At 39.7% G+C, this 65,650-nt stretch overlaps 3 protein-coding genes and 1 non-coding gene across 6 annotated transcripts; 2 read left to right on the top strand and 2 right to left on the bottom strand.

Annotated features, from left to right (window-relative positions):
* The first annotated feature begins 16,373 nt into the window (after nt 1-16,373).
* On the top strand, nt 16,374-23,718 carry LOC111231455. 2 transcript variants are annotated; one of them, XM_022758549.1, is made up of 10 exons: nt 16,374-16,705; nt 17,310-17,606; nt 19,407-19,712; nt 20,688-20,798; nt 20,884-20,934; nt 21,459-21,494; nt 21,578-21,616; nt 21,708-21,740; nt 21,834-21,881; nt 23,556-23,718. In XM_022758549.1, exons 1-10 carry the CDS (start codon nt 16,618-16,620, stop codon nt 23,642-23,644), a joined length of 1,098 nt encoding a protein of 365 aa, XP_022614270.1. In that variant the 5' UTR covers nt 16,374-16,617; the 3' UTR covers nt 23,645-23,718. The 2 variants fall into 2 exon arrangements, with proteins under 2 accessions (XP_022614270.1, XP_022614271.1); XM_022758550.1 differs by lacking the exon at nt 19,407-19,712.
* fam114a1 (family with sequence similarity 114 member A1) lies at nt 23,716-35,421 on the bottom strand. 2 transcript variants are annotated; one of them, XM_022758547.1, is made up of 13 exons: nt 35,356-35,421; nt 33,228-33,563; nt 32,690-32,774; nt 32,325-32,554; nt 31,066-31,200; nt 30,699-30,851; nt 30,408-30,609; nt 28,656-28,741; nt 28,159-28,374; nt 27,845-27,984; nt 27,679-27,751; nt 25,825-25,878; nt 23,716-25,199 (listed from the first exon to the last, which is right to left on the bottom strand). In XM_022758547.1, exons 2-13 carry the CDS (start codon nt 33,555-33,557, stop codon nt 25,074-25,076), a joined length of 1,830 nt encoding a protein of 609 aa, XP_022614268.1. In that variant the 5' UTR covers nt 33,558-33,563; nt 35,356-35,421; the 3' UTR covers nt 23,716-25,073. The 2 variants fall into 2 exon arrangements, with proteins under 2 accessions (XP_022614268.1, XP_022614269.1); XM_022758548.1 differs by having other exon boundaries at nt 30,447-30,609.
* Nucleotides 35,422-36,744: 1,323 nt separating this feature from the next.
* trnap-agg lies at nt 36,745-36,816 on the top strand. The gene has a single exon. It is a non-coding gene; the product is annotated as a tRNA-Pro (tRNA).
* A 2,020-nt stretch (nt 36,817-38,836) lies between these two features.
* On the bottom strand, nt 38,837-53,457 carry klf3 (Kruppel like factor 3). The gene is made up of 6 exons (XM_022758590.1): nt 53,194-53,457; nt 44,327-44,387; nt 43,296-43,839; nt 42,446-42,593; nt 39,955-40,121; nt 38,837-39,842 (listed from the first exon to the last, which is right to left on the bottom strand). Exons 2-6 carry the CDS (start codon nt 44,366-44,368, stop codon nt 39,661-39,663), a joined length of 1,083 nt encoding a protein of 360 aa, XP_022614311.1. The 5' UTR covers nt 44,369-44,387; nt 53,194-53,457; the 3' UTR covers nt 38,837-39,660.
* Nucleotides 53,458-65,650: the final 12,193 nt, after the last annotated feature.

Genomic DNA, 65,650 nt, shown 5'->3' with positions numbered 1-65,650 from the left:
GGCACGGAGAGAGAATGCAAACTGCCAAATTTAACCACATTCGTCGAACTGTGCATCTTTTTAGCAACTTCAGAGCATGAGGAGGAGGATGATGATGATGATGATATTGATGATGTTGGGAGCAGCCACAGCTGAAAAGCAATGGTTTCTGGCTCTCATCCAATCTAATCAAACTCCTTGTTATATCAGCACCTGTCCAATCACTCACGCACATATACATCTTTTGCGAGCAGAGGCAGCCATTGATCTGTTGTGGCCCGACGTTTGGCCTTGGTGTGCGTACCTGTTCACCTCTGACATTAAATTCTGCTACTGCAGGACAAAACAGAAGTTTATGAGCAGATGTTATGAGATTATATGGCCCAGACAAATCACACTGCACCCTCCAGCAACAGCAAATAGAACAATGGCAACCTGAGTCTATCCTACAATATCCATGCAGCTAGAAAACCGGCTCAGTCGCCTAATTCTCAAAATATGGAGTACAGCACTGAATTAGGATGTTATAGTGCTAAACTGTATGCATCCTCGTCCCAACTACAGCCTGTCCAAAATGTAGCACAGAGATGATATCTCTCCTTTACTTGCCTCCCTTCATCTGTCACCATGTGAAATATCAAATAAAATTTTCAGATTCTTTTATACAAAGCACTGCATGGATTTGCACCAGCTTATAGTGTCATTGCTGCTCCCAGACTGTAAAACAGTTTACTCTTCACTGTCAGGTCCTCTCCTTCTATTGCCATTTCGAAATTCCACCTTCAGACATATCTTTTGACAACTGTACACTTGCTAGCTTTTACTTTGTCTGTTTACTTTTTTTCCCATTTGAATAGTTTAGATGTATTTTTAATTTTCCTGTACAGCCTTTTGCGCAACATTTGTCATTTTAAATAATCAGACTTGACTTGATTAACACTTACCATTAAAAACCATTAAATCATTTTTTTGATCACATTATCACCTTGTAAAGTCTTTATGATAAACCATACATGCTCCAATATGTTCATCAGCTAGTTGCTAACTTTGTCTGTCTGCTCCTTGGTGCTGGGTAGGCAGTGAACAGTTGGTTTATTAGAGTTTTTCCACAGAACCAAAGACAGAAACCAGACAGAACAAAAACATGAAAGTTGCAGGCCATATAAAGTAAAAATATGAGCTTAAAGATACTTAGACTGCTCTGTACAGCTGAGAGGAACAGCAGATTTGGATTAGAATTCTCTATGGGTTTGTTACTACAAGTGATACCATTCACATTACACACAATCATTTGATCCACTGTTAATATAAAATACTGGCTGATGCAACTTTAAAGATCAAAGTCATACACTGGAGGAGAAGAGAAATTAGGAGGACTAAACTAGCTTCCATTAGCATAAAAGATGGTGCAACAGTATTTTATGGAACAGCAGTGTAGAGATATGCTAAGTAGGTGCTGGTTGATAGATTCAAAAGACACATAAACACGGATAAACAAAGCACACTAATAATCAACCCACTGCTTTTCTGTAGTCAGTATTTCTCACAACAAGAATCCCATATTTACATAAATTATATGTCTGTCTGCAAAATGACACAAACGATCACTAATCCTCCAGTCTGTGGGTGTGTTTGTGTGCGCACACATGCACATGGTTGTTTGCCTCTGTTCAAATCGCTGAGGCATGAAGTTTGCAGCTGCACACAACAGGAGATAATACACGTCCTGCATTATTGATAGGACTGAAAACAACTCTATTTTTTCTTTCTACTCTCTTTCTCTGTCAGTATTTGTCTCTCCTCCTCTCTCTCTTCCACTCTCTCCACCCTCACCCATTTGGCAATTTAACAACTCTCTAATGACAGCAATACTCAACTGGTCCCTCTTTGGTTTAGTTTGCGAGCATACACACATACTGCACTCATACACAAACGCATGCATAGCAAAATAATCTCTATTCTTAGGTATAAGGTAGGTGTGGGTTTGCTCTGGCACGATGCACTCAGGTTTTGGTGTAGGGCAGGTGGCAGGTGGAGGATAGCAAAGTGCTTGCTGTGCAATTCATCGTCCCTCTCCCTCTGTCACTACCCACCCTCCCTCTCTCTCTCTGTGTGTAATGCTGCATAGCTCGTTTTTCCCCCCATTTCCCTACTGACATTCTTTCTCCATTTCTGTCCATGATTACAAACCACATTTGTGTCTTGTGTTATTTTCCCCTTCTGCATTTTCCCCCCATGCTGCAGAGCCTTCTTCTTTTCCTGTTCACCCTCCTCCTAAATGGGCAGACTGTTGAGCGAGAGGAGAGGAAGTAGAAAACACAAGGGAGAGAGATGGAAAGAGAGAGAGAGCATTTATGGCCAAAGAAAGAGCACGCCTTAATAATTTACTCTGCCCTGAAGCCACAAGCCAATCACAGCCCATCGCTCCCATAGAAATGAGAGAGAGAGTGTCACAAGTAGTGAGAGGGAGAGGCTGCTATGTTGGTACTGACGGTCCCCCGATACCGTGATAAATTATTTGAGGTGACACATTGGCCTAAAAGCTTTGAAACATTCTCTATCAAATGTCAAGAAAACTGAGGCATCCATTAAAGTAAAATAGAAATGAACAAGAATTTCATACATTAATTGACAGACATCAGAGCCCTGTGGCAAAACCAGTGTGTGAGTCTGGGATTTTTCCCTGCTACATAAAAGAGTCTCTCTGAATAATGTGAAACATTTATATCAAGGATGATGGACAACTTGATTTGGATGTCAGAGACATTGTAAATCTCTTGTTCACGAAGCTATTTTATACAGTGGCAGAGAGAGCTCAGCACACAGCAACTGCAACTACATTAATTAATTAATTTTTTTGGCCAGTTGGAGGCAGCGTAATACAATATTGACATTTATCACCTTATAAAGTTTTTGTCTTATTACACATCTAGCAGACATAGTGCAACATAAGCATCCTTTCGTGTTCTCTGGCAACTGATTAATTTAAGTGCAATATACACTCCTTCCAGCTCTATTTTGGTCTCCACCAGCTCCTGAGGAAAATATCTGGCCGTTTAACTGCCAAATGCTGACCAACTATAGTTGCTGAGATTGTCAGCTGTTTGGTGCTCTTTGGCAGGTAGTGTAGAGCTTTTTGGTTAAAAATAACTGTCCAGTGCAGCTAAAATCAAGCTGTTGAGAAAGGTGAGAGTGAAGCAAAACAGAAAAGGCATATTTACATTACAGCAAAGGTCTTGCATTGCTTGCTCTGCGTTGGTAAAGTATTTATCACTCTAAAACTCCCACCGGTGCTACTTCTACTAAACTGCACAATCATAGCTACAATGCTATTGTTGCTAGCAGTAGATCGTTATGTTTTGGAGACTCGAAAGAGTGTTTCTGTAACACAGCTGCATCTGCTGGTTCACATTTCACCAAATGAATATCCTTTTTGTTTTGTCTTGAGACGTGACCAAATTGTAATTGTCCAGTTCTGAAATTTCGGAAAGAAAAGGTAGGCTAATTAGTTTTTGATCCGTCTTTCAGTTCATGTAGCGGTCAACAGGCTGTGACTGGCTGTGCCCACAAAGGTAAGCACAGCTGGGTCAAAATTCAATGCACCTCCACCCAGCACGCCGCAAACATCTACACAAGGCTGCAGCAACACACAATACAAATCGGCTGCAAAAGCTGGTCTTCCACAATAATGTGGATACACCTTGATATAAATAACTAACCCTCTTATGTTGTAAGAATCCTATGGCAAACATTTGGTTAGGTTTAGTCACAAAAACAACTTTGTTGTTGATGTTGGGATAAGATTATGGTTTGGGTTAACGATAGAGGATTGTCATGGCGGTTACAATAATAAACGTGGTTAAAGATATAGAACAATTGTTGTCATGGTTAAAAGAAACAATACTGATTGTCAGTTTGCAATGGGAAACAAACTTACTTTGTCACTTTGCTGACATTTGCTGAAAATACTGATGCTGTCTCACATAATTGCTAGATGTCACTTAATAATAAAACATAACTATGGGTAGTAAAAAGCCTCTTGTTCAAACGACCTATCGGGTCGTATTTTATGGGAGGACAGTCTCAGCTATGCTCGCCGTTAGAAATAGAGTTACATCAGTGTTATTTTTTTGCCTTGTCTTGTTATTCACTACGAGGCTACTGCAGTGTAGCCACTGTGTTTGTTTACAGTCATTCAATGTGATTGAGAGCAGTCAGTGAGCAGAGGATTTGCAGTGAGTGGAGGTGACTTTGCTAGATGTTTGTTACTGAAAAAGGGCAGATTACTGAGCCTTTTTCTTCACTATCAACAATCTCACCTTGAAACGTAGGAGAAAACACAGGCAGTCAATCACAGTTCATAAAGTCCTGATGCGCAGGATATGTTGCCACCATAACCCTGACATACAGTTTTGAGGTCAGCTACGGCATCACTTAGGTGGCTATGTGCATAGACTCAAGTGTTATTCGGTAACATCTAAATGTACTATTATAAATCAAGTGTAAAAACAAAACAATGAGCTAAAAGATGCTACACAGCTCCACAGAGCTGAAGGGAACTGCAGAGTTGTGTGATCATCATGGGTCCATCACTACCAGAAACACCTTTCACATTACACATAATTATTTAATCCACTGTTAATATAATAATAAAATAAACTGTACAACTTTAGGTTGCGTAGAGCTCTTTTTGACACTGTAATTTTGCCATGTTGAACACCTCTCTCTGCTAGACAGATGCTTGCAGTGGTTTATGTGGCTTTTCTATTTATTTACAATCATTCCCTAGAGGCTTGCACAATCCTTAACCATAATGGATACATGCCTCAGCCCAAACCTTAACCTAACATTTATTTGGTCTGAAATGGAGACAGAAACCTAATTTGTGCTAAAGGCGGTTGCAGTGAAAACAATTGAGGAGACTAGTTTTTCCCCCAATTAGACAAACCATCCCCAATCAACTCCACAATTTTTTCTCCAGTACTCTCTGGTCCACTGTGCTCCCACATGGTGTGAAAGAAATAGATAGTGCCTGTGAAGCATTTTTAGCCTTTAGATGAGACAGAGCTCTATCCAGGAAGCTCTCGGATTGGTCGTTCAGAGGAAGGTCACCTTACCCCCCCACGACCATTGATCCATAAACCTATGAGACAACAGAGTCACAGAGGGGAGGGAATGGGTTGGACAGACACAAAAATCGAATGAGAGAGGTGAAGGAATAGAATTAAAAGGTGATCAATGAATACCATAATCATGGTTAAAGATGTAGTACAATTCTGACTCCGTCTGGAGCTGAATGTCAACTCAATCTCAAACCAGTCACGACCCATGAGTCACAATCTTAACGTAATTAGTCACCCAGTCGACACCTGATCAATTCTGGATCAATTCTTCACTTAGTGTTGGTGTTTGAAAGTGATGCCTCTGTGTTTTATTTTCGTGGAAAAAAAGAGAGATGAACAAGAAAAGGAGCAGCGAGCAGGCAGGTTGCACTTCCCTGCACACTTTCAGCATCGCTTATGAGTGTGTCTTTGATTACCTCTAGTCACTTTCACTGCTGTCACCTGCATAACCAGGGAGGCAGAGATTTTTGCTATCATACCCAAAATGCTATCTGTCTGAAAATGCAAAATATTGTCTCGAACAGGGTTAGGGTTAAATACAAAGAGTGAACGCTTCCTTGTGGGTATTTCTTCCAGTCACAATCTGTATATGGAGAGAAAAATTTGTATAATCACTAAACCAAAACAACTAAATGTAGGAAGTCACTGACTGGAACAGAAACAGACAGTAGAAGAAGAGTGGTAGCAGTCATAGAAAAGACAGACTGAGAGGAAAGTAGAAACACAAACAATTTAAATGAAAATAAAATAACTCCTGGAATTCACTGGCAATAAAAACAGTTAAATGGAAAATTGTGGTGTCTTTCAAACTGGGTCTGATTCTGCACTTGGCAGACAAAGATTGGAAAACAGTGGAATCCAGCAAGGCAACATGTGAGCAAGCAGTGTGAGCCTCCTAAAACTTTCCATGAAACTTAAGTTACATACATAATTTCAAACTGAGCCTGACTGAAAGAAACACAGAGTGGACCCCTGAATTAGCTATTGTATAGGGATCTACTTAACAGGGCAACTTGCCAGCTGACCAAGCCAGCTGCACATTGATCTGCACACACTAGTTTGTTTACATGTGTGGGTGAAGAATTAGCAAAGAAGACAAGGTTTGTTTAAATCATTGTCTTCTAAAGAAACATATGTGCAACTATCCTGTGAACTTCTGAGGACGAGTGTGAGTTATACCACTTTGATTTTATTCGATGAGAAGACAAATCAAATGGAGGGAGGAAGACAAGGAATCAGAATCGGCTTAACTGGCCAAGTATGTGCACGCAAACAAAAAAAAAAAAAAATCAGACTCTGGGCTTTCATTGCTCTCTGTGTACTTACTCTCAATTCCAAAGACAATTTTCTGAAGATAGATAGAAGACACACAGCTAAAAACTCAGACAACAGAGCTGAACGAAGATCGGTAACCATACACATTTAACTATTATGTACATACAAGCAGATGAAAAATAGATGTGTATATAACTACATGCATGTAGGAAGCTTGTGTTCATACAAACAACAATAAACAACAACATAAAATACATTCATGTCAAATGTATGAGTAATTTGTAAACAAGAATGCAGTAGTGCAGAGTGCAAAGAGTGCTGAAGTAAATACTGAACGAGTGATGTAATGGTAATGATGATATGCACATGCAGGGATGGTGTGTATTCATTTAACTGTAAACTATATAATTCATAATTTGTAGTTACAGTAGATGTTTTAGTGTTACAGGGTTGCAGAGGTTGTTTTTTCGACACTATAGTCTATGACTGATTTCACTGTTCAAAATGAAGCTGTCCTGTAAGACAGCAAACCTGAAGAAAAGTCAAATTAAAGTGTATTTGAGAAGCTTTTGAAGGTTTGCACCGATATACTTGAGGCTTGAGTTTGCAATTGCTGAATCTCTGCAGCAGCGGTGGCAAATACAAAGTTAGCAATAGTCTCATAGTCAGAATGGTGTGTTTGAGGGTGGTTTCTTAAATGTACTTTGAATAAATTCCCCTGTGTAGGTCACTTTCATTTAAAAGCTTTTAAACTGTGGATGGTGGACCATCTGCATTCAAACAGCCAAAAGTAAGTTCCTGGTTAATAGCAGGATAAAAGGAACGTGGCAGGATGAAACAGATTCAGAATAAGAATGAGTGGATGGCGGTTGTGTTAATGATGAGAAGCAGGGGGAGGAACAGGCAGGAGGCCTTGTTGGACAGAGTGACTAAGCATTAATCAGCAGTAGGTGGGATAATTACCGGAGGGGGGGCATTTAGAGGACGCTGACACTGCAACTTATCAACTTGTAACTGGCCCTCAGTACTTCATATTTTAGCACAAGGGAGCTTTTAGCATGCATGGGGTTTATTGAAAGGGTGAGAGAATGAATGAAATCAAAGAATGACAGAGGAGAGCATTTAGGATATGTGTGTGTGTGTGTGTGTGTGTGTGTGTATGTGTTTGTGTGTGCGTCTGGAGATCGGTGATAAAATGGTAATCAAAATGTAATGGCTTGAATGTTCTCACTGATGTATGATTATCATTATCCATGCCAAAAACTATTATAATTAACAGTGTAGAATTAACCCGCCTCCACTGAATGACAGGATATTTCTTTAAACTAAAGCACAACACTAAACTTCACAGAGTAATCTTCACAGCAAGTGTCACTGAAATGTCAAATCTACCAGCCCAAACATCTGCTTGCTCCATTTCTGGAAAACTTGTGAATAGCACTATCCTAAAATAAAATTCCTAAAATAAAATTTGCCCTCATGCATGACAAACTGTGTTCATGTGTGTGTATTTTTTCTCGTTGTACAAGCTGTGCTACAAAACGTGACAAGAATAGTCGGCTCTTGAAATACCACACAATTTACAAGCCAGGCAGAGAAAGAGTTGGTGAAATGTTGTGTTCATCTTTTAGTTAGCTCTTACAGTACATGCTTGTAGAGCTCTATAAATAGCAGGGTCATCGTGGCACAAATAATGCACACAGACACACGCAAACACAAAAACATAAATTCCTCAATAAAACCAGAGGCAAGGCACAGAGAGTAGATTATCCTTACCCACTAACAATGACTCATTTCAGGCCGTAGAGGAATTTGAGTGCAAACCCCCACGTGATGCTACAGAAGTGTTTTCAAGCTCAATACAAAAATAATGAAGTCACAAGGCAGTAAAGTCAATTAAAGTATTGTAGCACATCGTAAAAGGTTTTTATTCTACCCAGTAAATTAGACAAACTTAAGACTCATTAAACATCATTTCACTCAATTAGTGCAAACCTAAACTTTAACAGACTGTGACGATACAGTCTCAACTCAGAAGGCCATTTAATTTCTTTCAGCTGCATCTCAAGGTCTGAATCTGCTAATGGTACTGTCTCAGGTGTTACCACATTAGCCTGGTTTCAGACTTTTTTCAGATTTCTTCAGTGTTCAGCAAGTTCTGGTGTTGTGCCCGCTGCCAGCTGTTTTCATCAGAGGAAGAAACAGTTTACCGGTGCGTGCTCAGTGGGTGTGATTAAGAACTAGGATGTCATCTTCTCATGTAGTTAGCTTAGTCATTTTTGGCTGATTTTATGTCATCATTAGAGAGACGACATCAGAGGGATGACAGGGAACGACACACAACAAAGATCCCCAGCCAGACATCATGGCCGTGCTGTCACCTCCAATACGTCCACCAGGCTGCCTGGCTACATTCATGAGAACTGACAGAAAAATGATGTAGAAGTTTAGATGAGTTCACTGCAGCTGCACAAGTCTCTGTAAGTCCACTGCATACTGAAATAACAACTCTTAAACCCACATATTACTGAGACTGTTATGAAAACCATTAACCGCTACCAGCAACTGCCACCCCAGCTTCTGCGTTAACTGAAAATGATGTTATCATGATGGACAAGTCACTTGCTTCTGATTGGTTAAAACAAAACAAAACATAATAACCTCAAAATGGCAACTCAGTTTAAGTATCAGGCTATAATCATGTGATGACAAGTGATTCAAAATGGGGAGGGGGAGATTATAATCCCTGTCCATTGTAACTTTATTCTTGTAATTGTATTCTCTGTTTTTATCATTTACAGAAAAGGGGCTGCTTTTCTACTCTGATATGAAGTGGAATATTACAGACTATGATTCTAGATGAGCAAAAAAGACTTTTGGATTGACTGTTACAAGGAGAGATCGACTGTCTGGTCTTAACAACTGATGTGGGTATATATTGTGCCTATCTATCATGCATTTTATTGAGCTGTTATGTTAATGTGTTTTTATTGTGTTTTTATTGTTTGTATGAAACATTTTTATTGTGCATTTTTATTGCAACCCTGCCTTCAAGCTTGTTTTCCCTTTCAGGACAATAAAAGTTGATGGTGTGTGATGGTGCAACTAATAAAGCACTTAAAGTATTAAGTGTTAATACTAAGTCATATGTACATAAGATTTTTTTTTGTGGAATTTAATTTCAAGTGCACTATAAAAATGTAAAACTATGATAATTTTGATTTATAAAACAACATTTTTACTCAGCAACCACTGCACAGAAGCAGAGCCACTCATTTGTTCGGTACAGGCACGCTTGAAAAAAGGTGCAATCGGAGCACATTGATTTTTCCTCATGTTAAAAAGCTTTTATTGACATGGCATTTTCTCACCAGAAAAGGTTACGGCAGAGAAGAGAAGAGAGTCAGGGAGAAGGTGAAAACATAAAGGGATACAAAAGAGAGGCAGCACCGTGATGGCTCGGAGCTTCCTGTAAATTCACCCCACTTTAGCCCACTTTAGTGTATGCATGTGCTATCCTTTGAAAGTGCAAAGTACTGCCTCTCTTCACACACACACACACACACACACACACACACACACACACACACACACAAAAAAGATGTGGCTGATTATGAAATCCTTGAGATTCTGAGAGAGAAAGAAAGAGAGGCTGAAAAACATTGAGGAAGGGATGAGAAAGTGTCGAGGTCATACTGCATTCAGAGCACAAACAGATATTGTAAAACACTGTGGCAGATCAGAGGCATGAGCACGATAAGTCTGGAAACCTTCATCACCTTTAGAGGTTCGCTCATAATGATAATCTCTTTGTGAAACATTGTAATTTCTCCATAAAGAATCATAAAAACTTCACAGTGGCTTTGTCTCTGGAGAGCTACGTGACGCCTTACTGCTGACACAGCGCTAAATCACCATGCTCGCTTTCCTCCCTCCTCCCTCCTCCCTCCTCCTCTGTTTTTAATGGAAAAACATGCTCACTACTCATACCTCACCTCCCAGTATTGCTCTACTATTTTTCTCTCTGTTAACTTGTTTGCCATTTTGCAAGTACTGCTCATTATTTCAAAATAACCTAGTCAATGCACAGTTAATGAGCCTACCATAAGCTCCCTTTAAACATGCAGACTTTTAACACAAAACTCTAGGAAAGGAGAAAATACCTGCAAAATAAAAAAAAAACCTTGCAAGCGCTGATTTTTCTTTGGCCATTTGACAACACGTTAGCAAACAGTTGCACATTTACACATGCAACAGATAGGGAGCAACATTATTATTCAAGATTCACCTTCTTTTAGCTCTGTTTTTGGTCTCTATCAATTCTGGGGCCAAAAACAACACTATGGGAGCGTTGAGAGTGAATCAAAACAGTAAAGCTGTGAGTCAGACAGCTAAACGATGAGCTGAAACTCCTTATAAAGCTCTGTACAACAGAGGGGGGCCGTAGATTTGGGTGATACATTCATTACAACAAGTCACATTGTTTTCATGCTGTATTTTGATTAATTGTTATAGAGAGTTATAGAGCCATGAGTACATTATTTTTTATTTTATATCTGTCGTTTATATCTGTATTTGCCTGTAACATCCATTAAGACATGTTATGCGATATAAGGTTACAGTCTGTAGTGACTTCCAACTGCAAAATGTACAAGAGGTTCTGAAAGAGCTCAGAAAAGTAAAAACCGCAGTGGTGTATGACATCCAAATATTAGGGAAGACTACAACTGACCAAAAAAGCGGCATTGCCATTGCTACAGCTACAGGTGCTTGCATGTCTACAAAGTTGGCAGAGGGAAGGCAAGCTGCGTTCTCCTGAGATGCAAGATGCTAGATGAGAGGCAAAGATGAAAATTTGTCACAGGTAATATATGAAGATGTAGGCAGAGGGGGAAACAGAATGGTTCTGTTTCCTGTCTCATTAGCATGATGACTGTAATGTGAGCTGAGCAAGTTTAGATTAAATTAGGTAACTTTACTTTTTCCTAGAGGAGAAACGCACAGTGACAAATACCAACAGAAAGACAAGCAAGACAGGTCACAACATATCAGAAGCCTCCTGCCAAAACAATCTCAGTAAAAGTATCACACAAACATATATACAAACATATTCACAGATCCATGTTAGTAAAGCTACAGAGCCCACTAAGCCACTAAATATAAACTAAGAAAACACACATCACTCAGGTAATAAAAAGTTGAGCATAAGTGATCCATGTGAAAACTATAGGAACAGAAGAGGCCATCAATATGAAACAAAAAAATGATGTAAAAAAAATACAAGAAATACAAGAAATATTTGAGAAAACAAGCAATTATCACTTGTCATCAACATGTCATCTGTTTCCAAAAGATAAATTGTTCTGGCATCTGAAACCAGCCACGCAACACTTTTTAGACGACTAAAATCACCTAAAGGAGATGATCTTCAAATTGAAGAATGGTTTTAACTCTCCAGCTGATCTTTGCTAATTTTTCTCCTTTTCTAATGAAAAAAAAAAACAAAAATGGGTAACAGAATGAGAAGGAATTTCAAATCACTCTACCTATTGATGCCTTAGTCTATCCGAGAACATCACTGTGTCCATTTAAAGCAGATCCAAGGATTAAGTTCAGACATCACAGTGACGACATGATGGGAAGATCAAATACACAACATCTAATGCCTGAAATACAACCATAACCTGCGCTTAGCCTGCTGAGCGTAGCCTGTTCTTAAATATTCTCTCTTGTACCTAAATCCCTAATCTCTTCATGCTGTTACATCCAGTCTCTAAACTCTCTGCATCAGATTCTGCAGTAATGCAGAGCTCCAGAAATAGCCGTGTCCGTGGCGACACCGCATACAGTTAGAGGGTAGTGGTAGGATGTATAGTTGATGTTCAGGAAATTACTGAATGTTGAAGAGAAGTTTAGTGCTGATAAGGACTGCTGTCTTCTCACCGTTTTGCTCACACACACACACATAGAAAAACACACAGCAGTCAGCATTTGCACAGCCTTGTTGTGTTCATCATCAGAGCCTCTAACTGCAGTGACAGATGAGCACAGCTGGCTATATGTCACAGATACTTCAGACACATTACTAGTTAACAAATCACCTGTTTGATCAAGTCAAATGATTCAGTTGATGTGAAGGTGTGCCAAAACTGTAAGTATATTTGCTTTAAATAAGACGAAACATCGATAATGTAAACAGTAATGGTCATGGAGCCACTGAAATCAAAGGATGTATCTTGGGAGCTTGAATGTGCTCAGTGAATTTCATGGCAAGCCATTACAGATTTTGAAATCTTGTGGAGAATGAAACATTTAGGTGGATAGCAGCACAAAAAAAAATCCACCTACCAGCACCTCTAAAGCTCACTGATTAATATATTAACTATACATCTCGTTGTTTAATCATTACAACAGTTATAGTGTGAACACGACCATTTGTGATTTTACTTGCACAGATTGACAAAATGAGATAGAATTAGTCTAAATTAGTGAGCTTTAGAGGAGCCTTCAGACAGAGCCAGGTTAGCTCTTTCCCTCTATTTCAAAAGAAGACAATTCCTTTAAGGAAAATCTGTGTAGGACCACAGTGTTAGCGAAGGGGAATTTTGATGAATGACCTGGGTGTCATTATCCACACAAACTCTGATTGCAATCTGGCCACTACTTGTCAAGATATCTTGCCCCAAAAGGTCAGACAGATTGACCCTGACAAGCCAGCTGACATCCCCATACTTAGCCCCTGCTGCTGCTACTACTACAGGGACAAAAAACACTAAAACAGAGAGTATAACATCCAGAATCACGAGTGTTTGAGACCGGGCATCTTCAGCCGGTCTCAAATTTACATCTTCCAAGTCCATCTGCTGGCACTTCCACCCAATCAACCCCGGTTATGATTTATTACACTTCTGGCAAACTAACAACATGAAAGTTTGGCAGTGAAGGGGCATCTTACCTTGGAGTCACGCTGTGTGAAACTAAAAGGAGGGTTTATCTTCCTGTTAATGGCGTCAGTGGTGTCAGTTAACCACAGCAGGATCACACAGTAGTTTACTAGTCACACACACCAACACAACAAGGAGGCGAGTCCACACCCTTGGTTTTTCGAACCGGGTTTCAAGGAGACTCCAGCTGCTTCCCTGAAAAATGTGGAAAACTCGATTTCACTCTATAACTACAGCTGATACAGACATTTTGATCAGACGTTTCGTTCCCCTCCGTTATCTTCTAACTCTCAGTTTGTACCATCTGAGTGGAGCCGTGAAGCTGTGAGATAACACACAGAGCATAAAATATACAGAAGAGAATAAAACTTCAGTCTTTCTACCTTTTTAATATATCTAACCTCTTTTCATAATGAAGGATGAAGTGAAAATCATGCAAATGTGGATAAAGTCAGTTTGACTTAAAGGACAAAATAATCTCCCAGGGAACATGACAGACACACAGAATTATTCACAGTAAGAGCCTTTATCACATAGGTGTCTGTGGTGTAAATCCTACTGTATAGTGCATGAAACACATCACAACCTGTGGTCCAAAATCATCACTCACAGCCTGTTTGTGAATTGAAGGGTGAATGGTGGCTGAACTGCAGAGCCACTTGTTCAATTAATTAAAGAATTTTCCGATTAAAGAAAGTAAAGAAATTTTGATAACACCTAATATTACAGGTGTGTCATTTACAAAATGATTCTCTTAAAAGAAAAATTCAATTGTATGCATGGCTATGAAAACATTTAATTTTTTTTTCAACCTTCGTAAGCTGATTTAACAAAGACGAAAAAGAAAAAACATTGATGCTTCCTTACTCCAATTTCTTCCTATTCGTAAACAATGTGCTTGTCTTTGATTTCAAATGTAATTAATTATTAATTCAACTTGATTTAAATTATTTATTTATAGGCTTCTTTTATCATCTTTTTGTAAACTGTCAAGCATTTTCACAGTGGTTTTGAAAAGTGCATAAAATGTTACTCACCGTAAACTGACTGTAAAAGACTCAACCAATTCATAAATAATTCATTTTGAATATACCAGTCGAACACTCTCTATCCTCGCATTAATTATGACCAAAGTAGGCAGTTCTTTTTTTCCAGGATAATTCTTGGACATTTTTTGGTAACTATCAAATATCACAGAACCATAAAATAAAACAATACAGATGAGGGAATGTTTTGGTTTGACTGTATTCAGGACCAGAATACAGAATTTCTAGAAGATATACACACACACACACACACACACACACACACACACACACACACACACACACACACACACACACACACACACACACTGTAGTGATAAACAGATTTTAGCCATACACTCAAACATTTGGAAAAGCCTGAGGTGTTGAGCAGCTTTGATTTGACCTAAAAGCAAAGAAAGTGATTTTTGTATTTTTTTAGTTTTGGCTGCTTCCATCACTTCTATAAGCTGCCGACTGAGCCCTGAGAGTGGCAAGCTGCTGTGGAGTGGAGATAAGGCTCCACCTGCCAGCCATGCCTATCACCGTGTTTGTGTGTTTGAGTATGTGTTTGTCTGAGCTTCTGAGTGTGTTTGCATGTGTGTGCCGGTCCCAGTCCCGCCAAGATAAGTGGCTCTCAGGAACCCAACCATAAAATCTGAGCTACACTAAACACCCAACAGAGATCAAGTCAGACGGTACAAAGGAAAAAATACATATTATTTTCAGGAGAGAGTAGAGAAAGAAAAGATGAACAGAAAGGTCATTCCTCCCCAGCAGCAATAGAATTACCCGGCAGCTCTCTACTGTGTGCTGCCGTTAATTAAAGGAGTGCGACTGAGGTCAGTGGAAGGCCACGTGGAAAAATTAAAACCACACCCAAATTTTCATTATTGACATATCTGATAATCATGAGAAGCTTTCTTTATCTTTATAACTTTGAGAATCATAATCATGAGAAAGAAAAAAATTGTAGCTGATAATCATCTGAATTATTAGAAACTGACATTGACCTTTAACATATGAATCTGATATCTATGATTTGGTATCTCATAATTGTGTGGAAACCTTCTCATAATATCTCAAAATGATATACTAAATATAATATATATATATATATCATTATATATATTAACATATAAATATAATTATATTCTCCTGCGTATGATTTATTATTTGATATGAATTACTGCAGTATCTGATAATTATGACTTAGTAGTTCATAATCATGAGAAACTGTCGTACAATTGAGATGAGACAGTAAGAGATAATATTTTGCAATAATAAGATACAAAGTCATAATTATGATAAACTTTCTCATACTTATGACTTTGTATTTGATCTTTTGTTATCCATCATTAAGTTTCTGATAGTTATCATTTAGTATCAAACCTTTTCATTATTATCGTTTTGGGTCTCATAATTAAGACTAATGGAAAATTGACATATAATTCCATAATTATGAAAAGGTTCTTCGAATTATGACTTAGTATCTCAATATTAAAACCCTGATCATTATAACTTAGTATGTCACGTTATCTCATGATTATGGCACTGAGTCATAATCATGAAAAAAAGTTCCTTACAATGAAGCGAAAAACATGGGAAAAAAAAAAAAAAAGAATGTGGGGAGTTTGTTTCTCTCCTCATTTTAACACAGGCAACTGATACAGTAATTCACTAACACAGTCTACCATACATGTTCCGAATTTTCCTCTTTTAAAAACCCCTTTCTATGTTTTACACGGACAGAGAAAGACATAATCGTATTTCACTTTACACAAAGAGTCCACTCATAAACAACACATGATCATCTTTGTTTGTGTCTAATAAAGTCTGTCCCTCTCTTCTGAAGAGAGGATCAGCATTCACACACCATCCCTTACACAAGCACCCGAACGGACACGACAACATCTCTACTTACATTCTGCTGATAGAAACTCTTTGCTCTTGGTGCAGCTCTCCATTTCTCACTCTTTCTGAGAAAATGACAGGAAGTGTAATAGGAAGTGCAGTGTTGACTTGCCTCGTATTGTGTGAGTGTGCCTCGTTGCTTTGGGCGTCTGCCTCTATATGAATTATGAGCATATTCTCAGGGCTTCTTAAACTCTACCAAAGGCTACTCTGATGGGCAGTGATGGAGTATGAATGAGCGTGTTTGTTTAAGAGGAGGACGGAGACTCCACAAGCCACAAGTCATGCCTGTGATCTTATGAAGATGTGTGTGTCAGTGTACGCGTGTGTGTGTGTGTGTGATCTTATGTTGCAACCATGTCAAGAGCAGCACTGACTAAACTGTTCATCCTCGTGATCCTCACCTTCATCATCTGCCTCCCAGAATTCTTCACATTATACAGAGGTGGGTCATCCAATGTCAGTCTGTGTTTATTTGTGTGTTTTTTTTTTTGTTTATGTCCACGTGTGGACTATGTCCTTACTATCAGTTCACAACCTTTTGAGGCATTGAAAATGAGGAGCTGTTTGCTTTATGTTTTGTTCAAACTTTGTTCAAGTTCTTGCAAAAGCCAACCTTAAAAAGAACTAAACTTTATTCTGTTGAGTCACTTTGTCTTGTTTCTTCCTCTCACTCTGCTTCGACCTTTTCTTTTTTCTTGTTTCTGAGATAAAAATCAGACTCAAATATAGTTCCGTACAACACTGAATGACAGCAGCTTTGAAAATGTTTCCGTATTGTGTTGCCTTGAAAAGCTTGTTCTCTTTTTGAGAACAACATGCTTTACCCTTTGTACTTGTGCACGTGTTTGCCTTCAATGGTTTTGCTTTTTGTCTTTCCCTCTCTGCTTTCCCCTTTCTGCCTCACGCCTTCAGATATAAACTGGAGGCAACAACTTCCATTTTGAGACTTTCCACTGATTTTTGAGCCTTTTGATGTCTCTCCACTTAAAGCCCGCTCTTACTGAGAAATCTGACTTTTCTCTTGTTCATTCTCTTTATCCTTTTAGTATCAAAAGTTAACTTCTTCTGTCTGCCCTACCGACCCTGTGAGCGAGGCAATCAGGTGAGGAAGGGGGCGAATGGCAAGATCGGGGATGCTGAAATTAAGAGAACGGATATGTGTGACCCTTCTCAGGCTGAGGAGCGAGGAAAGTGGGAGCAGGCCTGCACACAAGGGAATCAAAGCAACATGACAGATCCTGTATCGGACTCCGAAAGTGGGCATGACGATTCAGAAAAGAGCTGGTTCATGTGTCAAACAGATATGGACATGGCAGAATTGCACAACATCAACTCATCATCAGGTATTGCGCAACTAACGTTAAAGATAAGTCGTTGTTTTTAGTGATACTAGTGGCATGGTTCTATGGACGACAATGTCGGTCGCTTGTCCAGCTCACTACTTTGTCCGGACATTCATGGTCCCCAGACAATGAATCCTAAAGACATTTCTGGGTAAATTGTGATGACTTTTGTGATCCCCTGACTTTTCATGTAGCAACATCATCAGGTCAGAGTTTAAATTTGTCTGATACTTATTACTAAATACTTGCAAAACCAATGACATTTCCCAACAATCAACCAATGGCTGGTTCCATTTTGGTTACAGCTCCTGGTCTGCAAAATACTCACACTCACATTCATCTGATAATCATCATCAGCAGATTAGATCAGCTGAAACTAATGTAACAAGAAAAATAACAAGTTTGTCTTCTGTGGTTACTGTGCTCTCTGCAGCTGGTGTCTGTATTAAGCCAAAGATAGTTTGTAAGTGAACACCACTGTACAACCACGAGAGAACTGTATGTTTTTGTAGTGTATTTTGAGTGGTGACACCTTTGCAGAGAAATAATGCTGTTCACCTCACATCAATTTTCAGCACATTAATTGTGCATTATTTCTGGAAAGGCGTACCCAGGTGCATGCAATCAATCCTGATGCATGAACAGCTGTGTTCAATTCAGTTCATGCTATTCCAATAGCAGACTGTCGCTGAAGCGTCAGTAGAAGCGTGAGCCCTCAACCTCAGTGGTATCTGGCATACGTAAAAAGTATCATTATGCTAAAGGGCAAAGAAAACTGGCTAATCTCCGTTCACTGCAACAGACCTCACTCACATGTGTCTCCTTCTCTGTTGGACCAATGAACTGTCTGGAGTTAATAAAACTGATTTCATTTATGGCTATGCTATCCGGCTATCCCTTGAGCTTCTGGTGTTCATAAAGACTTCAGGATCAAACCTGAAAACATTGCTACCCCAGCTGCGCTTTCCACTAACTACACATTCTCCCATACCTCCCTATGTCCGGCTGAGGAAGTGGGACCGGTCTCCTAATTTCCAACAAATGCACATTCACTCAACTGTTGCCTCCAAACAAATACTCTTCCTTCAAGTACCATGCTGTTATCTGTTATGGTGCATTCAAACAGGTTAAGGTAACTTAACTACTTCTACTTAGATCTTATCTAAGTGTATGGAGAGGGTGGTTTTTAACTATACAACATCAGAAAAGTCAGACCTTACTTGACTCAGTATGCCACCCAGCTCTTGGTCCAGGCCATGCTTATCTCTTGCCTCAACTACTGCAATGCCTTTCTGGCAGTCCCCCGATTTGTGCACAGTGAAACCCTTGCAAATGGTCCAGAAAGTGGCAGTGCATCTGCGCTGATCATCCCACTCCGCTACTCATCAACCTACACTGGCTACCCATGGCTGCCCGAATCAAATTCAAGTGACTAATGCTTGCCTTCAGAGTAACTACTGGGTCTGCACCCATCTATTTGAACTCTTTAAAGATCCAGTACACTTACATCACTAAATAATTATGAAGGTACAAACAGGGGAGCATGGTAGAAGACATAGCCTATGTTTTTTTCACAACAGCTTTGAAATAGGTCAAACCACATGTGGCACACTTAATCAAAAGACAAACAAAATATAACCTGTGACGACACTGAAATGACTGTAAAAAGTAAGAGAACAATAGCCCATTATTTCATAGCCCACTGTCTAAAAAGATATACATAACTAAAGTCATTTTTGTAAATAACTATTTTTCAAAATATAATGATAATAAATAATAATCAATTTTCTATCTATCTAGCCACACCTGAAAAGGTACATCTGGAAGTGACAGTAGAGCTTCAACTCAGTGATGCAGAGACCCTGAATCTCACCTTGTATGGCCACAGTAATGACAGCTCCTTAGACCTCCACACACCTGAGGAGCAAGAGGAAGAGGAGGATAAGAGGAAGGGTGATGAAGGACAGAAGGCATTTTACTGCTGTCTCCCTGTCCTGCCCACCTCAGAGGCAGCCAATCAAAGCCGCTGTCTCCTTTGGCTCGCCAATCAAACAGTTTCGACTGCAACAGCAAAGGAAAAGCTGCCATGGAAACGGACACAGAGAGGTTGGTGTCAGGATGAGAGAGCAGAGCCTCTTTGTTCCCCATGTGGTCAGTGTGGCTTCATTTTAAGATTAGAGAGGAGAGGAGACAAGAAGAGACAAGGAAATAGGCCACTCAGTTTTCATTTAGGTGAAAGTGATTCAGTCTCATTCAAACCCACAATGGAATCATTTTTTTCAATAGAAAGAATTTCTCTCAATTCTTCTTCTGTACTCCAATTTCAGCTTTGTTTCTCTTTCTGTCTGTGTACTGTATGATCGGTCACACTTTCCGAGAGTTACAGTACATCTTAATCTACTGTATCTCCAAGGCTGTATTGATTTTGGCTTTTTTCTCTTTCTAGTCGGCTCTCCAACACTCCTCCATGCTTAAAGCTATGACTAAGTCATATTTTCCAGTGTACACAAAGAAAGCTGGAAATCCATCTCACTTTATTTTTTGCCCCATCTCCACCACACTTTTCCATTTACTCTTTTTCTTTTTCTGCTCTTTGTCAGCACTTACTCTTCACCTCGTAGTATTATTTCTCTTTTCTCTTATTTCTGTCTCTTGTCTATCTCCTTATGCACAGTATCCTGTACTTATTTTTCTCCCATCGCTTGCTTACCAATTATATCCCTTTCTATGTATCTGTTGTGTTTGGATAAGAATTTCAAATCATTTTCAAATCTCATGAGGAGAACAGGTCAGTGCTGAGACAATTACTTGATTAATCGATTAATTTTCATAATGAATAGATTGCTAAAGTCACTCTTCAAGCAAAACTGCCAAACATTTGCATTTATATAATTTTAAGTTAATATCTTTGGGTTTGGGACCAGACAAAACAAATAACTTGAAGGGTGTTTGAAGAATATTCAAGCTCCTTTTTCAGCTCTGGATAATTGTGAGACATTTCTATAGTTTTCTCACATTGTATAGAATAAATGATAAATCGTTTACATAAAAATCATTAATGAATCCCTCTCTATCCTCCAGATGAGTGGTGGTGCATATTCAGGGTGCTCTGGTTGGTTCTGCTGTGTGTGGTGCTCCTGACTATAGTTACAACTGTGCTCGGGCAGATCTACTTGGACAAACGCTCATGCAGTAAGACACAGAGAAACACATGATATTTGTGTTGATACTTGATCTTTGGAAGTTGACCTGAAATTTTTTTTTTGTTCTTTGTCAGAAAAGCCCACGAAGAGCCCTGTTTGCAACCTTACTGGTCAGCAGTTCAAGGGTAAATTTCCTGAGTTTTAATTTCTTAAACACACTTTTCTACTCTACTTCACACTTTTCCTTATGCCTCCCTTTTTTTAACAGTATGTGTACACGCATTATAAACCCAGGGTCACATGTTCTCACTTCTCTCTAAGTTATTCTTACACCCTGTTATCCAATAGCAAATTATGTCAGTGAAAATGCATTTGAATTTACACACAAGGTGAACTGACAATCTTCTACTGCAGTGGTTTATGAGTCAATTAGCATCTAGAATAAAATCAAACTTCCTTCTATTTATTTTGATGTACATGCAGTCTAAAACACATTCCTGATAGTCATATTAATCACGTATCACTGTATCAGACCATATTGTGTTCATCTGAAAATCAGCTCACTTTTCAGCACAGAGCAGATAAGACCACAAAGACAATTATGAAGATAAACTGGATTTTACAGTCTGAGTCTGTTTCTCAGAACAGAATTATGTGTAATAACGAAGACGTCCAATATACTGTATGTTTCTGATGATGTTTCAACTAGATGGAAAGAAGCACACAGAAATCATCACTCCCAAGGGTAAATAACTGTGGTAAATTGTACAATAATTCTCCATAAATATATAGTTGAAGACATTCTAATGGCCTGTTATTGACCAATAGGGGAAGACCTTCACTTCTATCGGTCCCGGCTTTGGTCAGGTTAGTTCTTAAATGTATACATACAGTTTGGAAGAACATGATTTGATCTGTTGTTTCAGTCCTTTGCTTCTTTTTTTTCTCCAATGGACAGAACTGTCACCCATTGAAGAAGCGGACTCTCAGGGTAGGGAATCATACATACACACGCATCCATCAGACCAGATGCAGATGAAATCTGTGAGTTTCTGTGTTAATAGTCTTCATGTGCATTTTTCAGAGGACTTAGAAACCCTGCTGGATGGAAATATCGACCACTGCTACACTGGTAAATGCACTACAACAATCATATGAGCTGACTGAGGCTACTTGGAGTGTGTATTTTTGTTTCCATTGAGGACCACAATGAGAACTCTCCAGTGTTGGAGGAAGTACTCAGACTGTTTTACTATACTACAGAGCAGAAATACTCTGGCACAAGTGAAAGTCCTGCATTCATCTGCGATCAGGCAATACTCAGATACACTAGATTCAGAGTAAAATGGAACCTATAGAGACAGTGATAGTGATAGAGCGTGATAGACAGTAATACATACATGATTGAAATAATAATGTGGCACTAGACCGGACCCTTAAGGAAGTTAGTGCATTTGTCACAAAGTTTGCCGGCACATTAATGCCATTCAATTTGAATCCAAAACACCACTCCAAAATTACCCGCATGCAAGCTATAGGGCGAGTCAAATCACACAATAAAGCTTGCATTTGATAGGGCTACTAAAAAAACCCACAAGAAAAAACAAAAGTTGAATAAAAACACAAAAAAGGCTCATACAACTGACTCAGTAAAAAGTACACTACAATCTCATGATGAAACTGTGAAAAACTGTTGGTTTTTCCACAGTTTGTTATTTGAACACTAAACAGAAGCACATTGAAATGCCAAAAGAAAACATTGCATGCAATGTCAAAAATAAAGCAACATGTACCTTGCTAGACTGGAACACAGATTCCCTCCGAGTCAGAGACATGCAGGTGACTGGAAGATAAAGGACCATAGATTAATGATACCAAGGGCAATGTGTCGTGGCTGATGTGGATAAGAAACCACAAGTGTTAGTCCCTCGCCCAACATGAAGAATCTAAAAGTACAAATATTTCAGTTTCAGTTAATATTATGAACCAAGTGTAAAATTTCTTGGGGCTACAGCTTAATGGTCTTAAACACAAACTCTTAAAAAGGTGCCTACCAGATCAAACACCAAACAAAGGGGTGTGTAGCTTCTCAGGTGTGTCTCAAAGCAGGAAGTATAACCTAGGTGAGATCCCGCCCCTTTGGATAGACGCTGCCCTTTGCCTGGGTCCTAGTGCTAGACCCTGTTACCTTCCCCTAGTAAAAATTCTAAAGTATGAGCATCAAAATATTACTACTATTAGGCTACTACTACTACTACTACTAATAATAACAATAATAATAATCATAATAAAAATAATAAACTATATTACAATATTATATTTTAATTATTGATGCATTAGTGTGTGGGGATGACTTTAATGTTGCAGCAGGCAAAGGTGGGGCCAATTTGAACTACTTCATGTACTGCTGCTGAGTCTATAAAAATGCATTTTATTAGAGCTCATTATATTTTGTATTAATATTCAAAATCTGCAAAGTTACTCATAACTAAGGCTAAATAAATGCACTGGAGTAAAAAGTACAATATTCCCTGTGAAATATTGTGAAGCAGAGGTGTAAAATGAATTACAGTGCTTCCATCCTCACTTTTTGAGGATACTATATCTGGTCCCTGTTTTAGTGCAGATGATACTTAATATTCAGAGTTTAGAAGATAATCATCATGGGTAAAGTCTGAATTAATTTACTGTAGCAGGCAATCTAATGTACCTCAAGCTATGAATTAAGATATGCTGCCTCCTGGCCTTTTTCAACATCATCTAACTCCAGTCTGTTTATTACATTTTCTATCTCGTCTATCTTTAGCAAATCTGCATCATCGTGGCCATCCATCCACCTCGTCCCTCACAGAGGAGCAGCCAGTGGAGCGGAGCACAGAAATGGACCTAAAGTGAAAAATAAAAATGACTGCATCACTTACTGGCCACCTTTATGTTGAAAATAAAAACATCTGAGACACATGAAAGATGGTTAAACTGTTTATTTTCAACATGTCATCCTCAAACAGTCTTAGGGCATTTTATTAGAGGGCAGTCTAAACACATTAGTAAACTGTCCAAAGTTAAATAAATGACTTTTGCTCCCAAAATATTTTCCAGATCACATTACAAATCATTTTATATTCTAAGGCAGAAGCGCGGCTGATAAACAATCTTACCCCATCTTGCAGTAGCTGCGAGGAGCCAAAACATTATGACAGGACTGACTAATATTTTCTTTGCCTAATAACTTTCTTGCCTGTATCAGTGTATTTCTAAAGGGGGGGGGGGGTAAAGAAGGGGAAGAGAGAGGTCTAAATAACTGCTGGCTGGAAGGTAAGAGTCAATTTAACACTGGATATTCAAAAAACAGATGCACTGTGAGCACCTCAGGACTGCTGCTGAAAATCCACCAGTTGTCAAGCGGAAAATGGTTGATATATTTACCTCTGAGGATCAAAGAGTATGTAAATCTAGTGATCCTGGTAAAACAATATTAAAAGCCTTTATTCCAGAGGGCAAGAAAAAGTTTAAACACACTACATGTTTTGGCTACTGCCTTCTTCAAGGTGGGAAATGTACTTATTTGCTTTTTCCCAAAGAAATGTCAAACTACTTTTTATGAGTGTACACAAGAGGGGAGAAGGAGAACAAAATGTTTCCTAATTCAAAGTATTTTCTGTTCAAATCAAACTAGATAAGAGTGAAATATAAGGTAGTGTCGCTTCATATAATTTAACGTAAAAAAAAAAACAAAATGAAAAAGAAACAACAAAGATTGTGGTGTATCATCATTAATACTGGCGTTTTGTCTCAGTCGAGATTTCAGAACAATTCAGCAAAACATACATTTCATTAGTGTTATTCAAAGTTCTTTCTGTTAAAATTACAAGGAGTGCAAAGAAAGCTTAATATACATTAATGAAGAATCCCTTCAACACAATCAGTTATCATGTTTTGTTTTTGGTTCAGTATTTTGGAAATGTTAGAGAAACATCTTTGTTTGTCAGACAGAATGAGTCACAGCTGAAACTGATTCAGCTCTGGACAATGTTTGGTTCCTCAAAGCAAAAATATCAAACAGAGACAGAATAACATTCAGAGATACAAGGTGGAAGAAACACACATACAACCTGCATGTGGCTCATTACCACATGTATCTGTTCATTAAATTGTTATCTTCAAGATTATATTCTGCATATCTAAACATCTTCTGCCTGTTGCTGCGGCACTTAATGTTGATATAAGCGTGTAATCTGGAATAATCTAATCTCTATAAGTCACTGTACAACAATAGATATATTAAGACAAGCGGGTGAGCAGGTGGCACGTGTGTGTGTGTGTGTTAGTGCTGTGTCTGTGCAGCTGGGTCTGTGGTGGGTCGGCAGTGTTGGCTCTGGATGTGGGAGATCTGCAGGACGGGAAGCAGCAGCTGAAATGCATTCTGGATGTAGTTGGTACTGTTGGAGCCCTGTAGACAGGAAACCCATCATCATTATCATCATCATCATAATCATCATCATCATTTCCCACATGGAAAAGCATAATTTAACATATTTAGGGATTGGTGGGTATTTAAAAAAAAAAAAAAAACACTATGTGCAGCCTAAATATATTGGACATTATCAACCGAACAGGAGGAGTACAAAGAATAGAACAGATTAGTATTCTCCACGACAGCAGAAAATTGTATCAAAGGATAACATACAGTACACTAGTAAAGAATAATGCTTTTTGAATTAAAGCATAAAACATTTAAACATGAAATAAAATTCTGTGGAGCACTATTTGTGGCTCCGTTTTTGAAATGTAAAATGCTGATTGCACTCTTAGTGTAATTTAACTTCCTGGTGTTTAAAATCTATTTTGAATGTCTTTTGTTTTTTCCTCATTTATTCTAATATATCTTAAAACATCTCGCGCATGTTTGTTCCCCATTAACAAGTTAAATGTGATCAATCATCACACCGCTCGCAATGATCAACACATTTCTAACAGTGATCAGACTGAGACTGCTGCGTCATTAGTTTCATTTATCACAAATTGAGATACATATATAATTAGGATTGTTTCAGGCAAAAATCTGCGTATCTCACCTCTAGCAGCACACTGTCTACCAGTGGATTCAACTCCTCTGCTTTCTTCTGGCCCTGAGAGACAGAAAATGAGAGATGAGAGACAGGAAAAAGCGGTGAGATAAACATAAATACTTTAATGGGAAAAACACACCAAAAACTACAAATATTAAAGGATAAGGCAGGCTATATTTTACATTTCCTTACAGTTGACAAACTCCAGGTAAGAAAACAACTGACAATTGTCATAAGTAGGAAGTAGCTTATTCCCTCATTATATTCCAAAACACATAAATGAGCCACACTTTCACTACGTGATATTTTCTTTTGTTGCATATTGCTGGAAGATGGTGGATATTTTCCTTCATTGCCATAGAAGAGTACCCTGTCGCTATTTCACCAGCCAACAAGTTACTTGAGTAACAATGGATGAAATGTGAAAAAAACAAACAATGGCAACAATAACTGACTTAATGGGAATAGAGTTTTTTATTTAACCAGTGCATTTAAGAGTTTTCTTCACAGTGCTTTACAGAGTGGGTAAAACACATCCTATATATACAATAAGGCTGGATCTTTGTTGGTGAAGATAGATGGCCAGCTTCTAAAAGACGCTGCAACTCTAACATAGAAAAGTCCTTTTGTATGTATATTGTTTATGTTGAGTCACTCTCACATATATTACTCTGCCGAGTAAACAATCACGATTGTACCAAATGTATATTAATCTGCAGGTGAAAACAGTCCCTTTCCTCTTCCTCCTTCATGATAACTGTACGGGGGGTGAATTTTTATATAACTGCATGATTGTGACACATGGGTGAGCACATGCTTGCCAAAAACCAGCATTCACTGCTTTCATTTTGGGATTAGCTGGGAGTTAGGCAGAGTCAGGCACTGCCAAGATGGCAACAGTGGAGTAGCCCACTCTGAGCTTCAAAACTGCTCTACAGAAACCTATGGGTGACGTCACTCAGGCTACATCGATCTTTATAGAGTCTAAGGCTAAAAACTACGGTGTCCTGCTATTTTAGGAAATTACTTTTTTCTTTACAGTCAAAGTGAAACAACAGTTCGACCATCCTCAGCTTCTGTTATCTTATATTTTTTTCTCAGTGAAACTAAATATGTGGGTGGGTAATAATTGTATCTTCAAATAGAATCCTTGAGATTTGTTTGGATCACTTAAAAATTGACAGTGCTTAGCAAACCTGGAGAAATACACAGCTATAGAGTGTCTGCCTCCACCCAAACCTCCCTCACCTGCACTGACAGATCAGGAGGTGGGAGGCGAGGGAGAAATTCATAAATAAGACCTCAGCCGCATTCTTTGGAAATGTTAACAAGGTTTTTGCTGACTGAGATCCAAATACACACTTGCTACTAAAATATTGCTCTGCCAGCTGCTGCGACCCATGAGCTAATCGACAAACGTGGCTTTATGTGGTGGTTGTCAAAAATAAATCACATTTGATTGAATAAATGGATGAATAAATGAATGATTAAAACGTCCCTGAGTTCAAGGTGAGTCATTATTTATAATTAAATATTTTTATGTTTCACAGGAAGAGAAAAGAGGGGGAATCTCTCATCTCATTAAAAATATTTTTTTTATTTTGGCATATAACATGACAACTATTAACACAGGGACAGGGACAGGGACATGGGATTACAAGCAATATAAACTTTTGATTTTTCTCTATAGCATAACGTTTTTAAATATTTGTGTCTTCAGTATAACAAATGGGCTTAAGACTGGGAGCCTCAGACAGGGCTGTGTAATGAAAGACAGACCAACAAATTGTTTGGATTTCCTGGGACACTTAAACACACTACTATTCACAAACAAACACAAGCACAGTCCCTTTCACCTACCCCAACCAGAAGCATAGTGTCCGAGAACTTCCTGGCCAAACACTCCACCTCCTTACACATGGCACATGTCAGCCTGGGAAAAAAAATATGGAGATTATACCAAAACTTGGTTCTCCCAGTGTAGTGCTCCTAATACATGCCCACACATATATACAAACACACACACCTAGCGAGGATGTGTGCCTGGTCTCTGGCTGGTTTCTCTAACTCCTGGCCGTGGAGGATGAGCTCTGCCACCTTGTGGAGCTGCTCGATACTGCGAGCCGTCACTTCTGCCAGACTGCCTACTGATGACAGGTAGACAACCTGGAGAATGGGAGATGAACCCACACACACACACACACACACACACACACACACACACACACACACACACACACACAAAATCAGTATATCTAATCAAATGCTGTGACAGGGCAGGGAATAAGGAGTTTAAGTTAAAAAAAAAAATCACATAACACACTGTTGAGTTGACCTCACCTCTACAGATCTGGGGTCGTTCTCTTTCTCCTTCTTTTCCTCCTCTTCTCCCTTCATCTCCTCCACCTGCTCCTCTCCATCTCTCTTCTTCTCCTCCTTTTTGTTCACTACAGACGAGGCCTCTCCTCCCGGCTGGTCCTGCGTTTCCCCGCCAACTGTCTCCGTAGTGACAGGCTGTTCCACCTCGTTCACCCAATCATGGGCCCTCATCCGAGCCTGGAGATGCATAATTACTACCCATCAGCTCTGCATGGTGAGAGATCATCATCCTGATGTATGCTAATTATATGCGTCTACACGATTATATGCTAATGTAGGTTCTATATAAGTGAATTTGATTATGCAGTAGGACTTCAAAGGTGATAACTTTTATATGACTTCCAAGACCGCAGCAGGAGAGGGGAGCTGTCGAAGTGGTGTGTGTGTGTGTGTGTGTGTGTGTGTGTGTGTGTGTGTGTGTGTGTGTGTGTGTGTGTGTGTATGTATATGAGAATCACCTTGTTGAGTTTGTCTGGTGTGGCAGCAACGTGAAGCTCAAACAGCAGCTCAGTGAGAACACTCACAAACTCCTCTCCATCAGCAGCTGGCAGAAACACACAAACACACACATATACAAAGATAAAAGCTTGTCATGTTAGCATACTTCTACTCACACATTGTTTGTTATAGCCATAGATGCATTTAGTGTAAAATTATAACAGATTTGTACCACATGCCATTAATGCTTTGATATCCCCCATGCTGAGTTTATAATATTAATATTTCTGTGTGCCTTCAGCTAACAGCACAACAGAGATTTGGTGAAACATGAACTTGTGCAAATTAATGCAAACTCCTGCATCTAAATTACAAGTAGAGAATGATCATGCAGGTTTAATGTCTTCATCTGATAGATTGTGTCTGTTGTTGTTTTTTTTTTTGTAATCAGTGATGTGATGTGAAGGTGTCGTTGGCCCCTGAACACCAACACTGGATCAGGCACCGTGTGAAACCCTCCAGGTGAAAAGAAACCCGCTGGCTTTGAACTCTGCACGACTGTGACATCGCCCGAAGCACCTGCCACGCAGTAAAAGTTTACATGTTGCTTTTAAAATGTAAAGTGACAAGCGGCTGGTGAGATATGATGGAAACCAAAATTTTAAGTGACAAAGCATCCCCTCAACACTGGATTTCACTTTGGTAGAACATTTTCTACTTCCTTAGCAGATACCAGAGATCTGGAACCTAACGCCTCCAACACTGCCTCCCATAGGCATCCAAGGTTTTCTAGGCTTTTGCAAACAGGAAAAATTATTTCTGTATACTCAGAGACTTAGGGTTTCTTCCCAACATAAGGAAAATGAGATGAGTCTTTGGGCAGTTTAAAATTCTGTGTTGAGACTCGGCTTCTCCTATTAAGTGTCCAAACCGAATCCCTGCTGGCTGTAAGGCTGTTGTTCTGCTCCTGACTCTGATTTTTGTATCACTATATAGTGAAACAGACAGAGACTGACATGTGATTTGTTGTTGTCATCATCTAAGATTTCTATTTAATTTCTGGTTAACTCATTTAGTGGCTGGAATATTCACCTTCTTGTCATGTTTGTTATAAATGTATCATTTTGAAATGTTGGGGAAGATATTGCAGTTTATAAATCAACCGCTCCTGGATAATAATTTTCAGCCCCTAAGGTACCTGTCATCAGGCAGGATTGTCTTGTTTCTCTGGCTGGTTAGATGAGCAGGAGTTAGACTGTATGTGACAGTCTGAGACAGATGGCTAGCAGCACAGTCAACTATTTTTTTGGCTTGTAGTTTTCTATTTGTTTTGGCCTTCAGAAAAGTGTGTACTGTTCATCTTAATAAGCTGTCAGCAAAGTCAAGCTGCATATCATCATCTACTTCCTGTAAAATCTGCATCACTGGTTGTGATAGTGATAGAGTGGGGTAGATGCTTGAAACAACCTACCTGCCAAGTGCTCTGCTCTGCTCACAATTAATGTAATATGTGATTATAGCATAATGTTGACAAAAAACAATAAAGTCAGCTAAAAGCCCAGATATGGATACAGTATAAAACTAAAGGGAAAATTCAACCAAAGTGAAATGTCAGTTTTGATCTCAAACTTCTGATCCAGTGTCAGAACTTGAACGTGTCCCTCTGCAAGAGTTTAAGCAGAAAATGATAATGAGGCCAACTGATCCCGGGTCAGTGTTCAGGGACCACCTGTTCCTCCAGCAGGTCTGGTTATTTGGTCTGGGTCACTCACATAGGGGGGTAGAAGAGTGTAATTGGGAACTTAGATCACCATTATCCTTCGTCTGTCCTCCTTCTCCTTCTCCTTCTCCTTCTCCCTCTCCTTCCTCCTCCTCCTCTTCCTCTTGCTTGATGAAAATATCCTTGATTAAAATCAGCTCCTTCTTCACCTCCTCCTGCTGCTCTTCAACCAGGGACGACAGGAATGCTTGAACCTAAGAGCAGATATATGCAACTTAATGAACACTATTTTAAACAGACTGTTTGGGCAAAGTACTCTGTATTCCTCACACTGGTGCCTTACCTTGGCCTCACTCTCATTGGACAAGATCTCCAGGGCCTCGAGGTGTGACAAGCCCTGGTAGTCGTCAAACAGAATACCATAGTGAGCTGTGGGTGCACTGATGGGCTGGTTGCTCAGACGTGCGCGCTCCTTCTCCTTGGCTTCCTTCAACATCTGAAAAATCACAGTAAAACTGTAATATAACACTGCAGCACAGCTGTCATTAAGAGATATTACAGAATGTGTATTTCCACTGAAAAGCACCAACTTATTCTGTCCACACAGACACACAATACACAAGTTTTAAATTATTTATCTGACAGGAGGAGATGTATTGTTTTTATTGTCTGAGACTGTAAGTGGGTTGTGTGTGTCAAAGTCTGCATACCTGACTTAGTGATGCAGTCTTCTGCATCAGGGTCTTGGTCTTTTTGAAACCCGGGTCACTCTCAGCAAGAACAGTCATGGTCTTTTTTCCAATGAACTCCAAGGCATCCAGACCTCCACTGATCACTGACTTACCCTTCGATAGACAAAAATAATGGGACATACATGAATAAAACTAATTACTAGAATTACATAATACATACAGAAATACATAAACAATTGAATCCAAAATTATGAGATACTGAATCAACATGTGGACTTGGGGACTACTGCTGTGTCCAAAATCACTCCCTTGTTTACTCACTCACTACTCTCTACATAAGAGACACTCAGTTCGTAGTTCTGTAGTGAGCAGCAAATTGAGATTTTGACACTTCATCATCATTTTGTGTCACCATGGGAGCAGTGCCCCCCGACTGTACTTTTCATTATAAAGCACTTCATTGTGTGATTAGCAGAAATAAGCAGAAAGTAGTGTAGCTACAGTATATGTCATGGGCACTACTTTTTTTGTTCCATTGTGGGAGTAAGTTTCACACAGTAAATATAGTGATTTCAAACACAGCCTAATTTAGTAAGCTAGTAAACATTTTGACATACAAATTTTCAATTTTGAGTTGCTGTCTCAGAATTTTGGCTTTTAGTCACCATAGTAACTTATTACTATGCCACCAGTTCACTTGAACATTCTGTTGCTATAGCGACCACTGCTAGCAACATTCCACAGCAGTCGCTGTTCATTTTTACATCCAGCATTTTTCCCTTTTATCTATCCCCACATGGCCGAGTTGGAACATGTTCTATAGACACATCTGTGATTTCTGTGATTTGTAAATTTGACATTATTAAGTTAGTGGGTTTTTTCGTAGTGAACCACTATTCTAGTTGTCTGAAGCTAATGTGTTGCTACATTACAGCATTCAAGGTAACTGTTAATTTAATATCGGGCTAACTGTTAATGCTCTTTTACATGTTTGTACTCTGACATGAGGAACAATACAACTACTTTTACAGCTAGTCAGTTGAATTGTGAATCCATTTTTCTTGTTACAACATTAATTCATTTTTACAGTGAAAACTACAAATCTTAAACTTTTACTAGAAGCATGTTTAGCTCACTGCATAGCTATGAACCTACAAGCATAGTAAGGGCAGAAGAAGAGGCATCATATACAGTATATTAGAAAGTCAAAGTTTTGTGTGTGTGTGTGTGTGTGTGTGTGTGTGTGTGTGTGTGTGTGTGTGTGTGTAGTCACTCACTGTGTTCTGCACAGCATGTGTGATTGTAGAGAAAACACCTCTGCTAGAAGCTGCTGCAATCACAGAAGAAGACTCCCCTGAACTGGACAAGTCAGCCTCTCCACTCTCTCCTCCTTCATCTCTCTTCACCTCTGCCCCCTCCTCCTCTTCTCGCACCTCCTCTCCTACTGAGGTCCTGTGGAGACGCAGAGCCTCTCCTGCCTTCACCTTTACTGAGGTCAGGCTATGACCTGCACATGGACACACACAAAGTTAAACACTCACAGAGAATGGGGAGAAAGTGGAATCTACAAGAAAGAAAAGGAAAAAATGGCTTGATGAGGAAAGTTGACATGGAGGAACAGAAATAAGAGCAGAAGACGTACCCACTGTGGAGGTGGCACTAGTCAGAAGAGATTTTCCCCATGAACTCCAACCTCCCCAGCCTTTGTCTCTCTCCTCAAGTGACCTCTGTCCACACAAACACACACATATACATTAACTATATCCATTTGAAAACATGACTCTTGTATGCATGATTTGAAAAAGACAAGGAGATACTGCATTAGCTGCTAACTCAGGCCAGGCTGATGTATTGGTCAATGTTAGCTTCTTGGAGATAAGTTGGTGTAAGTGAATATGTCAACCTATCTGTAACAGGACATTGTACTGGAGAAATGCCAAATGCATGTTTGAGGTAATCTAGGTCTCTCTATAAAATTTCTTTTTATAATTTTCCTTATGAGAAATGTGTGTTTATGTAAAAGAACTGATACTGAATTATATGTAATTATCAGATTATAATATCAAATATCAATATCAGTATTGGCCTCAGAAATCCCAAATTGAAGATTATAGTATGCACTGTATGTCAAGAAAATATAATCAAAACTCAACAAGTAGGTAGAAACTAGTGCTACAAACCTCTGCATCCTCCTCTGCAGCCTCTGTGTCTGGCTCCAGGCTCACTGGTTGGTCACATTCTACCACCTGATCCTCAGCGACACGCTCTAGTTGGTCAGTCTGGCCCTGTGAAATGTCAGTCGCGGTGGTGGGGTCCTCTGTGGTCATCTCCTCGGTGGACTGTGGGGGGCTGAAACTCTCAGGGATCAAAGGAGGCTGCAGAGGGGCTGAGGGTGGTGCAGGGGCTGCTGGGACATCCTCGCAGGAGCCGGATTCAGTGTGGGGGGGTTGGTCAGGTGGGTGGGTGGTGTCTGCAGAGGGGTCTGCATCAGAGGGGGCAGCCTGGGACATGGTGATCTGTAAGAGGAGAGGAGATCTTTGGTTGTGTTCTGGTATATGATGATTACCCAACACCTTACATTAGTTTTCAGTTGCTTTTGGCTTAATTTCATTTTCATAACTGAGTTTCTTTTAGGACTGCAGCTGATGATTATTTGGTAGAAAATATTGAAAAAAATCTCCATCACATTTCTATTGCGCCTAAGGTGGTCTCTTCAGATGCCTTGTTTTGTCCAAATATCACTCCACAAAATCCCCAGATTTTCAGTTTATAATGTTAAAATGATCAGATTCTCACACTGTAGACGCAGAAACCAGGGCATTTTTGATATTGTTTTCTTGATAATTGACTGAAATTTTGATCCTCTGAATCATGATTAATTTTTTGTCAGTCAAATTTTCAATTAATCAACTGACTATTAGCTCTAATTTCAATGTGCAAAACTCTTAACGCAAAGCACACAACTGCCCTTCTTAACATTAAAACAGCAAAACGCTAGATCACATACTTTAGACTGCAGCCACCTCATATTGGCACAAAGTTCAAATAAAATCACTAAATCAATTCAGCATTTCTCATTATTCACACAGCATTACCCAGGTGACCACCATTGCAACATCACTTACTTCACCCCCCCTGGTATATATATTTGTTTTATTTTCTTTGCTTTCTAAATGTTGTAATGTATTTAGTTTCCGTTGGTGTAGTGTAAAATATGGTTTACGGTTTTATGCCTTCTGGCATTACAATATTACTTTAGTGAAGTCGAGTGAAGTCAATTTCTATCTATATTGCGCCAAATCACAACAGAAGTTATCTCAAGGCAATATTAGACGATTACAGTTACAGCTGTTTTAATGTCTGGTGACTAAAAGTACACACTTTGTGGTAGATAGAGAGAAATTGTAAACTGATGCAATGAATTATAATAAGTCATTATTTAAAACTTTATTGAGACACTTTAAATGTTGCATGGTAAGTGAGATTAATGAGACAAAAACTTACAAAAAATGTGTTAAGTTTTGCACTTTGAAACTGCTGTGTGAACTGAGTCAGAGAAATCATAAGATACTGTACTACACCACACCACCTGTTGTCATTTCATCTTCAATGTCACCATCTACTGGTGGTTTGCTGTACATGTTTTCATATGATTACTGCCATCCTCTTGTTTTCTATCACTGTTGAGTTTGTTTATGGCTGTTTCCTGGCAGCAAATTGTCAAATTGTTGTCTCTGACGCACTGTATGTATAAGATGGTAAATAAATATTTGTCCAGAAAAAGAGAAAAGATACATTGCAACAGCCTGGAAATACAAGGTCGAATAAGTAGCCTATAATGTAACTATTTTCTTTTATTCTGGAGCAGAATAATACTTAAAATGTTACATTTGATGCATTAACTGCGATGACAGCCTGTGGTGACAAACATATGTATGTAGCATAGTAACTCCCAAATAAATTCATCATTAAATCAATCACTACGAGCTTTTTCCACAAAGCCTCCTGTACTTCTTTTAACACCATGATTTGAAATAGTAGCAGCCTGACAACATACAGAACAATATACGGCGGACAGTCAACAAAGACCACTGTTCTATTTCAAAGCGATATGACAATTAGGCTATTATTCAGAGGATTGTTATCATTTTGACGAGTTTCACAGACACATTCTCAGCACTGCAGCGTATTCGTGAAAACTTCATTTTCAGCTAGTTGCAGATTTGTGTCTTTCTGTTGTCACAGTGAAAGAAAACTTACAAAGCTCAAAGACAGTTTTGTTTTTATGAAAGTGACAGTGCAACTCACCCGTTTGGTGCCAGCTAGCGGCTCCTCTTCCGCCCCGCCACGTCGGCAGGCCGGTAGGTGACTGCACCAAAGAGTAACAACCGGCAAAATGAATCCCTGCCACAGGTCTACTGGACAGTAAACCAACACAGTTCAATCCGCTAAGCAAGCCAATTAATACAGCAGCTAATTTAACTAAAAAGTGCAATTCCTATGGAGGTAGATTTGCCTCAGTATTATTTGTGTGAATAGATTGACAAGCCGTGTGTAAATGTGTAATCTGTAAATATAAAACACCTTCCACAGATCTAAAAAGTAAATGTGTAAACTCACAAAAATATAAAACGGATCTGCAAATACACAAACGAATCCCACCTATAAAACGTATCTGTGTATACATTCAATTCATTTACAAATAAATGAAAAACATTTGTGAATATCTTCCAAACATTTACAACTTTCAGAAAGGCATTTGTGAATCAATTTTCTATTTGTGAGGCAAAAAAAGCATTTGTGGATCTCAATAGCTTGTGGATTTGCAGTTTACACAGTTTTTTGCAAAAAAAAAGAAAAGAAAAAGAAAAAAGAAAAGTACATCAATACATTCTCACGCTAAATGTTACTTGAAATATGATATCTGCCATTCTCTTCTATCATTTAGGAATATTATGTTGTAAGGGTACAAATACACGCAGTTTATTTTTATGTCTGTCTGTTTTGTGTCATGTACATATGGAAATTAAATATCTATATTGTATTATTTTGTATGTACCTTATCGATTCATTGATTAATATTTTGCATTTATAACCTGAATCTGTAAAGTAACTAAAGTCGTAGAAAAACTTCAAAATTTGCCTTTGAATTGAAATGTAGTAAAAGTATAAAGTAGTATAAAATGCAAAATACTCTAATAAAGTACAAGTACCTCAGAATTGTACTTTCGTGCAGTAATTGAGTAAATAATATCGTGAGCAGATGCTTTCCCTTCAGTTTCACCCTCATGGCCTTTTTTAAATGCTTATTGTAAGTACAAGTTCGTTAGATTAGGAGAACGATAATCACAATACAACTACTAGATACTTCGTTAACGTCTATGGCCAAATCACGTTGGCACTTGCCATAAAAAATCGTTAAATTCAAGTGTGTCTGACCGTGTTCACGCTGTCCAGCCTCTCGAAGGATTACGGGGAAACGGGAAGTGAGCAAGAGTGAGTCATCTCGCTTCGCCTGGACACTGATGTCTGACTAAGAAATACAGTAAATCTAGTTCAGAGTCGCGGCACGTCGAGTCAAAAGGCTCGACAACAGGAGTATATAGTATATAACTGTAGAAAAACAGCGAAAAAACACAATATTTCATGGATTTTGTGATATTCTAATTTGCAATTTTTAGAAGAAACCAATACGGCGGCTCGTTGGTCTAGGGGTATGATTCTCGCTTAGGGTGCGAGAGGTCCCGGGTTCAAATCCCGGACGAGCCCACTTTTTCTTCCTGTGACACATATAGGTGGGGTACCGATGAAATAAACCAAATAATTGAGGCAGCCACGTACATGGCGCCTACACAAAACACACGAAGGCCACATCTAACTATAGTTTCTCATAACAAATCATCTGCCGAAATACATAGTGACGAAGTGGGAAGTGGGGTCTTTCAAAAGGCTGTTCGCTGTACTTTATTACTCAAATTTATAACGGGGAAGATCATTATTCTAACTGTGTTTGTGTGCGTTGTGTAGGAGTGGTGGAGGGAGTATTAAGAGTAAAGTAAAAAAGTAGCAACAGCCAACCACAGTATAAAAATACTCCATTAGGCTAGAGATATGAGTTCCACATCAACATCACCAACAAATTTACGCATGTAAAATAGCGGCAAAATTGACAATATGTATCAAAAGTAAGAATACTCATTGTGCAATTGATCCTTTGTATTTATGTATATTGTTGTAATTGTGCGTAATTATGCGTTGAATATCAAGCATAACTTAAATATTGTCAAATATAAACTTGTACTGTTTGTACTTTAATTTAAAAAAAATGTTATCCTTTACAAGATTATGATGTATTTAAATTCCTATTCTACTGCTACTACTAGTTCTATTGCTGTAAAATAAATGTGGTGGAATAAAACATACAATATTTCCTTCTGAAATGAAGTAGAAGTAGCATAAAATAGAAACACTCAAGTAAAGCACAAGTACTTCTGTGAAGTATAAGTACTTAAATAAATTTACTTAGTTACATTTCATTACTAACAAATTCGATAACCGCTTCAGAACAACCACACACACAATTGAAGACACAGCACTCCATTCTGCAAATATTGCCAATAAGTTTATTAAGTGGTATGAATATTCTGTTTTAAAATAAATGCAAAATTGCAGATAAACCTGTACAGTTACATATTCACAGTTTAACATGTTCCCTTTGAATAGCCAACATTTAGATTAAAAAGAGATAGGGTTTATTATAGACACAACAGTATAGAAATGTATAATATCCATTATTATGAGAGTATCAAAATCATGCTTAATAAAAACCTTTAATTGCCCTTTCATTCTAACAATCAATTATATATATCTATATAGATATATATATATATTTATATATGAAACTTATATTTGCAGAGATACAAAAACATATACAAGCAAAAACTGCAAAGAGTATCCAGGAGCAAATGCAGATCAGTTGAGCCGCTACATTCGGTATGTATGTGTGTTTGTTTGTGTGCATGTGACTGAAAGAAAGGGTCACACCTTCCTCATGTATTACATAATTAGAAAGATCAAACTGTCAAACTGACCAGCAGATCTGTGAATAGAGCAAACTGATTTAAAAATGTTTGGCTTTGGGAATGTTTTATATATATGGTTGTATATTTGTATATAAAGTGCACATTAAAGATGTACAAAGACGCCGCTATACACAAAACTATTTGTTCTCCAGAAGCTATAAAAAAAAGTCATGCTCTCTAAAGTGGTGATGGCATTTAAAAAGACGAGGGTGTTGTAGAAAATAATTTGCTATCTTACAACCTTTGATTGGAATCATAATGGTCTATTGCAATATTCAACACTTTGGAATTAAATGTCATTTTCTTTCAAAATATCCTATTTAAGATATCCTGTAAGGTATACTGGAATAAAACTCATCTGCTCCTGAAAAACAAAAATTATTGAGCAAATTTCCCTGCTTTGCACTTTGTATTTTCCCCATATAAAATCGTAATACAATGAAAAAAGGCTACCACGTTGTCACATCACAAACCAAACAATAGTTTATAGATACATAAACTGTGATATAAAACATTGGTAAAACACAATTCATTGCTCCTACCCCTAAACCAACCGAGTGGTGTCGTTTCCTCACTAACACAATAATGCCCCTGTGCAGCAACTTTCACATTTCTGAATGAAAACATAAAAAAGACTTCACTCTGACAATGAATGAGACCCACAGTCCCCGTTTTTTTCAACCCAAATACCAAAAGCACACAAGACAGAGGCTGAGCTGCTTTTATTAAGTGCATGTATTCTGCTGTGTGTGCTGTTAAACATTTGCATGTATGTACAAGGGAATGCGAGCATTAGCTACCTCTAGCTACCTTCATGATGTAAGCTGGTAGAGGCAGATGAGGTGTGTGGTGTTTTTTTTTTGTGGTCGGTCCATGAAGGAGGAGTTAGCATTAGCGTTATGTCACAGGTAGCTGCGCTGATGAAAGAAAGCTGAAGTATGACACAATGCACAGTAGATGTGATATGATACATTCTGGAGAGTTTCACATTATATTGGCCTAGCTAGCAAGTGACACGTGTGTGTGTGTGTGTGTGTGTGTGTGTGTGTGTGTGTGTGTGTTTGTGTGTGTGTGTGTGTGTGTGTGTGTGTAGGTCCACAATTCTTACTTGAATGCATGCAGAAAAAATGCAAAAAGAAGCTTGAGCATGCTGTGTGGCTTCAACAGCGGGTGTCAATGCAGTTTGGTTCTGTGGCCACAAGAGGACGCTGTTCTCAGGCCAGCTGAGATGTTGCAGCCTCTTCTTAAAAAAAGGGTCTGGACTTTCCGTAGTTGATCAGAGGTCTGGTACAACACCTACAATTCTATTACAATGTCAAAGAGAGCTGATGATAAATCTGATGGATAACACCAGCTCATTATTCAGGCTAATGAGGTGAAAACTTGCACCCTGAGGAACATTTCCCCACTCCCTGTTGGAGTCCAATGTTTAAGCCCAGCTCTTTAAAAACAAAAAACCTCAAGTCAAAGTGGTACAGTCCGACGTAGAAAACCAGCGCCGAGTTCCTTTCAAGTTGCCCCCGGCACTGTTTCACACCAGGAGGTGGCGTTTCTTGTGCAAAGCCAGGTGGTCAGAGCGGGAGAAGCTGCGTTCACAGTCGGGACACTGGAACGGTTTGACTCCTGTGTGCTTGCGGAAGTGTCTCGTAAGCTCGTCTGAACGGGCGAACTTCCACGTGCAGCCTTCCCACATGCACTTGTAGGGTTTCTCACCTGCGCACAGAGAGGAAAAATTAAGAGGATGATTATTAATAAGGTGTATAAAAGAGGATTAAGATGTTAACACAGTTGAGTAAAAATAAAGCTTGTGTGTGAAGCCTCTCACCAGTGTGTGTCCTGCGGTGTGCTTTGAGGTGAGAGCTCTTGGTGTACACTTTGTTGCAGCCGGTGAAGTCGCAGCGGTGAATTCGTCGCTTTTTCAGTGAATCAGGAGAGTCAGCAGGGAGAGGATGCTTTGTGCCCGAATGAACTATTACTGATGGGTTGTTGCCCCTAAGACACAGAGAGAGAGAGAGAGAAAAAAAAGATGCTCGAGTTAACTGCTATTCACCACTTCACCTGTCTTTGTCTGATTTGACCAGGAGAGAGCGCTGTAGCAGCTGCCTCCTTCATGATGTTGAAATCTAAATGCAAGTTTAATTTGGCGGCAGCTTCTCTCCAATGCAATAACAACTTCTACCAGTCAGGAAGTTGAAAAACGCCGCTCGCCTTTTCCAGTCCACCACGCCTTACTTTTGTCCTGTCACCTCGCATTTTTGTGGTTGTCATTTAACAATTCATTCACTGGAATTTCATTTAATGTGAAAGTTGATGCACAGCTGAAAGTCAGAAAAGCAAGCTGAAAAAACTGGGAAATAGTAGAGACAACTTTGCAATATTTCCGGTCACACACCCAACTTCAATGAGCCCAAGCAGATGTGTGAGTGTGTGTGTGCGTGGGTGTGTGTGGGTGTGTGTAGGTGTGTGTGGGTGTGTGTGTGTGTATGTGTGTGGGTGTGTGGTCAATAAAGCAAATCTGTACAAAAGTATAACATAAATTCACCAATCAATAACCGAATATGATACAAAAGAATAGGAGAGAAGGAATAGAGGAGTGTTTTACAGTCAAAAAAGGAAACAAGAAAGAGTTGTCTTTCTGCACTTAAAGAGCCATCATTAAAGTGTGTGTGTGTGTGTGTGTGTATGTGTGTGTGTGTGTGTGTGTCACACACGCAAGCAGTGCGTAAGTGGCAGTTGAGAGCAGGTGTCGAGTGTTGAAATATGAATCCCTCACAGATCAGTTCTGTGTAAAAGGAATGTGCAGAAAATCCCCTGCTAAAGAACACAGACACACACACAAGCACACACACACACACACACACACACACGCAAGCACACATGCAGGCACACACACACACACATATAGAAACACACACAACAGCCAACCCATCATTATTATACACACTGAGAAAACTTGACCTCTTTACCGTATACATACAGCATATTTACATTGTTCATATGCAAGTGTGTTTTCAGAGGTGATGACAGATAAAGACACGCCCACTTTCTTAAGGGTCTAATTATTTCACAGTTGGCACGGTGATAGGCAACCACCTTTACAACTACAGTACAACACAAGCAAGAACTAACTGGCATTGGCACAACTGGCACATTCCCTGACTCTTACGTCTACGTCTGACCTGCTTTCAATTCTTTTAGGAAAAGCCGTTACTTTGCAAAAGATGAAGGAGGTGAGGAGGAGGAGGAAGCGGGAAGGAGAGGAGTAACAGGAAGGGAGGAGCAGAGCGGAGGGGAGGGCAACCAGGAATGGGAGATGCCGGACAATGAGCGCTAAAAAACACAGGAAGCGTCGAGCGAAGGAAGGAGGAGAAAGAAAGGAGAGATGTGAAGAGGAATGGAGGAGGTGACAGGAATGAGATGGCTGATATGAACTCTGCAACGAGACGTGCAAACAAGACGGGAAATAAGAGAATAAAAGGCGCCACAGAGGAATGAGCGAATCTGACACACCCCACCATACAGTAGAGTCAGTGTGTCCGCGTTGTTGTTGTTGTTTTTGTGTTACTGGTACTGTTTTATCTCTGTAAATTAGAAACTCATCTCTGAGCTTATTTTAACGTGAACTTCTGCTAACCCACATTCCCACTGCAGGAAACAAAAGAGGAAACAGAGAGACTGGGACTTTGCACATTTTCCCGGGGAACTATTCACAAGAATTACTGTAGCATGAAAAGTTAAACTTTGCCCAAGTTTTAGACACAATTCACACAGATCCCCAGCAACAATGACAGTAAACCTGAGTGCAAGATAAGTTCTATCATGTTTTGGACTGGACTAATGTGTGAGGTTCAGATGACTTCATTTAAACTACTTTTTTGGGGACACTCATCAAGAGTCTTTTCTTTCTGGTCAAGAATCTGTCCAACTTGTGCAGTGTATAATGTTTTGCTGCCTTAATACATTGTGTTCAGCACTCTTTATTGGTTAGCGTTCCTTCATGAATTAGATTCAATTAATTTTACAAGTGCTTACCATTTTTTTCCTTGCCCGTTAGCCTTGTCCGCCCCACAGTTTGAGAACCATTGCACTATGGTAACAAATCAAGGACTGCTTTGATATCAGGACCTAAATCCTGGTATCGAAAAATCTAATATGATACCCAGCCCTCGTCTTGGGACTGCACCTGCCTTAAAAAAACCCTCTGACCACCACTTCCATATAAAGTTAAAGGGGAAGCGCTGCAGCAGACACTAAAACTTGTGACACTTTTGGTGCTTCTTTCAAAATCTGTATGAGTCTATTGGTTTGTTACTCACTCATATTCGTGTGGTATCCTGATGACGGATGATTTCATCTCATGGCTGCTGAGGGGGTCATGAGTGAACTCAGGGCAAGGCTCTGTTTTGATTGGCTTGTGCAAATCATGGGTGTCGCCTCGCAGCTCCATGGGCTTCGTGGAATGAACTGGGTAGATGTAAAACAATCAGCAGATATGAGCTGGTCAGTATGGTCAAGATTTACTCACATTAATATTCTGTTAATAACTTAATAATCTTCCAGGCAACAGGTCAGAATTTTAAGGTTTTTGTTTTAAATTTGGATTTATCAACAATATCTTTAAACTAGTCATGCTAGCGGTGTGGCTTTAAGGATGGCAATGTTGGTCAGACCACTGCTTTAATCCAGAATGAAATATATATATAACTACTATATAATTTTTCCTTTTATTTAATTAAAAAGAAATTCTCAAATTGTATCTGTCTCTATGACAGATTGCGGGGATGGTGATATCTGAAAATCTTTAAATGACCTTCTGCTGACCGCAGAAAAAAGAACCAAAAAAACATGGCTTCCCTAAGAAACGAGAATCAGCCTAAAATGTTATTCTAAGAATAGAGGAACGAGAGGCACTTCTTCATTTTCAGTAAAAGGTATGTGTACATTGAAGAAGAAAGTCTGACATATGTTGGGTAAATTTTAATGTTTTTTTTGTTATTTTGTCAGATTTTTGTAAGATTTTTTGTAACTTAATGATTGTTGTTTGTTTCATGTATAATAATTTACCAACATATATATTGTCTCATGTTAAAGCTCAAATCAAATGAACCTAAAATGAATTAATAGAAGTAGAAATTGAACTGAGTAAAACAATAAATGAGGTCTCACCTGTTTTGTGCTCTCTGCTTCGATGATGGTCGTCGTCACAGGCAACAGGTGGGCTCACCATTATTGGCTGGTGCAGGTGGAGAGGCGAGGAGTAGAGGACGGACAAAGGAACCATGACTGGAGACACCATGACCCCTGACCCCTGGATGACCCCGGAGCCCGAGCTGATGAGAGGAGCCACCATGGTTGGGTACGGAAGTGAGGGATTGGGCGGCGGGACACCGTGGGAGGGCGAGGAGCGCAGCTGGGAGTGTGGAGGGGAGCAGCGGGGGGAGGCGCGGCTCGCCATGCTGTAAGGCGAGGGCGGGGAGCTCCGCGAGGAGGCCGGGGAGGAGGCGGAGGAGCATGGAGGGGAGGAGGAAGAGGAGCTGGAGGAGGAGCGCTTACTGAGTGACAGGTCCACTGGCTCCAGCTGGGTGTGTGTGGGGTTGCTGGGGGAGTGGGACTGGGTGAAGGTGTGCATGTGCGTGTGATAGAGGGGGGCGGGATGGGGGAAGATCACTCTGTATGGCTCCGGGGTTTTCACTAACGAAGAGTAGAATGACTGTGAGCGAGAGAGAAAGAGAGGATACAGGAGAAGGAAGCAGCAAAGGAGGACAAAAGAGCAGGGAGTTAAAAATTTCCGTTCTCCATTCAATAACAGGGAAAACATGTTTCTGCCACACAAACACCTTCAGCCAGCCAAAAAAATTTTTAAACCCATTTCTGTTTGGGAGCAGATAACTGTTATGTCTTACAGTACAGTACATTTGTGTGTGTGTTCATTAGCCTTCTGCCTGGCAGTGTGTGTACCCATTGTATGCAAATATCCACTGTACAGAAGCCTGTTTGTCCAGGAAGAGCTGGAATGTGGGAACCACTCTGTCTAGACACGTAGCAGGAGTATGTGTAGGTGTGTGAAGAGGTGCATGTGTGTGTAGAGGTCAGAGATACTGTATGGCATCAAAAACATGTCTGGGCATGATAGGAGCACTCAACACACACACACAAGCACCCAAAGCTACATTTACACAAACACACACGTGCCTTACCGTCTCCATGTCTGTCTTCAGAGGGTAATCATACATCAGCATGGCTGCACAGGCCAAGCTCCTACAAAATAAAACACATACACACACAGGGACGTCAATACACACAGTTAATACACAATAACACATTTACAGGCTAAACTCACACTTTAATCTCTTCATTTACTTTCCTCTTCAGTATGGTTCAATGCAGAGACCAGTAATGGTCCGTAACCAGTTCTGGAAGAAATACTCTGATCCTTTACTTAAGTAACGATACCAGTACAACATTGAAGAAATACTCTATTGTAAGGGTCACAAGCTAAATCCAGGGGGTTGTGAGATGATTTATGATGTCAGAGCAAAGAAAATACATATTTTTGCTTGATAAATTTGGATTCAGTTTTAAGACTTTTCCCTAACGTTTACCGTTTTTGTGAAATATTGGAGTTTGACCTCTGTGGCCTTCAAAAAAGGCTCAAGTTTAAATGAAGTCGTCTGACTAGGGGCCTCAACTGGACACTGCTCTTTTTGTGAGGGGTCAAAGGCCAAAAAGGTTGTGGGCCACTGGTTTAATCTTTATAAAGGTGTTGTATTTCATAATTTTATCATATTAAAAAAAAAGTACAATATTTCCCTCTGTCGTCCAGTGTGATATAAATATCAAGTACAGCATAAAATGGAAATACTCAAATAAAGTACAAATACCTCAAAATTATACGAAAGTACAGGAGCCTACTTTAGTAAATGTCTTCCGTTACGTTCCACCAGTGTCCATAACTCTGGTCACTTGCCGTGCTTTTTCTAAAAATATCATCAGTAACTTATATAAAGGAGTTTATTTCCACGGCAGACGAAAACAAAATAAACCGCAAAACTTCTGAACAACTCATGTACGTACACACACACTCCTTGAGAAGGGATGAAAAGTAAATCACCTAAAGTAGAGGGAAAAGGCTCAACAAGGGTCTGTAGTTAAGTGACTGGAAAGTGTCTGAGGTGTGTGTGTGTGTGTGTGTGTGTCTGAGCACACTCGACCTCACTTCCAGTAAATCATGTCACACAATAGCCATAAAAAAAAAATTTCTGTCAGATTTTTCACATCTTCTCCTCCTATGTACTTTCACAATCTCCACCAGAGGACCTTCTCTTTCACACTGCCAATCTGTCTGTCATGCTAACAAACAAATGTTGTCTGTCAAACTCCACTTAACGGCGGGTGTGTCGTGAAAATGGCTGACACTTTCAAACAATGCTAGAGACAAATTTACGACATGACATTTTACGAGAACACAGCCAGTTCCAGGTGTGATGGGGCTAGAAACTATTCAGTGTCAAAGACTAGACAGTGAAACCTCTCTCACACCCACAGACACACACACACACACACACACACACACACACACACACACACACAGACAAACGCACACACCAGCTATTGAGGGCTGTCAAGTGTTTGGATCAAAAGTGTGTGAGGTTTCAAAGGTTCCAGTTCCAGTTACCTTAGCTTTGAATAACCAGGTGCAGCTGAGATGACTCTGTTTTTGCCTAAATGATTGTGTTTAAGGGAGTCTGTGTGTGTGTGTGTGTGTGTGTGTGTGTGTGTGTGTGTGTGTGTGGGATCACTGGAGCATTACAGCAACATGAAGTGTCAAAGAATGTACCCTTAGGGAGTCTGTGTGTGTGTGTGTGTGTGTGTGTGTGTGTGCGTGTGTGTGTGTGTGTTTACCCATTTGTTAATAATTAAAGGCTAACTTGTCTCCAGACTGTGGACTTTAATCAGGTCACACACACACACATATACACACACACACACACACACACACACACACACACACACACACACACACACACACACACACACACACACACACACACGTGCACACATACACACACCTTCCAGATGGGGAGCAGACCAATGGGAGAGCAGGATGCCTGCTTGCTGGGTCAGGAAGGGTGTGAACATGACGACTAAAGCCTCACCCTTCGCCTGGCTCCAAAGAAACAAAGAGACTGCAGGCAGGTGGGGAGTGTGTTTGTGTATGTGTGCGTGTGTGTGTCTTTGAGGGTGTGTTTTTTAATCCAGGTTAGCATTGTGATGTAGTTCAACTGGAGGTCAAGCAGTTGTTCTATTATGGTTGTGATCCACACACAGAGGTGACAATATGAGTGGGTATGAAGCACAAACAGATCGTGAAACAGGAGAAGGACAAAAGAAGAAACTTCTCAGCTTCTCTATTTATAAGTGAACAGTGAACAGTAAGTTGGGGTTTTTTCCCTACAGTAACAAGAAATTCAGAGTAATCAGTGGTATAGTGAAAGTCCCTCTTGTCTCCATCCTCTGATTCTATTAAAAATTTCCCCTCAGCTTTTGAAACAGTAATGCAGGGAGGCACAGTACTTGTAATAAAAGGGTGGGACTTCTGCAAGAGATGCATTTCTGACTCACAACTAATCATATTTTCATATTTGCAATCATGGAGACAAAGTGTCATTGAGGCAAAACAGGCCCACACAACATTCAACATTATTATTGATTCATCATGTCATATGAATGTCAGAAATCAGTAAAACATGTCCTGAGTGCAAGGTAATGTCTTCAGAAACTTGTTTTGTCAAACCCACAGTTCAAAATAAAAATTTTAAGTCCCACTTTGTATACACAAAGTATGTGTGTGTACATATATTGTACATATACACATACATATATACATACAGTATATATAATATATACGTACACATACATAATGGTTTATAACACATTATAATGTAATATCTATAACTCTTCCTGTGAACATCCATAAGTGAAGGCTGGTGTATAAACAGATAATGAATGATTATTATTGATCATTATTAATGTTATTTTATCAAATGTGTACATATAAATGCTATGTGTAAATAGGGAAACTCAATATAAAGATAATAAAAAGACTTCACAAAGCAAACATTTGACCTTTTTTTCCGTAAATGATGAACCAATCACCAGAGTTGATGGTGATTCATTTTCTGTCAGTTCACTAATGGTGTTACGGACAAATTATTTAACACTATCAACTTGTGCCACCTTTCAGCAAAAAAAGTAGTTTTAGCCTGTAAATGTAGACAAGCTGATGAACGGCATCTACAGGCGAGGAAAGTAATGGCCTCTGAATTGTTGAAACTGCTGCCACTTGTTGGCAATACCTTTCTTTGCCTGTAGGCAGCCACATGAACCACTGCTAATATTAATTTCCTTAGGTAGTGCCGGTTGCCATAGGCGTAGAACTGATCTGGAGATGACCAAACATTTCCCCTTTTGGAAAATCTGTAGGCTGGTGAACAAAGACATGTGACTTTGGGACTTTGTAAGTGACTTACAGGCGGGATTAATGAGGTGCTGTCCATCTACAGCAACAGCAACAAAAACTCCCCTGAAACACAGATATATATTTGCTGACTCAGACATGAGTGACTCAGGGCAAACTCTAAACTCTGAATGGAAATTATTTTTGTCACAGAAGGGCTGGGCTCAGCTGGAGGAAGGTTTAGAGTAACCTGTGTATACCTGTCTTCAGGAGCATTATGCAAATATACAATAGGTTCACATGCTGAAGAAAATGAAATAATTAACTTTAAGGCCTTCGATTATGTGAGTTCATCTCAGAACTGTAACAAACAGCTAAGCACTCGTAGGAACATGCCATTCCTCTCAGAGTTCACCTGTCACACACGTCTCCCCTCACTGGCCTGCTACCTATAGTTTAGCAGGATAAATGAGCTTGTCACTGGTTTGCATTCACACAGGGCAATTTAGGCTATGGTGACAGAGATCTGGGTCACAGAGCAGCAGCAGCAGCAGCAGCAGCAAATTATCAATGTTGATTTTTATTTTTTTAATCAATGTGGAGGTGTTTGCCAGGTGGTTGGGGTTTAGCACACAGGGAAATGAACAGAAGAGAGTTATCAGGCAAACATGTGACAACAGGATGGTGAGCGGGTGAGACCATCTTTGTGAAAAAGTCCAAATTTCCCTCGGGGTGGATCATAAAAGAATAAATACAATGAGTTGCAGAAAATTGAGACAATTGCAGGAAATAAGATTTAATTTTGCCGCACAGCATCTTCTCCAGTACAACTCCAAAAACCATAAGGCCTCGAGAGATACAAGACAATCTGCAGCTGGAGCTTGTTGGTTTGTGTCTGAATCTGTGTTGCATTCATCGCTGAAATAAGTATTAATCGATTAGTTGCTCAACAGAAAATTAATCAAATAATTGATTTTTCAAGCAGAACTATCAAACATAACCTAATTTAAGCTTCTCAATTTTCTGCTTATGTGATGGTAAATTGATGGTGAATTGATGGTGAATTGATGGTAAATTGATGGTAAATTAGTGAATTGATCTTCAGTTTTGAAATGTTAAAAATAATTGTTAGTTGCAGCCCTAGTGGCTCTGATCCTCTGACTGAATGAATATTGTATCAGGTCAAACTGACCTCCTGGAGGACAACAACCACTTTCTGTTAAACAGAGATCAGACAGCTGTTGCACCTCTGCTTCATCGGAGCATTAGCAGAAGTTGAGTGCATGCTGTGCAGTGAAGGAACCAGTGTGCACTGCACCTATTTGGTAAATAAGTCGCCCTACCTGGGTTGTTGAGGAGTATTTTCTCCCTGTGCACTACATGTGGGCGTGTGTTTGTGCATGTCAAGTGTGGTCTGCAAATATTGTCCTTCTAGGTCAGTAGAGCTACTGTGTACTCAACCCCAACCCACTCAGCAAACACTTCCTCCATCCACTCCACCCCCCCCCCCCCCCCCCCCCCCCCCCCCGGACTCCAGATCTTCTTCTACACCTCGTCTTCTTCACTCGCTCCTCAACAATCATTCATGTCTCTACTACTGTATTTATCTGAACCACACGCACCACACCGCACTCTTTTTCTCTCCCTCTCTATGAATGATATAAAACAACATGACTGAAGGGGAAAATATTGTGGCTTGGAGCCCCTGGCTACCGACTCAACCACACACACACACACACACACACACACACGTACTTATACACACTCACAGCCGCACACCAAGTTTCTGCTAGCTCAACAGAATACACACACTAAATCACTAAAGGACTAAATTATTACAGACACGCACACATGCTTAAACATACACAGACACAAACGGAGATGCACACACACACACACACACACACACACTCTAATGGCAACAGGCTGGAGAAGATGAGATCACCAGAGAGACCAGAAACCTCCAGACAACAGCTTTGTCCAAGAACACGCCACAATAGACACACATGCAGACACACACACACACACTTAACACTTACAGCCTTGAGTTCCCTGCTCTCGACTCTTTTACTTTTCTTTCTCTATCACCTTTTTTACCTCATCAGTGTCACTTTCTGTCGGTCCTCTGCTCTCTTACACCATGACTGTCATGTTGATCACAAATCACCTGACTCACACAGCCACACTACACACAACACAGCTTACAGAGAAGAACGTCATGTACATTATGTACACGTCTTACCTATTTACACCCCTCAGGGAATGATGTGGCTAGTCTTAATTAAAATCAATCCTTACTTAATTTAAGATCCCATTACATGACTCATAAAGGTGACGAGCTAATATTCCAGCATCTAACTTTTCCTTTTCCTGAGCTCACTTCCAGTGTAGTTTCTAATTGCTTCACGCTCCTTCTGTTGCCCTCAACCCATTTGAATTTACTCCTTCTTTCAAGCTCTCATCCCCAAGAGTACCTCCATACTCGCTCATTTCACCCCCTTACCTCACTTCCTACTCCTGACTCCCCTAATAATGCCTCACATGCTCTGACTTTGACTCCTCTCACTTTAAGGCCCCTGCTGAAGCCCCCTATCCTCTTATTTTGGCTTCCTATTCCCTCATCTGAGCTGCCTAGCCCACGCCTCCCATCCTTTTTACACCCCCCAACACACACACACATACATATACAGGCACGTAGTCCCTCTCTGCTCCTCTCCAGCAGACTGTGGGGCTGCAGGCCTGCAGACCTCGGGGGGAAGCCAGAGGGGGCCATCAGAAGGGGGAGAGGAAACAGGATCCATCATCACACACACATCCACACACATGGATACACACATTTTAAGACACACTGGAGTTGACATAAGGCTCAAACACTGACAAAGAAACACACACACACGTACATGCACCTCAAGCCGAACTTGTCAAAGAGAGCAGAGTTTTGAAGCTTTCCAGACAACTGAGGACGGAGGGAATGAGAGAGAGGCAGCCAGAGAGAAAGAGAGAGAGAAGCGGAAGCCCTCAGAGTTTAGTCTGACTGTTATTATTTCCACACTGCGTGATGGGTCGGGGGGTGTAAAGAAGAGAAGGAGGAGGAGGAGAGTGAAGCCAAATGGGGGGTGCTGCTGCAGGGGGCCTGCGGTTTCCTGTCTGACCCCCCCCCCACCCCACCAGCACCAGCTCCCCCCAACACACTGCACCTCCCTACCCGAAGAATGAGAAGACGGAGGGGTGGGGGGTGGAAGCAGAGAAAGGGCAAAGAAAACAGCCGCTCTGACCAAACTATGTCAAAATGGAAGTGGAAAGAACAGGACAGAGACAGAAGCGGGGAAGAAAACGAAGTGGGTTTCAACCAAAATATGACAAAACTTCAATGGACCTCAAACATGGGGGGGAGGGGGAGGGGGGGTAGAGCTACACAGTCACAGTGGCCCAATCCAGTGGTTTGAGAGCGGTAACAGACACACTGCACAAGGGTGTGTGTGTGTGTGTGTGTGTGTGTATGTGCTTTTACATGACTGTGTGAGTGCGTGCATGTGCTGGCACGCATGTGAAGTTGTGTAACGAGTTTCAGCTTTTTAAGTTTATGGCCGCCTGTGGACCACAGTGTCCTTATTTCCTCAACTTCTAATGGAGAATCACCAACGCTTCAGCATCCAGGAGTTTAATGTTTAGCCCTAATGTTCTCTAGGACATGCCCTTTGAGCAGTCTGTGTGTGTGTGTGTGTGTGTGTGTGTGTGTGTGTGTGTGTGTGTGTGTGTGTGAGAGAGTGTGTGAGAGTGTGTGTGTGTGTGTGTGTGTACACTCTTGCGCATTTTGTTCCACCAGATAACATCAGCATGTTGATTCAGGAAAAGAGGTGTAGGGGTGGGTGGGTTATTTGGGGCGTGTGTGTGTCTCCTGTCCTAATGAGAGACGAATAAATAAGAAATAAATAATAAAAAACAGGGGGTCAGCACATCTTTTTCTTATTTTTTTTTTAAACTTTTATAGAGAGAAGAGCATAAAGTAAGACAGAGAGGCAGAGAGAGGGAAAGAGAGAGAGAAAGAGAGAGAGATCGCCCTCATTCCACCCATCCACCCCCCACATCCACATCCCTCTCTCCTCCCTTCTTTCTCCCTCTTTCTCTCTCACTCCAGGCTCTAAACAGGATAAGGGCTTCATATGCCAAGTGGAATGTGTGACGCAAGCCTCAGCCTTGAAACAAAGCACAGGAAACAGGGAGAGACAGAGACAGAGAGAAACACACACACACACACACACAGACACACACACACACACACACATACAGAGAAAGAGATGTGTATTGTAAAGGATGTAGTGAAATGAGGACAGGCAGAGAATCAGGTGTGACTGAGTGTTTGAATCTTTCCCTCTCTCTCACACACACACACACACACACACACACACACACACACACACACACACACACACACACACACACACCTGTCAAATATACTCCTCTCAGTGTATCACACTGCACTCAGCTCTGACACTATGAAGCAACACTGAGGGTTGTCTCTCACTCTCTCACCACCGCTTGATTCCGCAGCTGATTCAGACTTTACTGACGGCAAGGATCAAAACCCAATCCACAGCTGTTAATTAACTGGCTGACGAGTCCAATGACTGAAAACCAGCAACAATTTTGATAATCAATGAATCCTTTCAGCTGTTTATTCTAGCAAAAATGACAAACACACCCTTGTTCCAGTTTCTAAAGTAACATTTATATAATTATAATTTTTAATCAGTTATATCTATATCATTTTTAAATTGAATACCTTTACATTTTGGACATAAGACATGAAATGAGACACCTTGGGCCCTCACAACATGTAATAGGCATTTCAAACTATTTTCTGACATTTCATAGACCAAACATTGAACAATGTACCAATATATTATTCAAGCCCTAACCTTTCATATATCATAATTACCTACTTTCTTCTATCTTTTAATAAATATTTACCTCTAAACCAAATTGAAATGTCAAGAGGTCACAGTGTTAAATGTCAAAAACAGAAGCTACAGCTCTACAGGCTGATCACTATAACAGAGCCTCTTTCTCTCCCTCGTAAACCCGTTTGTGACCACTTTTTTTATTTCAGCTAATAAACAATAATATGTTATAGCCTATATAAAGTTAAAAAATAGCACTGTCTCATTGTTACATCAGTTATCAGCCAGTGTTAATATCATTAATTATCAATACATTTAGGAAAGGCGCAGATTTTCTTCATTTTCACACCTAGAAATAAGCGAAAAAAGTCCCGGACACAGCAAACACACAAAAATATGAGGTTTGTCATAAAAACAACTTTGACAACACAAGCAGCTTGATCTCATTTAACTAGACCCACAAGTCAGAATTTATGGACCTCTTCTCTGTCCCACAATAAAGTTTGCACAACACACAAACACAACATGTCTACTCACAACAACACATCAAACTTTTAAAAGAGCAGGCAGCACTTCCAGACTTTACCGCACTACATCCGAGAGGAAATAAGAACAGTGTGCCGGCGGGGTCAGCTTATGAAACAGCCCGGTCACTCTGTCAAGTCCCCGCAGGAGCATTAGAGGCAGATCTCAGTGTCGGACTTACTTCTCAGATGGAGGATACAGTCTGTTCCTGGGGGAGAGACGGTAGTTTCACAGCTGCCTTGCTGAACGGCAAAAGCTCCCTCTCGGTGAGAAACTCAATCAGGCAGCTCCGGTGAAAAAGTGACGCAGGCGACGATCAGCCCTCCGCCGTGTCACTGACATCAGGCTCCGCGAAAACAAGACGCTCCGGTGATCGATGGCTCCACCAAACTTCCCTGAGTTACGAAACTCTCTCTCCCACTCTGTCTCTCTCTCTCTCTCTCTCTCTCTCTCTCTGTGTGTGTGTGTGTGTTCGTTGTGTGTGTCTGTGTGTGTCTCTCCGTTTTTGTCGTTTAGAAACTGCTTCTGTCACATGACCCACTGTCTGTTCTCCACGGGGTCGGGCCGCTGGGCGGGACCGGGGCGGGGTGGTCCAGTGTGTGTGTGTGTGTGTGTGTGTGTGTGTGTGTGTGTGTGTGTGTGTGTGTGTGTGTGTGTGTGTGTGTGTATGTTGCAATTTTCATTTCAAGTTTGGAGGAGACAAAAAGCGGGAACTTTTCAAGCCATTACAGTTATTATCCTTAACAACAGCAGCAGTGTGGAACTAATACAACTGTATGGTCCAGCCTATTGTGTGTTTAATAGGTAGTCTGCCTTTTTCTGATAAGGTACAATTTATTATGAGAGATTATGAGCTATTCTGGCTCTATTATTGGTTTATACATAATTCACTAATGGTTTATAGATCAGATATCGACTATCATCAATAAAGAATTATGGGTAGCCAGATTGTGCCAGATCCTCCTCCACCATGACACTTGTCCTTTTAGGTGGCTCTTAAATTCATTGGTGAGAACCCACCTATGGAGTGTTTGACCACTTATCTTCTGGAAACGGGCTGCAGCACATCTGGACCAATATCCACTTATAAATTTATGGGTTTCCAACGATGTAATAAACCATCAGCAAAATTTAGCCAGCCTCCTATTAATGTTAATAAATAATTGATAAAGGATTCTACAATAATCCATCAAGTCTGCAGCTGCAGCTTATCAATAGCTCATAACTGATCTGTAAAGCATTAATAAATTATTTATTAACAATTAATAAAGCAACTAATTACACACACACGCACGCACGCACACACACACACACACACACACACACACAGCAGCAGAGCTGCAAATACCACAGCTCTAAGATGAGTCTTCATGTGCTCATTTGATGGATCCATTTTTTGGTATCACTCCTATTGCACATAAGTAGTACATATGCATTATCAGCAAATTACAGTAAAAGTATTCATTTACAGGCATTACTGATGCATCACTGTGTATGGAAGGTGTAAGCAATGTTTTAATTTTGGGTGGAAAGTAGAGCTAATTTTTTACTTTATTATCAGTTCATGAACTTTGACCTCAATATTAAAACACATCATCATCGAGTTAACACCTCTTTGACAACAAAAAATGAACATTGTAGTCATCTTAAAAGTGGACTTTATGGCAGACAGTCACACTGGCTTGCATCAGACTGCGCATGTGTTCCTACTTATAACTAGTAATTTTACATTTAGTGGAGTAAAAAGTACAACATTTAGCTCTTGAAATGCAGTACAGAAGAATGAAGTAGCGTATGGTTCAAGTGCTAAAGCTTAAGTAAATGTACTGACTTACATTCTGCCACTGAATTCTGATTTACACAGTAGTCATGGTCATGTGTAATAAAAAATTATTGATTTTCAGCAAGTGGTATGCACAAGTGTACTAAGATTTTGAGAAATTTGAGGTTGCCTGACATTGACATTGAGGTGTGATGGCATAAATAATAGAAGAGTTTGACTGAAAGCACAATATCTGCAATTTGTGGGGTTCCTATGTTAATTACTCATTTGACAACTTATACCCGATCAGACTGACTCAGGCGAAACAAACGTTTAACACATTCGTAACGGATAACACCCCCCTCTCTCTCTCTTGCTTTCTCTCTGTGTGTAGGGCGAACAAGGAACGAGCTCTTCCCATACAGAAATGCATTACTGTTACAGGGGGAGGGAGACATAATTACAATGCAAACAGTGAAACAGATTGTGTAATTTAATGCACAGCATTTTTCACTCATAGCCACAGAAAATACTTGTTTCTGATTTGCTGGCAGGTGTTTATTGAAGGCATGTTTCAGCACACCTCAATCACAGTTTGTGTTGACAGGTTAAATACTGACCTGAATATTTATATTAAACTACAGGCAACCACAGCACAGCTTCACAACACATTTCCAGGTAAAGATCCACTGAGCAAGATTTTTGGTATTAACACTGAATTAAATAACTCCATATGAAGTGAAATAGTTTATACTACTGCTAAACCCACAGAGTCATCACTCAGCTCTACAGCTCATCCACATTGTAGCTCATTGTTTTGTGTGTGCGTAGACTGAAAGTCAGGCATCAAGCAAGTCAGCCCTGATCGTATCGCTGTCAGGAACCTCAACATTACCGGCAGTCAGGCATAAAATATGTTCTGATAAGAATGTTTAAAACACAAAGTCACCAGAGGCATGGGCAGTCTTGCTAACGAATCTTGAGGTGGTAGAAAAGCAAGGTAACGCACTGCTGGGTGCTGCTGAGGAGCTGGCTGTTGAAGCAAGAAAGTGACGATATGACAGCTGTTATTTCATGGATGGCTTCAATATTACTATAGGTATAAACCTTTCAAGTCTGAACACACATCTCCTAAAGCTTAGCCAGCTCTGTTTGCATGAGAACTGGAGCATGAGATGAGGTGATGTATTACAGTGCAGGATGGGAGCATAATGGAGAGCCGGTCAGGTCGGGTGAGTCGCTGTAACTGTGTTTCTGTGTCAGAAATGACTCAGGGAGAACTGCAGACACTGCAGAGACAAGTCAGAAAACTTTACATTATATAAGTGTGTCATTTTGCTAAATTCACAAAGTATGTACTATACTGTACTGTTTTCTAACTTTTCAAAACTACATCTTTGGGATTGGTTAGAACAATTTTTAATCTCTGTCTTGAGATTTGGACAGAATTAAAATGTACGTGGGTCTCCCTGCAGACACGCAGCTGGCCACCGACGTCATTAGACGTTGATGTTTGGTTGAATGTAGTTTATGACATCGGATGACCAAAACAATCATGACAACGTCTGATGTTAATTTGATGTAGAATACTGAAAAAAGCTGACGTTGATTTTTTTTTTTTTTTGTGTGTGTTAAGTAGCCAAAATCTAACGCTTCCAAACATCTCATGCCAACGGCATCTTGATATAAAAAATGCCGACTCTCCTGTCATGATCAAAACCTGACGCCTCCTAAACGTTACAATGTCCATTAGCCAATGTTTGGTTTTGAGGTCTACCCAATTTTCACTTCCAAACAAAATGTAATGTGTCCGAAGTTAGAGTCTTTAGAGTCCTTTCTGATGTTACATTGACGTGCGGGGCCTGCTGGGCCTGGCACACATTTTTCAAAAATAACATTGGGGATAGCTCCTCTGAGTTTTTTTTCTATCACAATGATCAAAACATCTGACCTACTCAAAGCTTAGACTTACATAGGTAGATGAAAGCAGGAAGACAAAATCCTGTCTACGTGTTATGTATCTGACTTTTGTTTTAAATGGCAATTTGATGTTTTGCTTTCATCAGACATCATATTTGCAGTACACACACACACACACACACACACACACACACACACACACACACACACACACACACACACACACACACACACACACACACACACACAGACCTTTCCCTAAGGCATCCTGCAGACATTGCTCTTTATACAAATTAACTCTGAAAGTTTGGGGCTGAAGCCAGAAAATTTCACACTAACATCACAGCCAGCGAGTTAGCGCTCACTGGCTAAATCTTTAAATGAGGAGTTTTAACTTTCCAGCACATTGAGCTCAGCAGGCCTATAGGTCAGAGACACAGGCATGGTTTCTTCACACATACAGTCTTCATGGTAGATTCGATGGCATTCAGTATTTAGGGTAACGTGCTTTAAGTCGTGTTTTTTTTTTAAGTTGCTGCTTTTATCAGAACAGTTTACAGGAGGTGTGAAAGGTCATTAACACTCACACATCAGCAGTTAACTCAGGCAGGGCCGAAGCTCTGAAGAAAAATGAGAGTCCAAACCTCGTCAGCACAGTCCACCATCTCTCTCTCTCTTCTTTTCTGTCATATCTGTACAAATAAAGGGATAAGGACTTTTTAAATGTATTGGGTGAAAACCATGGAATCAGCCATACTCATTACATGTGAGTGTTTATGTAAACTCTCATGGACTTTCGTCCCACCCCTAGAGGCTTGCAATCCCTCCCACAAATTCCCAGAAAAATATACGGAGATCATGACTTCAGTGTCCTCAGTGGAAGCGGCGGCCCTGAGCCCAGGTCATATACTGTGGTGTTTAGTGCAAAAAATGGGTTTAAGGCCAGGAGATAAATAATTTAAATCCTAGAAAACTTCTCTGTTGCAGAATAGTTTCGGTCTCTGAGTCATTTATATTAACAGCATCTAATAATAGGCAGAGCAAAGGTCAGACACACATGTTCTGATAACATCCTGTGAAAGTGATAATGGGGAGATTTAGAAAATAAAATTAATCAGGAGAGACACAAGTATTTTGTCCTCAACTGATGTCCTATTCCCCGATCTGACCTGGTGCACTGGTCTCACATCAGTATTTCAGTATCAGTATCAGTTATTTTTATGAAACTAAGTCAAATCAGAAGCACAAACTCCTAACATGGGTGTGACTAACACATTTTGGAGTCAGAAAATGACCAAATAAGTAGACTATACCCTTTCTTTCAGATGTTAGCACCTCCTTCATTTCTTTTGTGCATTGCATTGTAGGAGAATAGTGTCCAACGACTGCAGCATGCATGCTGTCAGGCTGGAATGTATCTCATTTTGTCATTTTTCTAATGTGAACACATTACATCAGTATGTAGAACGGATTCAGCTTTGTGTCTGATATAAATAAGGAGTCAACAGGCTGTGAGTGCTGAGCTCTTACTGTGCTGAGTTTCAGAGTTTACCTAGTGCATCAGGTAGTTTGTGTGTGTGCATGTGTGCATGTGAGTGCGTGAATGTAACTGAAGACACTTCATTGTGCAAACTTAATGACTAATATATTATCCACAAGAATGTGGGGAATCAAAAGACTCTCTCGCTCTTTGTCCCTGTAGGGCGTGTGTGTGTTCACCTTGACGGATGTCATGTATGTATTTGTATTAATGTGATATCATGTTGTCTTCTGTTGAAAAAGTAAATTGTTTTACTGTGGAACCCGAACACAGAAATATGGTCTCTGTTCCAGGTGATGTGACACATCACTGCTCAGCAATGACAAGCATTTTTAAACATGCTCAGGTTGTTTGATGTTGTTATTATGGTGTTGAGCATAGAAAACACTGTCACATTAGCATAATCATTATCATGGTCACTTGTTTTTGTGTAATAACGACTCCAGAATGACTCCAGAAGACTCAGATTAATAGAGTGCTGCAAGAATGACTCCTAAAACCCAGAAATAGGTTTTAAGCATTATAGCACTTCCAGGTGCCTTGTCCCAAAGTCAGTGGGTTTTTGGTAAAGGGCCTGAAACAAGGTCTCTGTTTAAGCTCCAGACATTTAATTCTGAGACATAAAATAGGTCAGTAAATACACCACTCACAATTTCTTTTAAAGCTTTTACATGTCTTAAAAAAAGGCAGTTACTAACAAGTGGCTAAATGAGACTGCAGAGGTCGCCAGGGACGTTAAACATCATACCGAACATGAAAACTGATCTACTCATCAGTCCACCTTCACAGCCTGGTTGTGTTTATACTCGCGCTCTTGAAAACAAGCTTACTAAGAGTTAAGCACACTAAATCGTATTACAAGTTGGACGCTTAGTGGTTGTGATATTTACGTCATGTCGTGCCACCATGGTGTAGTTCAACATTAGCTTTTTACTTCTGGCGATTTAGGCTTCAAAAATCCTAAAAGTGGTGTTCATTTGTGAAGATTGTGCTGAACAAAACGTGTAAATATCAGAGAACTGTTGTTAGTCTCAGAGCTTATTTTCTGCAATCACGCCTCAACAAAGATTTTTACATTGGCTTTTTGTCATCCCTGCAGCAGACAGTTGATAATGCTGATGAGCACAATGATCTGTTATGACACCTGACAAGTGAAATGTTTGAATTATTAGATGGGGCCAGTCTTTTCATTTCCAGGTCTCAAAGGGAGTACAGGTAGAATGTGTCGTATATGCAACTTTTTTGGTCATTGAAGTCTCTTCATAAAAATACTAGATCTAAAATACTTCACTTCTCTATTCACCTGTTAGTCAACTGACATAAAATAAAATACAACAATTTTCATAATTGATTAATCATCAAGTCAAACAATTAAGTAAAGATGAAACAATTTGCCTCTTTTCGGTCTTGCATATACTGTAATTGTCCCCTTAAAAATGATGAAAAAGTAAGCTGGTCTATTTCTGTTGAGTTAACAGAAGGAATAGTTGCAATGTCAAAATGTGGTCACTGGTGTAGCTTCCGTACTTTGAGCTAATGCTAATGTCAGCATGCTAATATGCTTACAGTGACAAAACACAGGAGACCGCTGTTCATTTCCTGTGTGAAACCGATAGTCAATATTGTTTCTTTCATCCATGAACTTTCCACACCTGTAACCATGTGTTTATTATTGCAGCCGACAAAGGTCCACGTCTGCCGCTGGTACGCTATAGGTCGTATCCGAGGGTAGGGATAAGCTACTTACAGTCGTGTAGGTTGGAGGACTTGTACAATGTTTGCATTGTCCACCATCATATTTATCATGCTAATTATTAAAAATTCTCTAATTAGCACTAAATATAAATCACAGCTGAAGCCAATGAGAATGTCATTAGTTTCGCCCATATTTATTAATAAACCAAAGTATTGCACAGATTAAAATTTTCATGCTTAATGACGAGCGCTTGTAACTTAAAACATAAGACATAGGTTATAAGTAGCACAATAACACAGCTCAATTCAATTCAGTTTTATTTTTACAGCACCAAATGGTAACATTTATCTCAAGGCACTTAAAGTAAAGACCATCATGAGCAAGGACCTGGCGACAGTGGAGAGGAAAAACTCCTTTTTAACAGGAAGAAACCAAACGCAGGGTGGGCAGCCGTCTGCCTCGAGTTTAGGTTGAGAGGAGAGAAATAGAAGGAAGAGAGAGAATTACTTGTACCATTACTGTCATAATTAGAGTTATAATGTATTATTATTACTTTTAGTGTAGCTGTTGTTACATTTTTTCTAAATGACGTCTATATCGTTGACAGTTGTTCATGTTGACTGTGTCAACAACTGCGATTCCTTCCAGTGAATTAGAACAGAAAGTGAAAGAGTGTATCCGTGAATGTGTGTGTACGTGTGTGCGTGTGTGTATACGTGTGTGTGACGTGGTGTAGTTCTAGAGGGAGGAGCGCAGTTTGTAAAAGCACATGCAGACATCCTTCTGTGCTGACACAATGCAAATAATAAAATATGTCCCTGAGAGAAGAGGCGGTGATGGACCCGAGGCTGGGCTGTGTGGGTGCGTGAGAGAGAAAAAATTCCAGTTTTATTCCAATAAATAAACCAAATCAGCAAATGTAAAATAAATAAATCAGATTTAAAAAAAAGTTTAACAATCTCATAAGCATTCTCACTGGAATGAAAGAATAGTCTCTGTTGTCTCCCACCGCACACAAAACAGCCCACTCGAGGCTGAACTCCAGCCTGTCCACATATTTAACATTGAGGCTAGCTACAGTGTTTATCAAAACAGTTGTGATCCTACGTAATTCCTCATAGTTAGGACCCATTCAGCCTGTTTGTTGAGGAACAGCCAGTCGTCTTTCAGGGTAAGGTAAAAAACAAAACAACAACTTTATACCTGCCACAGAGCACAGATTTACAGTGGGGCTGTGGATTGATTATGAGACAATGGGCCCCTCGGCACAGAAAGTTAAAAACCTCACCACCCCCCTACATAAGAGCAAGAGCCACTGATTCAAAGAGGAATCTGTGCGATCATTTTGAGTCTCTTTTGAGTTGTTTCGCATCTCTTTTTGGTTGATTTGTCTTTCTTTGATTTTGCATTTCTTTGTAGTCATCTCTGGCCCGGGGGCTCACTGCAATTTTGGGCCCCTGAACCTGTACCCAATGGGCCTGTTCAGTGATCCCCCCTTATTTATTTGAATGAGGCCACTATGTTGACACAGCAGAGGGGTCCTGATAAAAAATAAAAGTTGAATGTTTAAATTTATTCCAGCAAGGTGCTATGTTGGCTAGTTACATACAATATATGCAAGTACACATTCCTGGTATATTAATCATATTCTTACCGTTTCTACAGGAAATCATCACGACAAAAGGTATTATGACTCTCACCATAATAACTTTCCCAGGTTGTGACATCTTTTCTCATAGTATTATAAGCCACTGTGCAACGTTTGGGTATCTGATAAGCCTTAAAAACTATTACTCATACTGGACTTCCTGGATTGTATTTTCTGGCTTTCCTCAAAGTTCTACTTAAAACAACCAGACTGAGAGTGTTTGAACATGATTAGAAAAAGTAGAGACAAAGGCCCTTCCTGCTCATGTTGCTGTCTTTGTTTTTGACAGTCAAATGTGACAAATGGCAATTACGTGATGACATTTGTGATCCTGGATGAAATGCAGGAATGTTGAACCTTTGATGCTGGTATCGCAAATGTAAAACACGTCCAACACAGACTTTTTTTTACTTTGGCCCGCTCGAATTCTGTGGAGTTGGAGATAGCATCTTTGAACCAGTAGCCAAAACTACAGCACTATCACGATCCGTCATGGTCAAACGTTCTGGAAAATGAAAATCATTTTAGCCAGAATAAAGATTTGCGAAAATGGTGATGATGCTGGCTTGACAGTTACCAATGATCTTTTAATCTTTTATCTCGTATAAACTCAAACCCATTAAATTAGATTACTTATTTTATTTTCATATTTTATTTTAATTATCGATCACTGATCAAATTTGCTGCCTTATGTGAAGCTCTTTGTAACTCTCTAAATAAAGATCATTATTATTACTATTTATAATGCAGATGATGATTGATCAAATTACAGACAGCTGTAAATTGACGCCTCAGGCATGAGGCTACCGTCTTATCTTGTTTAAACTTGTTTATGTTCTTTATTAGTTATTGTTTTATACTTTTATTCTGTGTAGATTTCATTATTTTTGTGTATTTTCTGTTTTCTTTTCACTATGGAGCCCTTTGTGTATTTGTTTTGAAATTGTTATATAAATAAAGTGACCATTATTATTATTCATAATGAGAATAGATGAGGTAAAAATACATTTTTGACAAAACTCAAAATACAGCTAAATTACTTGCCTGGTGACACTAGCCAGTATTAGTAACTGCAGTTCAAAAGTGAGACGTTTTACCCCTAAAGGCAGAAAGATGCACATACCAACACTGAGCTGGACCCCCGGGGTTAGGTCACACCATGTGTAAGAAACCATCACATGCACACCTCTAATACTCTCTTGCATCAGCTGAATTCTACTTAGGTGTAGTGATGTTTGAGAATTGTTTCAGGTTCTTCTTGTTTGACTTCAAAGATTAGATCAGAGCTACATCTCCTTACTTTCATGCAACAGCAAGCACTCACTATTTTTACTGTTGACCACAGAGCCGCTTCAGTCAGAAGAGTCACAACATAGTTCTCATTATCTGCTGTTGGAGATGTCCAGACCATCCGAGTGTGTTACCATCAGATTCACGGCAAATCAGATCAGCAGAACAACTCCAAGTCCTCTGCAAATTGTTGAGTTTAGAAATACAAAAACAGATGAAGAGGTATGGGCTTTAGGCATTCCTATAATTCTTCAGGTTTAGCCTTGCATTACCTGCCTAACCAGCAATTCATCAGTCGTGGTGTAAAGGTGGTGGTAGCTGAAAGAGAAACAGTCAACAATACACAATAAAAAAAAAAAACAAAAAAAAAAAAGTTGATTTGGAAATGTGCAGGTTCTGTGGAAGCCAGTCAGACTAACAGAGGGCAGATGCAAGGTAAGATTTCACTGGAACCACAGGCCTCTCAAAACACTCAAGTGAGATGAAACATGATAATACCTTCATTCCTCTGCACAATAGGAACTGCTGCTGCTGAAAAAGTAAATAAGCAAATTATGACCTTGTTTCAAGGTCAGTAAGGAAGATATTTTTTTTGAGTTGTCTGTCACGTCTCACCTTTTACAGGTTAATTCAAGCCTTGCAATCATCTCCGCTTTTCCACACTGTCAAAACTCTTCTCATTCAGTTTTTATGTTTCTCCTAACATTCTGCAAACCAATCACCCGCTGGATGCTGATGCTTTAGATATCTTTGTTGTCATATAGTTGGTTGAAATCAACCACAACTGAACAGTCAGTCCACCGCTTCATGTTGGTTATAATTGTCTAATTTGCTCCCACTTTGCTGTGGCATCACCCTCAACATAGGCAATGATATTTCAAAATCAAGGTCTGCACTGAGTGGAAAATGTCAGTGCATGATGGGAATCAGCAGGTTTGCCCGCAAACTGAGGTTACAATCATACCGAACACAGCGAGACCGCCAGGAATCGTCAACACACCTACACACCTCAGTTGTTTGTGAGGAGATTAAATGAGCTGTCAATTGCTGTCACAGTTGATTTAGTGTAGATTCAATAATGATAGAGATCAGTGCAGGAGCTGAACAGAGTTTTATTTGCTTCAGCTGTCAAATGACGTAAAACAGATACCAGATTTACAGAGCAATTTTCCAGTTGTTTCTTAGTTTGTTTTAAAAAACTTTATACATTATTTTAGTGAACGAAATCCGCTTGTAAATTTGTAATAAAATGATAATGATGCCATTCTGACGACTGTCTTGCATAAAAAAACATAGAATGTGTATATCTTATGAATTTTCTGTACTTTATAACCCTTGTATGAACGTGTGTAATAATCATGAATCTATGGTGTGAGGATAGTGATAAGTTTGAACTAAACAGGGTCTTGAATAGTTGAAATGCAACATAAATTTTCTTTGTAAAATATAAAAGTTTGAGGAAACAAGAGTTTAACACTATATATTTGCTGTCATAAGATATTGTAGGAAATCATAATGGATACTAATACAGCCCATCCCACACCAACTCTGTCTGCTAGAAATTAAAACACCACTAGATAGAAAAATAAATCTTCACTATTCACTATCACTAATAGAAGAATCAGGATCAGAAGAAGATCCTGTAGAGGACTGGGAGGAGACATGGTTCTAGCCCACACCCAAACCGTTAACACCAGATGCAAACTGTTACAGAGTCTGCTCAGGACCTACATTACACCTGTTAAATTACACTGTTTTGGACAGCAGAGGTATGTTCAGGTAGAGCTCAAAGATATAGACACACACACGATTTGTGAGAAGTCAGTGTCACTGCGGCACTGATACAAGATAACAAGAACTGAAAAGATCACTTTTCTTAAAACTCTTAATTTGAAAATCATGTATCAATCAGCTAAAACAAAATCATGTCGTCAACTTTAGAAATCAACAACAGATGTTGTTCTTACTCTACATTTCTTTACAGCTCATCATGGAAGATTTTCCACTTCACATAACACAGTACATCATAAACTGCTGATGGGAGACACACCTTTCTCTTTGTGCTCTACCAGGCTCTTTATTATTAATTTCAATTTGATTTCAGACTGATAAGGACAAGTCTGTATTGACGCCTCTCTTTGCTGCCTGGGGACATGCAGGGAAGACAGGCAGCCAAGTTATCAGAAAAAGAAGAAGAAGAAGAAGAAGAAGAAGAAGAGGACGAAGAAGAAGAGGAAGAAGAAGATGAAGAGGAAAAAGAAGAAGAAGAAAAAGCTAAAAGACAGAAACAATCATTGTTTTTCACAATTTTTCACTTGAGCCTGTCATAAGTGAGATAATGAATAAGGTAATAATGAATTCTGGGGAAAGTAAGAATATGATCTCTGGATGATTTCCACTTCATCTGACAGCTGTGAGACAGCTGTGGAGCTCTGGCTACCATAAACATGGCTACCATAAAATATGAGTGTGACAGAGTGAGATTATGATCTGCCTTCTGTCTCTATCTGTGTGTGCGAGTGTGAGGTTTCCAACACCAGATAGGATGAATACTGTGTGTGTTTGTGTAATAACATCAGTCTCACACTGAGCTATATTCTAGTATATTAACGTCTCCCTGGGGAACAATCACGTCTCTGTCTCTATATTCAAAACAGACAGACAGGCAGTATGGCGTAACCGCACACATAGAACTGTAAGAACAAATACTGTAATTGTTCATATGTTTTTCTTTTTTTTCACTGGCTGCACCTCTTTAAAAACTCTGCTGTCATCTAAGTCG

Source organism: Seriola dumerili, unplaced genomic scaffold, assembly GCF_002260705.1.
Source record: "Seriola dumerili isolate Sdu_G_001 unplaced genomic scaffold, Sdu_1.0 BDQW01000301.1, whole genome shotgun sequence".
NCBI classification, from domain to species: domain Eukaryota; kingdom Metazoa; phylum Chordata; class Actinopteri; order Carangiformes; family Carangidae; genus Seriola; species Seriola dumerili.
This window is presented reverse-complemented; position numbering and strand designations above follow the sequence as displayed.

Bases quoted from the DNA above. Each gene is read 5' to 3' on its own strand.
- LOC111231455 (XM_022758549.1), top strand. From the start codon at position 16,618: ATGTCAAGAGCAGCACTGACTAAACTGTTCATCCTCGTGATCCTCACC. The intron at 19,713-20,687 runs GTTGGTGTCAGG...TCTATCCTCCAG, and splicing joins ATGGAAACGGACACAGAGAG to ATGAGTGGTGGTGCATATTC. The intron at 21,741-21,833 runs GTAGGGAATCAT...TGCATTTTTCAG, and splicing joins TGAAGAAGCGGACTCTCAGG to AGGACTTAGAAACCCTGCTG.
- fam114a1 (XM_022758547.1), bottom strand. From the start codon at position 33,557: ATGTCCCAGGCTGCCCCCTCTGATGCAGACCCCTCTGCAGACACCACC. The intron at 32,775-33,227 runs GTTTGTAGCACT...TTGTGTGGACAG, and splicing joins CTGCAGAGGAGGATGCAGAG to AGGTCACTTGAGGAGAGAGA. The intron at 30,852-31,065 runs GTATGCAGACTT...GTGATTTTTCAG, and splicing joins AGACTGCATCACTAAGTCAG to ATGTTGAAGGAAGCCAAGGA.
- klf3 (XM_022758590.1), bottom strand. From the start codon at position 44,368: ATGCTGATGTATGATTACCCTCTGAAGACAGACATGGAGACG. The intron at 40,122-42,445 runs GTGAGTAACAAA...TCTGTGTCTTAG, and splicing joins AGGATACCACACGAATATGA to GGGCAACAACCCATCAGTAA. The intron at 39,843-39,954 runs GTGAGAGGCTTC...CTCTGTGCGCAG, and splicing joins ACACCGCAGGACACACACTG to GTGAGAAACCCTACAAGTGC.